We start from the raw sequence: 72,089 nt of genomic DNA on the forward strand, positions 1-72,089 counted from the left end.
GTAAGCATTATCCTCCGTGTGGGGGGTGGCTGTGCTGGCAGTGCCATGGTGCCAGCAGTGTAGCGGCGGAGTCGGCAGCATGGAGGTGCCGACTGCACAGACCTAAGTGCAAGGAGGGTGGTACTGTCTTATGTACTATCCTGCTGCTTTTGCCTACTGTGGGAAGAGAGGTGCACAATGGCAGCAGAGAAGCTGCGTTGGGAGGTGACAGGCTGCTACAGTGGCGGACGGGCAGGAAATTTCAAAAGTCCCATTGATATGAATGGGACACCACTGGTTGGCTGAGAACCGTGATAGATAGCTCTCCCAGCCAATCAACAGCCGCCCATTGATTTCCTATGCTCCAACCTCTCTCTCCTGTGGCAGCCAGGCAACAGCAGGTTTTTTAGAGATGCCCAGCATCTCCCCTTTCTGTAGACTAGGTGTGTGTCAGAGGTACCCAACAGTGTAGATGTGCTGTGGGCAAGGCACACCGCTGGCACACTCCTAGTTGCAGCCCTGTCGCACAGACCACTTTACAAAAACCAACCATTTGTGGTTAAACTGTTGCTTCACCTAATAACGATGTTTTACTTTTAGAACTACAGTATGATGCTTTGAGATAGGACATCAACATTATTCAGTTCATATGGTAAAGATGTGAATTCTCTAGAACATATGCAAGTACGTATATTACATTTTCTATTTCAAGCAGTAACATAACATCCCAAATTTAGATCCAAGTATGACAAGTAATAGGTGGTTCCTGAAAAATCTGTTTCCACGTACTGTACTTGTCTCTCTATCTTTCTGAAATAATATTACAATTGTCTATAAATAAATTCCTGATGCTTGGTATGAAGAAAATAACTCGCATAGACTCTCACGGATATCAGATGCCAAGTCCTATATTGCTATTTGGTGTGTTCAGTTAGGAACATTTGTAACTTCATAACTGTGGTCTTTTCCATAAGTTTTAGGTTTGTATAAAGTATTCCACATTCTCACAAATACTTTTCTGGGTCTGTCGAATATATATATATATATATATATATATATATATATATATATATATATAAAATCCTAGATTTTCCTTAACCGCCCTTACTGATTCTACTTATTTTACTTTAGTTGTAAGGCCAAAAATGTTTAGCTGTATCTGTCATCCAAAATCTATTTAATGCATGTTTACGAGGTGCTTAGCATTATTAAATAATATTTCAAATGCTTTAAATTCCTTTGAATTCTTTATAATCCTGTTTAGGTTGAAAAGTAACATTTTTTGAAACCGTAGCGGTAGGAATGGATATTGTAATTCAATGGGCAGTTTGTGAAGTGCTAAGCTCCGACCGTAACCAGATTTATACTAAATTTATGGCAGATCCCGCCTTAATTTCCTATTTACCGCTACTACTGTATTTTAGCCAAATCTACCTAATACAGTTTCAATTGTTTCTAAAGTGGTAACATTCCTTAAATAAAACAAAATGTATCATTTGCTTCCTTAGATATCCCATTTACAATCCCATTGGCAAAAGGCAAGCATTGCTTCGTACACTTAATGGATTTTGTTTACTTGTGCGTTGATAAATTTTGTCATGTTGGTTGTCGCTTTTGTAAAGTTTGTTGTCATTTTTACCGTAAAGATGTTCCAAGGTGACATTTACTTCTGTTGAAACCCAAATATGAGGGTCACCTTATCGGATCTTCTTTATTGATACTTTCGGTGGGATGTATCAGAACATATGATACTGCCCATCACTTACACCATGCATAGTGATGTAAATAATAATAATAATAATTTTATTTATATACTGTAGCGCTCTTTCTCAAATAGGGCTTAAGGCACTTAACAGATAGACTGAATGTAATTCAGTACAGGAACAATGAAGTACAGAAAATCTTTTCATAAACAATGCTTAAGGGAATTGAGGAAATGCTTGAGTAAACAGGAACGTCTTGAGTCTGTTTTTGAAGGATTCTAGACTGGGGGCCTCTCGAACTGTGCGGGGAAGTTATTTGCATAAAGTCGGAGCTGAATGGCTAAAAGCTGGACCCCCAGATGATTTACGGGAGATCCTAGGTACTGCTAAAAGTCCTTCATCTACAGATCGCAGAAATCGGGTGGGACAGTACGGAATCAGAAGCTGCTTCGGGTACCTTGGGCCTTGTTCATGTAGACCAAGTCATGTAAATAACAACGGTATGCATTTAGATTTGTTATTAAAATCACAAAGGACAGGTCTAACAATAATTGTCTTTTGCGATTAGAGAAATTTTAAACAAACTAATTAGAAAACACATTTGACGCATAAAACAAACTATGAAAAGTTGTTCACTAAAAAGTGAGATAAGTTCCATTGTATTGTGATCTTACAACACTAATCTATATCATGTATAGGTTCCTTACTAAAATTAAACCGTTGAATTCATCCAAAGCTCTCAAGTAATAACAGGGTAAAGGTCACCTCACATGAATGTTCTTTGTATTTGTGAAGTAAATTACATGTACATTTTCTTTTTTGAGGATAAATTCTTCATGTGAGGTCTTCCTTTGGTTTGTGGTCAAGTCGCTTGTGGTCATTCACATACAGTAAAAAGGATATCAAGGAACAAAATGTAGTGCAATACAGTTCTTTAAAATTTAATAAAGTTTGTCACAAAGTTCCATATACATATAGAATTAAAGTCCATCATTAGTGATAACAGTTCACCATCAATAATGAAAATGGGAAATACCGTGTTGGGTTTATGGCAAGAAGCAATGGAGTAGGTACTACTGACAGGTCCTGGACACCTCTTATCATTATGGCATATACTGTAATATAGCGGCAATAAGCCTGGGGAAGTGATAAAGTGGCTGGTACTTTATCATCGTCCAATCAGCACCTAACTGTCAAGTTACAGTACTGGGTTAAAAAATGACAGTACAGGGCTGATTGGCTTAACCCTTTGCAGTCCAAATTTTCTTTTGCAATTCAGTCTGGGTTACGTGTTTAAATTAATTGTAATTTTATTTTTTATTTTTATTAAAAAAATGGTCTACATTGAATGTTGAACAATGTTAATGTTCTTATTTTGAAGTGGCTCACCATTGGATCTGCTACTAGCGCTAGGGCTGTTGAGCCTGACTAGACGTTGGACCTGAAAGGGTTAATAAATCTGCCCCTCAGCCAATCAACTCTTGATGTGTTTGAAAAATGACAGGAGCTGATTGGCTGGTAATTTATCTCTCTCCAAGTATTAGTACATATGGGCAGATGTATTAAGCCTGGAGAAGTGATAAAGTGGACATAAAGTGAAAGGTGATAATGTAGCAGCCAGTCAGTTCCAAACTGTCATTTTTCAAACCCCGCTTGTAACGTAACAGTTAGGAACTGAGGGATAGATGTAAGAAGCAGTGATAAGTGAGGAAAAGTGAGCCAGAGGAGAAGTCAGTTTGGACTGATTTTTATTTCTGAAGGCAGGAGAAATCATCCTTGCGCACGTTGGGTGACCTTCTATGCTATGCGCTAAATGCGCATGTTTTATTTGCGCACCACATCGCCGCAAATCGCCTATTTTAAATTCGCATTTTTCAGTCAAAATGCGCATATTTAATGTGATGCGCATTGGAGGCTGAAAAGTGCGAAGAGGGGCGATTTGCAGCGAAGTGGTGCGCTGTATTTAGTCCTGAAAATGTGCGATTTTCATGTCTGAAAATCGCACATTTGCAGGACAGCGCAAAGTGTAAAAAAAACAACCGAGCGCGGGGTCCCCCGCCCGAGTATAACCAGCCCCGGGCTCACTAAGCCGGTGCTGGTGACATAAAATCAGGGTCCCCGGCAAATAGGGGTCCCTTTGATTTTATGAAACCAGCACCAGGCTCAAGGTCCGGCGCTGGTTCCCAAAATACGGGGGACAAAGTGACTAGGGGTCCCCCGTATTTTAAGAACCAGCACCGGACACAACCAGCCAGCAGGGTAATGCCACAGCCGGGGGAAACTTATTATATAAGCTCCCGCGGCCAAAGCATTAACCCCCTGGCTGGTCAGCATGGGCAGGGGTCCTGGGGAAGTGGGGACCCCCCAATGAAGGGGTCCCCCACCTCCAGGACTTACCAGCCCATGCTGATAGTCCGGGGCTGTCCCCGATGCCCCTGGGCGGTGGGCATCGGGCTGATGACTTGTGTAAAAAAAAGAATTAAAACAATTGTTTTATACTGGCGAACTATGAGTCCCAGCACGCCTACCCCGCATGCTGGGACTTGGGGAACTTGGGCATTAAAGGGCCCGCTGGCACTTGTAGTTCTGCAGTGCAAAAAATAGTTCACAAAATCACACTGACACACTGTAAAATAAAACTTTAATACACACAAAACACACACACACTGATACTTACCTACCTTGAGCCCGTAGGTCGGTCCCTGGATCCTGGGTCCGTCCTCCGGGGCTCCAGGGCAGAAGAGTCCGGTTCCTGGCCTTGGTCCTGGGGTTCCGGGGCTCCTGGGCTGCAGAATCCGGGGTCCAGGATCCGAGGTAGTCCACAGGGGTACCTAAGGAAGCAAATCCAACTCACCTGGTCCCCGGCGGCGACCTCGGACTCCTCTCCGGTGACTGCGCTGCTCCCATCTGGTACCCGGCTTGCAGGACTTTGACCGGCGCAGAGATGTTTCCTCCTCGGCGTCTCTGCACAGAATGATTTCTTGGCCAATCAGGAGCTGAGAAAGTCAGCTCCTGATTGGCCAGAAATCATTCTAACTAGAGACGCCGAGGAGGAAACATCTCTGCTCTAGATGCGCTGTGATGTTACTTCCTCTGCATCTGTATTCAGAATGATTTCTGGCCAATCAGGAGCCGACTTTCTCGGCTCCTGATTGGCCAAGAAATCATTCTGTGCAGAGACGCCGAGGAGGAAACATCTCAGCGCCGGTCAAAGTCCTGCAAGCCGGGTACCAGATGGGAGCAGCGCAGTCACCGGAGAGGAGTCCGAGGTCGCCGCCGGGGACCAGGTGAGTTGGATTTGCTTCCTTAGGTACCCCTGTGGACTACCTCGGATCCCGGACCCCGGATTCTGCAGCCCAGGAGCCCCGGAACCCCAGGACCAGCCCCGGAACCAGGACCAAGGCACCGGAACCGGACTCTTCTGCCCTGGAGCCCCGGAGGACGGACCCAGGATCCAGGGACCGACCTACGGGCTCAAGGTAGGTAAGTATCAGTGTGTGTGTGTTTTGTGTGTATTAAAGTTTTATTTTACAGTGTGTCAGTGTGATTTTGTGAACTATTTTTTGCACTGCAGAACTACAAGTGCCAGCGGGCCCTTTAATGCCCCGCATGCTGGGACTTGTGGTTCCCCAAGTCCCAGCATGCGGGGTAGGCGTGCTGGGACTCATAGTTCGCCAGTATAAAACAATAGTTTTAATTCTTTTTTTTACACAATTCATCAGCCCGATGCCCACCGCCCAGGGGCATCGGGGACAGCCCCGGACTATCAGCATGGGCTGGTAAGTCCTGGAGGGGGGGGGACCACTTCATTGGGGGGGTCCCCACTTTCCCAGGACCCCTGCCCATGCTGACCAACCAGGGTGTTAATGCTTTGGCCGCGGGAGCTTATATAATAAGTTTCCCCCGGCTGTGGCATTACCCTGCTGGCTGGTTGTGTCCGGTGCTGGTTCTTAAAATACGGGGGACCCCTAGTCACTTTGTCCCCCGTATTTTGGGAACCAGCGCCAGACCTTGAGCCTGGTGCTGGTTTCATAAAATCAAGGGGACCCCTATTTCTCGGGGACCCTGATTTTATGTCACCAGCACCGGCTCAGTGAGCCCGGGGCTGGTTATACTCGGGCAGGGGACCCCGCGCTCGTTATTTTTTTTTTTAACCCTTTGTTTTATTTTTTACAGCAGAACCCTGCACAGAACATTGCGATCTGTGCAGGGTTCTGGCTAATTCGCCTAACAGACCCTGGTCTGAAATAAGTGCGATAATTAGTCACCTAAAAAATGCGATGTGCAAATGCGCATTGCATTAAATAAGCGACTTGTATAGTTTTCTATACGAAAACATCTGGATGCGATAAAAATGCGAATTTATCTCGCATTTTTATTCAGCATACCTTAACGCACATAATATGCGATTTCAGTCCCTGAGTGCATCCCATTAAATTAACGATTTAATGGGAAAATGCGATATCGCCATTTTGTGGTCTAATTACCGCAAAAAAACGATAATCGCACAGCATAGAATGTCACCCATTGAGTCTAATGGGTGCACAGGCACCCCCTAATGCTGTGCCCACCCTTATGAACACCTCCCTACCAGCAATACCTTTTACCAAAGACTTTTGCTTTTTAGAACTATATTCCATTGAAAGAAGCGCCCATTAATCAATTATGTGTGTTTTGCATTGTTACTTGTACCAGACCACTGTCATATCACTACATATCATCCATATATGTTTTTTACTTTATTTGCATGTATTATTATACTGAGAGACGTTTTATATTGTAGCGAGTACCAATAGATGATGGTAGACATTATTGGTGCTGTTAGACACACCCAATGGGCGGTGTTATACAAGCCCAATATGTGGTGCTAGGCACACCCCTTTGACGGTGCACCCCCTAATAAAATGTGATGCGCACGCCTATGGCGACCATCTAATAATTTCTCCTACAAGCGGTCGCATGCGAGAGGATTCACGGCAGGCAGGGCCGGTGCTAGGGTGTCCGGCGCCCTCCTGCAAACCTTACATTTTGCGCCCTTTTACATTGCCATTACAACAAGCTGCAGCCCGATTGTGGGAGTGTATGCAACATGCGATCCTATGGAGGATCTAGGGTGCATGTAGATGTATGCATACACCATCTCAGTGCACTAAAGGTGCCCATACACGCTGCAAGAATGGCATACGTTATAGGCTAGATCACATCGCACGGCATGCATTGAATGTGTGTGCGATGCGATCCGAAAGCAGTACAAAAAGTATGTGCAACACTCGGGACTGAGGGGGAAAGGAGGTGAGAGAAGGAGGAGATGGAAGACGAGGGGAGGAGATAGAGGGGGTGGAGTGTTGAGGACTGGCAGTGGCACTGGCATAGCACACTGAGAAGAGGTAAGGAAGGGTAGGCGTCGCTGCTGCCTGTTCGTCATTTGATTGACAGTTGACAGGCGCAGGGAGCAATCCAGGCATTCACAGACAGGGATACATGCCTCATCGCAAGTGTCTGTGGCATCAGGAAGACTGGGCAGGTCGCAGGAGGAGGACAGTGTGTGCCCGGTGCAGGGAGCTGCTCAGCCTCGCCATACTACCGCCCACTGTCAGACAGGCGCTGCGTACACGAGGCAGTGACAGTGAGGGCTGAGGCAGCTTTAGCAGAGCAGGGAGAGAGACAGCGCCTTTTCAGCATGGCGCCTCCCTGCTTTGCAGGAGCTGCTGAGTGGGTAGCGCCGGCCCTGACGGCAGGGGAGGGATTCGGGAGCTGGTGGGGAGGGAGGGGCGGGCGGCTGTTCGGCGTTAAGGTGCTACCTAGGTGGTGGATATACGCTGCCTAGCAAGCTAATCAGGCCCACAGTTTGTTTTCAGATGATTTATTTTTCTTCAGGCGACCAAATTGGATAGCCTGGATAAAAAAAACATTAGCGAAACATTGGGAAAACATGCAAAAAAAGAAACCGATGATTCTTGGGATGTAATTGAATACCGGCCCAAGTCGTAGTACATAGACCCCAGAGCCACTTACAAGTGTCAATCAATTTATTTCTCAACTCAACCTCAGGGTTTAAAATGGTCTCAGGCTTACATACAGTATCAGCCCTCTGCCTCAAATAACTCTACAACGTGGTGGGGAACCTTTTTTGTGCCTAGGGCCGCTTGTATGCAGAAAAAATCCTTCTTCAAAAAAAAAAGCATACTTCTCCTTCAGTACCATTGCAATGCCACAAATAAAGATATTAAAAAGCTCTGGTCCCATAGCAACCAATCAGATTCTACTTATCTAAAGATAATAGATAACGGGGGAAATTTACCAAGCCAAATATGGCAAAAAAAAATCATATTTGTATAGTAAAATACAATTTTTCAGGGTGTATACGTATTTTCAGGATTTGCTGTCCTGAAAATACGTTAATTCGTATTTATTCGTATTTGTGTTTATTCGTATTCGAAATACAAATGTATACTCCATCGACAGAATAAGATTAGGAATCACCATTCAAAAGAATGGTGATTCCTAATTTACTAAGCGGTCGTATTGAAAATACGGCAGCTAATTACCGCCAATTAGCGGGATACAGCCACTAATTGCCGGCCAAATACGCCAGGAAAATACACTTAATTTTCCTGGTGCATCAGGCTTCAGTGTAAAAAAAAAGAAAAATAAATAATTTAAAAAAAAAACGGTGTGGAGCCCCCTTCCCCCCCCAGCCGTAACCAGCCCCAGGCTCACAGAGCCGGTCCTGGTTTTAAAAAATCATGGGAAAAATTGAATAGGGTTCCCCTTATTTTTTAAAGCCAGCACCAGGCCCAAGGGCCGTTCCTGGTTGTCACAGCCGGGGGGAGACTTTTTTTACAAGTCCCTCCAGCCAAAACATACAACCTCTGATCGGTCAGCCCCCCCCCCCCCCCTCAAGAATTTACCTACCCAGTTTGAAGCCTGGGGCTGTCCCGGTGGCCCTGGAGCGGTGGCCACCGGGCTGATTAAAGTGTAAAAATAGAATGAAACTATTGTATGTTGCTGGTGAACTATGAGTCCCAGCAAGCCTTCACTGTATGTGAGGACTTGGAGAACCACAAGTCTCAGCATGTCGGGCATTAAAGGGCCAACTGGAACTTGTAGTTCCACAGCAATACAAATAGTTAAATAAACACACTGACACCCAAGAAAAATAAAGCTTTATTACATACATAGCCCACTCATACAGATACTTATCTTGAGCCCATAGGTAGCCCTCCGTCTATCCATCCGTCCGTTCCTGAAAAAATCCAGGGGGTACCTGTGGAAGTAAATTATACTTACAAGGGTCCTCCGGTGAAGATCTGGTCCTCTTGTTCCAAGTAGGATCGACAATCTTTGAAAAAAAATAAACCGATAACCTGAACTGTCAAAAGAAGCCGCACAGTGTCTGTGTTGATATTGTGTGCCTTCTCCTCCCGAATGCCGATCTTGGCCGGCTTGCGGCCTAGCGTCTCCTGATTGGCTGCTAGGCGGGAAATATCAGCATTCGGAAGGAGGAGCCGCACGATGTCAACACAGAAGGTTCCTTCTGAAGAAACCGCCATTCTATGTTAGCGGAGAAATGCGTTAAGGGGATGTATTGACCCGATATACTACGCTATCCAACAGATCCAGTACCCCATTATCATCATCTACAGACGTTTCACTCACGTCAGCAGAGCGTCAGCAAGTGAGTCGTTTGGCTGCCTATCTATCTAACTGCAGCGTCTGTGTGTGCAAACGGCACAGCCGGAGCTGACTGACGGTCCCGTGTGGAGAGGAATACGGAGGTGGCAGTGAAAGTGCTAACCTAGCTGCAAAAAGCAGAAGTAAAATGGACCTCCTGACGGCTGTCCTGAGTATGGGTGAGATCTAAGCCTCATTAAGCACATTTGCATGATATACCTCTGCATGATATAGTCTGCATAGAGACTGTGGGGTGGCCAGCTCCATACCATCAATGCTTAAACCAGGGGTTCCCAAACTTTTTTGAATCACGGCACCCTAGAGCATCAAAATGTTTTCAAGCCACCCCTAGGTCAAATGTTTCTTATTGAGAAATTCAGGAAAAAATCTAAAAGTAAGTACATTGTGTGTATATGTCACAGTTATGTGGTGAGGGGCAGGATTCACTCCTGTTTGTCCACATTTGTTATGATTGGCAGCCACTAGCACTGCTTTTGCCTGGTACATTGCACATAACTAATATGAATTGATCTTGGTCCACCAACCCAAGGCACCCCTGTAAGTGTCACAGTTTGGGAACCACTGCCTTAAACTTATTTGGATATAAAAAATACTTGGCTGTTTTGCACTTGGATCCACAGAGTGGTTACACCTTTATTGTTGGATACAAAGGGTGACATTTAATGAGATGCGAAAATGTGATTTGTGCGAAACCGCACGGTTTTCCGAAATCGCATATTTAATGAAATGCGAAAAACAGCAAAAACCGTGGATTGCACATTCTAAAGGTGCGATTTTTAGTACCGCCGGAACTTGCAGCCATATGTTTTCCCGTTATAAAGTATACAAATTGCAAGTTTAATGAGATGCATAAAATGCGATTTCAAAAAGTGCAATAATGGGCAATTTTGAAAAGTGACTAAAACTCTCATCCCAGTACATGTCACCCAAAGTATCCGGTCCAGGACATTGGATCTGCTGCTACTAATGAGCAGTGATGACATTTTTAAAATCAGTGATAATTAAGGATTTTGGGTGGACTGTTCACTTAAATATACTTAAAGTTGTGAGTATATCTGGGTCACAAGAATTGATTATATTCTTTTTAATATGCTAATTACCAGCTGACATCAGTAGTTGTCTTTTAGGCTGCTTGCTTCTTAATCTATATGTTAATGTCAATAAAAATATTTGTACCTTTTTATCCAAGCACTCTCTTTTGATTAAGTAAACGACTTTCATAATGTAGACACCACAATATTAACAGTTATGTCGACATGTTGATATGTTGATATGCAACACGTTGACACTGTCAGAACCTGAAGCAACAGTCAAAAGACCACCGGTATCCGGAAGACAGCACTGGTGCTACCAAGAGACAGTAAATCACCGATAAGCCACCAGGATGGAATACCATATTTCACAACAGATTACACAATGAATATTATGATTGTCGACATTTCATACCCGAACCATTAGTCCGTGTACCAAACCCACATTGCACCATTGTTACCCATTATAGATCATATTTAAAATGTTGTACAACCTCTACATGCTGGAAAAATACAGATGGAGCAGCTCCCGGTACTTAAATGACAGGTAGAATCTGATTGGCTGGTAGTTCACTCTCCACTTTATCACCTTTTTTGAAGCTTGATACATATGGCCCTATGTCATTCAGCATTGGAAAGACTCCCAAGAACAGGCGTACAGAATGGTCTGTTCTGGGCAGTCGTTCTGGGTTTCCAATATTTCCTTCCTAAAATTCCTGCATGCATTTCTGTCATCATTACTGATATATGCCTCTGGCTACAGAAGTCTAATGAAAGCGTTGTGATTCCAAGTGAAAATGCAAGACTTACATGTTTCCCATCGATGGTCCCAACACAGGTGCGCAAACATTTCTGTTGGCCGCGAATGTACAAGCCTTTTGGAAGGAAGACAGAACTACTTGTAGCCTGGACATTAAGATATTTTATATCTTTGCCAAAATTTACTTGAACGTATTTTTAGTCTTCCAACGAAATAACATTCGTATATTCAGAACAGGTACCCCCCGGCGTTCGTCAGATATCTATAAATAACCGGCAATTTTCTCCATGTTAAAGGAGTCCAACACTACTATTCTGTACTGTTAGAGGACCCTGCCCTTTTCACTATATAACTATCAGTCTGCTAGCTTCCTATGTTCCCTCAAGTATCTCAGTCACCCATAAACATTATACAGTAAGGTTACCAATAGACATAGTACATACCTTACTTGTCACAACAAGACCAACATGAGCCTACCTGGTCTGCCTACACTTAATAAATTCCCCCAAAATATATCTTATTTGGAGGGAGATGTACTAAGCTTTGTAGAGAGATAAAGTTGAAAGATAGATAAAGTAACAGCCAATTAAGGGGGTAATCAATCTGGGAATCCGACTGTCGGAACGTCCCCAACAGTTGGAATCCGTTCCTTTTTTGTTCCGTTCGACGGCAACTCTACAGCTGGAATTCAACGTCCCATCTGTCGAGTGTCCGAAACTCCACGGATCGCGAAAACGTCTATGGATTGTCGATAAAAGAGTGTGAATTCAACAATCCGCTGTCGTTTCTGACAAAACAGATCTGACTTGTTTTAAAGTCTGATCTGTTTTGTCGGGAACTGCCATCAATGCTGTTGGTAACGGCAGCATTGAATGGGTGAGTGTCGTTATTTTCGCTGGTGGGGATTAAATGCCCCCCTTAATCCCAAATGTCTTTTTTCAATCACAGCCTGTAACATGGCCATTAGGAGCTAATTGTCTAATACTTTATTTCTCCACTTTATCACTCTCCAAGGCTTAGTAAATCTTCCATTTTTATTATTAAAAACCCAGTTCTGCCACTGCTATGATTTAGTTTAAGAGCTAAAAGGAAGTCTTCAGTTACTCCATTTTTCATCTATAATTGTAATCTCAAACTACTGTAATTTAACTTGAATGTATCTTGCCTTAAATGTAGTGTTATATAAACCATATTGACCTAGCACATCAATTATTTAAGAACACATCGAGGAGTATTCAATGTTTTTATTCTCCATGTGCAGCGAATCCTGTTTAGGATTCGCTGCACATTTGCAGATTTCAGGAGGGCGAATGCCGCAGGGAGCCGGGGGTCGGAGGCAGGCAGGGAGATGTAAGCCTCCCTGTCTACCCCAGAATTTGTGGGGGAGGGCTCCCGGGGCACAGGCAGCAGAGGCTGCCCCCCTGGAATGCTGGCACGGGGCAGGGGTAGGGAGCCGCTCCTCTGGTCCCGCACATAAAAAGCCGGGACCAGAGTGAAGTGAATATATGAATATCTAATGAGCGGCTCCCGGCCCCCTGCTGGTGAAAGTGTAAAAAAAAATAACATTTAAAAAATAAAATACAATAAAAATGAAATATATATTAATGTGCTTCAAGTACATGAATAAAAATAGCATGCCCCTTCACAGAAAAAAAAATCAGATTTTTTGACACCAAAAAAATAAAATAAAAAAAACCCCTTTATTTTAAAAGATCACTTTCCAGTTCACCTTAAAAAGATGTCGAATGCAAAATGGCGAATCATGGCAAAAATCAGGGAGAAAGCAATTCGCCATCCTAGCATTGAATACACTCTCGGCAAATCCCAGTGAAAACCCCATTGAAATGCACCAGCGAATTGCAGCGAGCATGAAACGGAGAACTGGCCGGCATTCACTGTCGCTTTCGGTGAACAGTGAACATTGAATAGGTGAAAAAATTCACCGCAAGGAGTGAAAACAGCCCGATTCGCCGAAAAAACGGTGAATCGGGAGCATTGAATACTGGCCAGAGACAGAACATTACTAAATTGTGTTTAATATGACTGAAACGTCCCAATGCTTTAAATAATATGTAGACCACAAAGTAGCTTAAAATATGAATATAACAATGGTATCTTAACAAAACAAATATTGAAATAAAACAACAAACAATCATGGCTCACTTATGTTATCTGCTGCCTCAGCCTAAGGAAGCCTAGAATGTTTGGGAAATTCATCAGTAAGTCTGTGACGGGATGCAGTTAAAATCCCGGCGGTCGGGATCCCGGCGTTCAGAATCCCGACGCCGGAATCCCGACCGCCGAAATGCCGACACATTCTCCCTCCTGGGGTGTCCACGACACCCCTGGAGGGAGAATGAATTAGTGTGCCGAGCGTAGCGAGGCACCGGGCCCGCTGCGTGGCGAGCGCAGCGAGCCCGCAAGGGGGGGCGATCCACGTCCCCCCCTTGTCGGCATTTCGGCTGTCGGGATTCCGGCGTCGGGATTCTAAACGCCGGGATCCCGACCGCCGGGATTCAATACTGAATCCGTCTGTGACAAAGCCTCCTCAGCACCTGAATGCTGCAATGGTGGTGGACGAAGGGATCTATAGAGACTGAATAGAATGCCAAGACAGCAAACGACTTCAAGGGATCCTCCTCCATCGCTAGGCAGAAGTGGCATTGTGTTCTGTTAACGTTGGTTGTGACATTTCTAGGGTTACATTTTGTCAGGAGACTATTAACCTATCAGCATATTTTTGAATTGTGGGCGGAAACCCATTTGAGCATATTTGTGAGATAAGTGGCTGTGCCTGGTACTTTCAACAGCAGGATTAGCTACACGTGGGACTGTTTGTACAGTAGGTATCATGTTAGTTACTTTTTATTTTACTTTTGTAGGTCTTATTTCCATCAATTTCTTAATTTCACATTGTAACCTAGATAATGACAAAGATGGCCGCCACGTCTGGTGCGCAGATGATTTTACGAAGATCATGCATCTTCCCAATCTTTATCTCCCATATTAATTATCATTCCTTCCAGGCCTTGCCTAGTCTCCCCTATGTAATACTAGGTACAGCTGTAACGTGCCTAAAATGTCTGTCTCTCCTAGATCCATTCTGCGTAGGATGAGTAATCCTTGTAACAAATGAGGATTTCTTCATACTGTACTTAATCATCCACCAGTGGCATCACTGGATATTTGTAGCCCCATAGGATAAATTTGTGATAGGGAAAGTGGCCCTTCTCAGCTCTGGGCCCCATAGCAGCTGCACTCCCTGCACCTATGGTAGCTACACCCTGTATATAACACATGTAACTGTGACAGGGAAGGTGGCCGCTCTCAGCTCTGGGCCCCATAGCAGCTGCACTCCCTGCACCTATGGTAGCTACACCCCTGTATATAACACATGTAACTGTGACAGGGAAGGTGGACCCTCTCAGCTCTGGGCCCCATAGCAGCTGCACTCCCTGCAACTATGGTAGCTACACCCCTGTATATAACACATGTAACTGTGACAGGGGAGGTGGCCCCTCTCAGCTCTGGGTCCCATAGCAGCTGCACTCCCTGCACCTATGGTAGCTACACCCTGTATATAACACATGTAACTGTGACAGGGATGGTGGCCCCTCTCAGCTCTGGCCCCATAGCAGCTGCACTCCCTGCACCTATGGTAGCTACACCCTGTATATAACACATGTAACTGTGACAGGTAAGGTGGCCCCTCATAGCTCTGGGCCCCATAGCAGCTGCACTCCCTGCACCTATGGTAGTTACACCCCTGTATATAACACATGTAACTGTGACAGGGGAGGTGGCCCCTCTCAGCTCTGGGACACATAGCAGCTGACCTTGTGCATGTCCCTTTTGGGGTTGACCTATTGACAGCCTGTGAGCTATACCACACTCTTAAGGTGCCCATACACGTTACAATTATTGTATACAATATTGTATACAATATTGCATCTCATAGCATATCGGTTTTGCAATGAGATCAGATGAGATGAGATCTAGTACAAAAAGTATGTGCAGCACATACTTTTTGTACTAGATCTCATGTCATCTGATATCATCGCAAAACCGATATGCTATGAGATGCGATATTGTATACAATAATTGTAACGTGTATGGGCACCTTTAGAGCAGGGCTGGGCAACACCAGCCCTCCAGATGTTAATGAACTACACATCCCAGGATGCTTTGCATTAGCTATGTGGCCATGCTGAAACTGATGCAAGGCATGCTGAGATGTGTAGTTCATCAACATCTGGAGGGCCGGTGTTGCCCAGCCCTGCTCAAGAGGGACAGTCGATTTTAAAATAGTTAGTAGTATTGTAGATTGATGTAGAATTCAGTTCTTTTTCTTTTTCCTGAACCGAATGTAGGAAGAATTTCCATATGAAAATGTGAATATGTGTATTACCACATAACATATAGCAGAAAATCATACATCACAATTTGTTTTATTCAAACCCTAAAAAACAGCCCGTTACAAACTGGATCTTTAAAAAAAAAAAAAAAACAATGAAATTTTATTCCTCCAGCTGCATCAATAAATTTGCCAAATAATCCCTTTGTCTAAATCTGGATTTTCTTTTTAAATTCACATGCATATTTTATGAATATTATTGAAGCATGAAGAACGGTTTCATGAGAAGTGATGAATATATTTGCATGCTTTTAATTCTTATTTTGTTATTTCCCAGAGTTGTAGATTACATCCAAAATGCTGATTAGGATTTGGAAGTCAATTGTACAATAAATTTTCAGTGAAAACGTTAATCCAGGTAACATTTTATTGCGTATATGTAATACACTTTACAAGTACCTTTTCATTATCGTTCCAGTATTGTTTCATGTCAACTTAATCACTGCCAAATAAAACCGAGGCCCTTGGATAAGTCAGTGTACTGCAAATGGGTTTATACCATGCACCTGCCTGTCAAACTCTGGAATGGAACACTTAAGGCAGTTTCCTGGGATGTTTAGCACAAATGGTGCACAGGTATCTGTATAAAGGTACTGTAACCAGTAGAAACCAATCAGATTCTATTGGTCATTGTTCTAGCACAGATCAGAAAATGAAACAGTGGGTGAGATCTAATGGGATGAGAGATTCAGAAAGTGAGAGATTTGGTCAGAAATCTCCAGGTTTTTTTTTTAAAGCGGCAATCATTTACACTGCAAAATCAGTTTGAGTTTGATGTGTAAATGATTGCCACTTTAAAAAAAACCTGGAGATTTCTTACCAAATCTCTCACTTTCTGAATCTCTCCCTTTCATAAAATTCTACCAGAGGACAATACAAATCTTGAAGGTCAAAATACAAACAGTCGAACTTTAAACCTTTGAGCGCCAAAATCTCTGTGAGAGATATGTGTAAAATAACTGTTAAAAATGCCAGTGTCGCTCGCATTTGTTAATAAAAATGTTGTGTAGAAATTTTTTGGTACTTGTGTGTTATCATGGCGCCCATTACGTAGTTTACGTAGTGGTGTTTTGAGAATGCCAATACACCACTATGCTGGCTACGTAAACTGCTATGTAAACTACGTAACTTGTTCTGATGAGCTGTGATAATACACAATGCTTCATATATCCACTATCAACGTCATACCCCCAGTATCCATGTGGGCGTGGAGTTAATTTTATAAAGTATGGCGAACCGGAAGCTCGGTGGCTCGCCACACTTTATAAAATTAACTTCACGCCCACGTGGATAGTGGGGATATGACGTTGTTAGTGGGGGAATTGTGTGTTGTGCTTTATACTTACCCTCCTCTGGGCCGGCCACCGCGTCCACGATGCACAGTCACTCCCCGGCGGCAGTGTTCAGTACCCCTCCTCCAGCAGTCACTCCACGGCGCCAGCGTTCAGTCCACCTACTCTGGCACTCGCAGCGGACAATGTACGCAATTAGCGTAGTGCCGCTGGGGGAGCAGCAAACCATGTGATGCTCCCCCAGCGCCACTACGCTGAATTACGTACATTGTACATTACTGGCGTTGGGAAGTGACTGCCGGAGGAGGGGGACTGAACACTGCCTCCAGGGAGTGACCATGCATTGGTGGATCGCGGGGTGTCAGCGGGGATCGTGATGGATGATGGACGCGGTGGCTGGCCCGGAGGAGGGTAAGCATAAAGCACAACGCACACACAATCAACAACTATATTATCACGGTGCCGGCTACGCTGACAACGTACCTTAGGCTACGTTGAAAACGTAGAGTAGCCGGGCGCCGTGATAACACACAAGTACCAATTTTTTTACTAGATATTTTCTATATTCCTATATAAGGTAACCATTACAGGTTATTTATTTACCATTACAATAAATAAAAATGCTCCCATTTCGCAGTTTTTTGCCGGCGTGGTTCGCTTTTTTCTGGCGATAAGGGCAGTCCTCTCTCCATAAATGTTCCTCGCCCTATTCAACGCTCCTGGTTCTCCAAAAATAAACAGAGAGGTTTGCCCTGTTCGCCACTTTGTCATCGCCGTTGTTCGCCGTTGGTTTCTTATGGGAAATTTTGTGTATTCAATGCAAAAACGCTGCTCTTTTTTTTGGCTTGCCTCTCAGTTTTGCTCTCTCGTACTTTGGTGTCTACAAGTCTATGTTTTATTATGTAAAGGATCTAGATTATTTTCTTTCTTTAGAAGCACCACATTAATATATTTGTATTTTTTTGTGGTCATTCCCCCCACCCCCCCTCCCCCCATGATGCATTTTTTCTCACTGTATATTCTACCCATGACTCACCTCAGTTATCCATAATTCACCTCTTCTTTGTCCTTCGTTTGGACTTTGAGGAGATACACAGCTTTTCATACATCAGCTGCTTTGGAATAGTTTTTTAGCATTTTTCTCCATATCTCTGCAATATTTGCCTACTAATGGAGCCATTAACTCCTCATACGCCGCATTGGTCAATGCTCCCCGTCAGGTGACACAATGACAGCTGACACGTTGAATAGGGTGAGCGGGAGCCATGGCGAGGGGTATAAAAAATGGAGAATGCACAGTGAATGAAAAATGGAGAACCCTGTGCCCCGCTCACCGGAGCATTGGATATACCCCAAAGGGTTAAAGCCTGAAAAAAAACAGATAAAGGGCTAGATGTATCAAGCTTCAAAAGTGATAAAATGGAGAGTGATAAACAGCCAGCCAATCAGCTCCTACCTGCCATGTCACAGGATGTGTTTGAAAAATAACAGGTAGGAGCTGATTGGCTGGCTGTTTATCACTCTCCATTTTATCAATTTTTGAAGTTTGATACATCTGGCCCAAAAGCTCTGTTAGACAGGACATGTGCCTGTTGCTCAGCCCACCCCTTTCACATTGCACAAATAACCCGTGTTGTTGCCAGGTCGACACGCGGTGTGAAAGGGCCTTTTGAAATTAACTGGGCCCAGTAACTCGGGTCTCGCTCCCTCTATAGAGAGGAGGCAACTGCTACTATCAGAGGTCGCTCATGGTCCTCCTGCTTCCAGGTTTTTCCCCCCAGTGCCTGCCGTACTGCTGATCACTGCTGATTGGTCAGCCTGGCAGCAACCCCACCCTGTGGCTGCAGTGATTACCAGCCATTGGGGAAATTTTAAAAAGCCCCCAACCTTTCTGTATGGCCAACAGATGCTGCAGAGAGAAGTTTCCGGGTAAATATAGTCACGATGGTCCATTCACATATTGTTTGAGATATCGGCCATCGATGTTTGGATTTCATTTTATTTGTAAAATAATACTGTATAGGTTTTAAATAAATGTTCTTAGTATAGCCTACTTACCTGATATATATATATATATATATATATATATTTATTATATTCTTACACCATGGGCATGGTTTTGCCTTGTAAGTGATTTCCCCTTTAATAAAAGTCCGAGTTTGGCTGGCCACCAGTATGGACGCTGAACTCGGGTACCATTATGTCCGGCCCCTATAGAGTATATCCTTTTCTGTTTACTGGTTACTAGATAAAGCCCATCAAAATGACGGCTTAGACCCTATCTGCTCCTTCCTCCAATCTCTGTCTTCACAGATCCCTCTGTCCGTACCCAGCAAGTGCGAAACAGATCATTTTGCTTTCACGTTCTGTAAGGAGTAATTTGGTCTGTCAAGTGGCCTCTAGTGGTCATTGGTGATACTTCACCTCAAAATGGTGAGGAGTAGTTAGGTTTTTATATATATATAATGCTCAGATCAGTCCCAGCCTGTTCTACTACATACAACTCAAGCCTTATTATAGATGTGTCGTTATACATGTATGCAGAGTGTCTGGTATAGTTTTGTGATTGTTGCCAAGAAAACCACAGCTAGAGACACAACTATGAGAATCACAGATGATGCCAAAATAAACTTCAGGTTTATTTGAATAAACATAAAACATTACAGACTATAGAGTGTAGAAAAAGTTTTTCTTTTATATATTTCCAAGTGTAAAAAAACAAGTGAGAATAAGGATAAAAGATATCAGATAACATCGTAAATCGACCAACTAGTATTGTAAACATTGTCTCTTGCCCTATCTAAGCAATGTAACATAACCAGGGTGGGGTCACCATGATAGTATCGGCTGGTAAACGTGTAAACCGCTCTGCAGACCGAGCTAGCCGATGCAACTTACACGTCAGGCTTAATCAATCAATTGCTGATGGGGCTCGAGACAATAACGTGATCCGGTGTTATCTCAGCGTGTCAATTATAAGAGCATGCGAAGGACACAACTAATATACATCATAATCCAAAATACTATTTCCCCTGTACTTCCATAAAGTACTCACAGTAATACAAAAATACAAGTATTTGTATAGTATACACTTAGCTTTCATTGTAAAACAGCATGGAACAATGACCAGCAACATAATATCACCACAAACGCTCCCCAGGAAAACATACCTGAATAATTAACAAAAAAAAATAAAAATAAGCGCTAAATTATTTATCCCCATAATAGTAGTAAGATAAAAAGTGCTAAGAGAATGGATTTGCTAAATAAAATGACACAACTCTAACATTTCTAGGTAGATATTTTCAAATTTGTTTATGCGACGGGGGAAGCAAGAGACCCACAGGAGTGCAACTTGGTAATGATTTAGTGCGTACACACTAGACGGTATGCACGACAACTGTCAGAAGAGGGCGCAACATGAAAAAGCTTGAGGAACACGAGGTATGTAAAAGCAGCTGTCTGATTGGTTGGGTTACAACGCTTGCAGCATGTTTCTAAATGACCCCCAGTGATATAAGCCGCCTACACAGTGAGATATCTCCGGCGATATCATGCAGTTGGGGTTAAGATTGCAGCCCATAAACGGCCACGGTTCCTGATAACCACCTTATCGATAACCGGATGGTGTTCCGGTCATGCTGGTAAGTGCTCTGTGAGATGGTGGCTATTGGCCGGTAACATATAGACCAAGGGATGCCAGAAATGATCCGGCAGCTCTGCCTGAGTTACAAGTTAAAAAGTCTTATCCAGTTTTACACACACGTGATTAATCCGGACATTGCAGGAGTGTTGGAGTGAGGATTGCAAGTTTACATAAGGACACTTGTGCAATAATCCCTGAATTGGCAACACATTATATTGTGTATGATTAAATGTTAGTTTGTATTGGGTGTGTAGTCCATTTCTTTTACCTGTCTATTTATTGCCCTGAGAAGCACCGTGCCGATGCACAGAAGACTGGGGTGGTCACATCTAACCCTCTGCTCAGCCTGCATACAATCTGTAATGCACTTTATGAAGTGGAACAAAGGACTGCGGGCCTGATTCTGGTTCACTTGCAAAAGCAAATTCTCTCTCTAATGGACAAAACCATGTGCACTGCAGGGGGGGCAGATGTAACATGTGCAGAGAGAATTAGATTTAGGTGTTATTTTGTTTCTGTGCAGGGTAAATACTGGCTGCTTTATCTTTACACTGGAATATAGATATCAGTTTGACGTACAAAGCCCACCTAACTCTAACTCTTTCGGCACATGTTGCATCTGCCCCCCCGTCCTGCAGTGGACATGGTTTGTCTATTAGAGAGAATTTGCTTTTGCAAGTGAACCAGAATCAGGGCCCTGTATACAATTTACCTTAAGGAACTCTACCTTCTGGAAATGTTGCTGGCCAGGCTACAAATGAGACGAGAGAGGTGTGTCTACACAGTACAGATTGTTTCTGTTTTGAAGGGCCGCTATAAACAAACCAGATTTGATAAAAGTATTATGTTAAGGTGAAGCTCCCTCATAGAAGTAGTACATAACTATCCCAGTTCTCAGACGGAACACTGCAAAAAGCCACTGGAAAAAGTTAAGGCACAAGATATAATGACAGATTCCACCACCTGGGTATTATCCTACTTTTGGTGAAGGCAGCCATTTTGTATGCATTATTTACTAGGACCAATGACATTAATGATAAAAGAGGCTCAAAATGGCTTCCTGATCTTATATAGTCTATAATTAAATTTTTAAGAGCTTTTTTTATGTACACACCAGTACTGTATAGACTATCAGTAAATATGTACAGGTAACCAAGTAGATGGTTTGGGGGGATTAAGCTTGATAATCTGCTTTCATCCTGTATATACCGGATCACCTAGAAAATTGAGTTAAAAGGAATAACTCAATAGTCTTATTTCTTTTCTGGTTCTTTTTTGCTTTCCACCTTTTTATCTTCCTTTTTGCTTTCCTCCTTTTTATCCTCCTTTTTGCCTTCCTCCTTTTTATCCACCTTTAATGTGGATTTATTATACTTCTGGCCAATCCCATAGGGTACGTGAACTGCGACAGTTCCCAGTTCTTGGGCACCTTCTATGTGAAACATCTGGTCATCGAAGAAAAGGTGAGGTCGTATCTTGTCCAAAATGGGTCCCTTTGGGGCCCCTGCAAGGAACAGAGCTTCATCAACCTCCAGACCCCAGGCTCGCAAGGTCTTCAGGGCTCGGGCCCCAGAGCTGGCGGCACTCCTGGCAGTCACAAGGTAGGTCCTTATGGGGCAATTCATACGGGCATCTTTAGCGTGAAATTTCCTTTGTAGCTTTCCCAGTGATTCCAAAAAACCTTTCAGTGGCCCCTGTAGTATACAGCAAATATAGGTTATTCCTTACAAGAAACATTCACATCTACTGATATTCTGCAATGGTTCCCAAACTTTTTTTGAATCATGGTTCCCTACAGTATCCGAAATTTGTTCATGGCACCTTATGGCCAAAAGTTTCTTATTGGGAAAATTAGAAAAAAATATTTAAATTAAATTGTGATTATGTCATCATTAAGGCCTGCATACACTATGCGATTTAAGCCCGATATCACCTGATTCTGGCGCATCAGGCCAAGAAATCGGGCGAAATAGCATGAGTATGATCTATGTGTCCCATGTGCATCGTATACGAGCCGGAGATCATACGTGCTGCGTAAGATCTACGAGTCGGACTCCCTCCCGCCAGCAGGAAATGGGGATCACATGCGATACATCACATGCAGAAGTACCGCATGCGCTGTATTGCATGCGATCCTGCGACCCCGAAAGGTCCCGGGCGGCTTAAGGGATATTGTATGCGACTTCTCCAAGGTGAGAAGTCGCATAGTGTATGGGGGCCTTTAGGCTTAGTTATGTTTTGAGGGGGTGTGGTATAGGGTTCCGACTGTCGGGATCCCAACAGTTATTAGCCCGACGTCGGGATTCCGATAGGCCGGACTCAAACGGCATGGCGAGCGCAACAAAGCCCCTTGCGGGCTCGCTGCGCTCACCACGCTGCGGGCACGGTGGCACAGACACAAGCTGTTGTCACAATAAAGCCAAGATTAATGACTGAGTTCTATCAATTTCATCTGGTTACATCTACAAAGCTCACTATATATGTGTCATTAAATGGACTTTACACTTAAAATAACAAAAACAATTGGCAAAAAAAGAAACATTTCCACAAAAGCCCCAAGGCACTATGGGGAAGATGTATTAAGCCTTAACAAGAGATAAATGCAAGGGTGATAAGGAGAGATAAACGTCCAGCCAATCACCCGCTAACTGCCATGTTACAGGCTGTGTTTGAAAAAAGTCAGTAAGGAGCTGATTGGCTGGGCGTTTATCTCTCTTTATCACCCTTGCATTTATCTCTTGTTAAGGCTTAATACATCTGCCCCTATGTATCTATCAAGTACAGTCTATAAAATGATAGGCATAAGTTGATTGGTTGCTATGGGCAATTTCTCCACTGGTCCACTTCTCCACTGCTTGTTACAAATACAGGACTGTTACTTGACACCAGGGACTGTAATGATGTGAGTGGGTGATGGAAATGACCTAAAATATCCTTATATTGGAAAATCCCCTGGTGGGAAACCAGCTCCATATCTCTGTATATACCATACCTGTGCCAGTGGCTTGTCCTCATAAAGCTTCTCATGTTCAAAAAAGGAATCCAAACCCCCCTGTTTCACAATGATCTCCGACTCGTCAGAAAAGAGAACTGCGTCCCCATCAAATGCCACTCTGAGCTCCTTATCCGGCAGATCAATGTCTTTCTTTCCTATAAACATAGTGGCAGCCGCAATACCTGAAATCAGAAAGAGTAGGTTAGTACAATGGCTGTTGTCAGCCCTCCGCAGTCAGTGGGAAGAGAATGGTTTCAAATGAACATACCGAGGAGGTATAAAAGTATGTTCAGAAGTCTTTCACATCTCCTGAAATACTCTGTGCTAAGGGGAACCCTGCTCCTCCTGCAGTTATATACTATTTACTCTGTCTCCATTCACCTCTTCATAACATGTCACTGACCCAGTCACATGCAGCCCTGTCCTCACTGTCACAGCACACACTGCTGCTGGGGACCCTGATCCTTCCTCTATATAACTCTCAGACTGTGGCTTCCTGTCGCCTCCATCCCACTCCTGCCATCATGTCACTGCCCCTGTCACATGCAGCTCTGTCCTAACTAACACATCACTAATCTCCTGATCCTTCCTCTGTATAACTCTCAGACTGTGGCTTCCTGTCGCCTCCATCCCACTCCTGCCATCATGTCACTGACCCAGTCACATGCAGCCCTGTCCTCACTGTCACAGCACACACTGCTGCTGGGGACCCTGTTCCTTCCTCTATATAACTCTCAGACTGTGGCTTCCTGTCGCCTCCATCCCACTCCTGCCATCATGTCACTGCCCCTGTCACATGCAGCCCTGTCCTCACTGTCACATCACACACTGCTGCTGGGGACCCTGATCCTTCCTCTATATAACTCTCAGACTGTGGCTTCCTGTCGCCTCCATCCCACTCCTGCCATCATGTCACTGCCCCTGTCACATGCAGCCCTGTCCTCACTGTCACATCACACACTGCTGCTGGGGACCCTGATCCTTCCTCTATATAACTCTCAGACTGAGGCTTCCTGTCGCCTCCATCCCACTCCTGCCATCATGTCACTGCCACTGTCACATGCAGCCCTGTCCTCACTGTCACATCACACACTGCTGCTGGGGACCCTGATCCTTCCTCTATATAACTCTCAGACTGTGGCTTCCTGTCGCCTCCATCCCACTCCTGCCATCATGTCACTGCCCCTGTCACATGCAGCCCTGTCCTCACTGTCACATCACACACTGCTGCTGGGGACCCTGATCCTTCCTCTATATAACTCTCAGACTGTGGCTTCCTGTCGCCTCCATCCCACTCCTGCCATCATGTCACTGCCCCTGTCACATGCAGCCCTGTCCTCACTGTCACATCACACACTGCTGCTGGGGATCCTGATCCTTCCTCTATATAACTCTCAATGTGGCTTCCTGTCGCCTCCATCCCACTCCTGCCATCATGTCACTGCCCCTGTCACATGCAGCCCTGTCCTCACTGTCACAGCACACACTGCTGCTGGGGACCCTGATCTTTCCTCTATATAACTCTCAGTCTGTGGCTTCCTGCTGCCTCCATTCCCCTCCTCACATCATGTCACTGCCCCTGTCACATGTAGCCCTGTCCTCACTGACACATCACTCATCTCCTGATATACTCTGTGCTGCTGGGGACCCTGCTCCTCCCACTATATAAGTCTCAGCCTGTGGCTTCCTGCTGCCTCCATCCCCTCCTACCATCATGTAACTGCCCCTGTTACATGCTGCCCTGTCACCAACACATCACTCATTCCCTGATATACTCTGTACTGCTGGGGACCCTGCTCCTTCCACTATATAACTCTCAATCTGTGGCTTCCTGCTGCCTCCACCCCCTCCTACCATCATGTCACTGCCCCTGTCATACTGTATACTGTACTGAAAGCATACTGTACTGTGGTCATGTTGTAGCTTGATCACATGGATCAGCCTAGAGGACACACCTGTGGCAGTTCCAATGACTGGCCACCAGAGGGGAGACCGCTGGTCACTGGGACACCTCTGCAGACACTGCCCTCTCACACAGTACAACACACTGGGGCTGTCAGACAGAGTGAATAAGACTCCTGTGTAGCTCTTACTATAAAAGTTTACACAACAGAAGCCAAAGGGCGCTCTGGTTTCACCCTGAATCATTCTGTCTGTGGAATATGCTGCTACTTCATGAGTGAAGTCATGCCAGAAGACAGATAAAAAATAACTACGTACAAAATAATATACACATGTAAAACCTATTGCACAACTCCCATGTATGACTGACAGCTGCTGGAAAGCCTCCAAGTCACCCAGATGACATGCATGCTGCAGGCTTACTGGCCAGCACCTACCAGTGCTATTAGGGCACAGGAACAATCGGAGGACTGTGGGCCGTAAGGTAACTAACAATTGGGGTGTAGGAAAAACCACATAAGTAGTTTAGGGATAACCTGAGTAATGTGATTATTAGGTTACCCATGCATACATCACTCTCTCTATATATATACTGGACTCTTTATTTGAATTTAGTCCATAGTCATCAACGTTTCGGGGTTCGGCGACCCCGTCGTCAGGATGTGTGTCACACTTTATCTGGTTTTATATATACAGTATATATATATATATATATATATATATATATATATATATATATAATCATTAGTTTCTGTTGTGTTCTGACAGTGGGGCAGATGTATTAAGCCTTAAAAAGAGATAAACTTGAGGCGGATAAAAGCCAATCGGCCCTTAACTGTCATTTTTAAACATAGCCAATGACATGAGTTTGTTGCTGATTAGCTGGTCGTTTATCACACTTTGGGGCAGATTTATTAAGCCCGATGAAGCGATAATGTGGCTGGCACTTTATGACTGGCCACTCAGCTCATAACTGCCAATTTTCAAACCAAGACTGTCCATTTTCAAACTTGACAGTTAGGAGCTGATTGGCCCGTAATAAAGTACCACTTCGCCGAGCTTAATAAATCCGCCGCTTTTATCATCCTCATGTTTATCTCTTTTTTTAAAGGCTTAATCCATCTGCCCCAGTGTTGGCAAAATAACAGTTAGGAGCCTGTTAGTAGTTTATCCGTCTAAGCTTTATCACTCTCCAAACAAATAATAACTTGCGGAACACTTGACCTCATTTCACCCCCTTAGGAGTCAATACCCGATGTATCCCTGCTTAATGGGTTACTGCACATAACTGTCACAGTTTCCTGACCACCTGGCAGGTCACATGATTCAGCAGGTGAACAGGCTTTCCGCCCCCCTGTATTGCAGACATGGACCACACTTCCCTGCAGCTGTGCAACACCGTACAACTACGAATCTGCCCCCCTGCGTCATTTAGTTCTGTTTATTTTTTTTATGTTAATGCTTTATTCTTTGTGGCTTGTCTCAGTAAAATAAGGGGACCTCTTGTGGACCAATGGTAGACGAGAAAACCAACTCAAACACGAGGGTGTCTATTTCCATACATTCAGAAGAAAGCAAGGTTTAGACATGACCAGGGGAAAATGAGATGCAGAGATGAAATAGGAGGCCCAGGTAATGTACGGGAGGGACTGAATGAATGGGGGCGTTGTGAACAGAGATGGAGAAGGCAAGAAAGCAGACAAATACAGACACATATAGAACACGAGTCAATCACAGACTGCCGTAGTGACAGCGAAGGAAAAAATACAAACATTCAATTACAGATATTGCTCTTTCCAGACACCAGCAATTTATTTTCCTGTTTAGAAAGTAAAGTTAACAAGAGGGGCGAAGTGAGCGGACATTACCTGCCTCAATGGCCTCTTGTACCTTCTCTGAGTCTGACGATAGGTACAGGTTAGTGACGTAAGCTTTCAGGTAATCGATGGGACTTTTACCACCCGTCATGCAGAACCGTTCAATGTTCAGACCTAAAACATACAAGATCATTATGTTAAAGTATGTCCTATACCCTACCAGCACAAATACTATGGCCTCTGCCATACCCAACTGGAGGACCAGGACACCCAAAGTTCTTCTTTTTTCTTTCCAACTCCCGTCTTTCGCAATAGCACCTCCACCCACCACCGAAATTGTGCAGGGCATCACTGTGACGCCCTGCTGGAGAAGGTCCAAATTACATGACTCCTCTTATGATGTCCGGCACAATATAACGCAAATACAAACTTACAAAGAGTAAATTATTGATTTACAAGTTCTCTAACCCCTTCAGTGATGGTTTTTTTCTTAGGGAGCGCTCCCCACTGGGCGAGTTTTTTTTCTGGGGAGCGCTCCCTAAACCCCCCCCACTACACCCCCCGGGTCTGGCCAGCGCTGCTGTACTGTCTATCTAGCCGCTGCCCTGCCCCCGGCAGCCCGTCGTGTGTGCGGCGTAACTTTACAATGTCACGCCACACACAGGGGGAGGGAGGCAGGGCCGGGCAGCCATGAAAACTGAGTGTGGCGCTGATCTCAGTGCTCAGCGGCACTGCCCGGCAAGAGGGAGTGCATGCAGTGGCTCTCCCGAGAATTTTCCAGGTTTGCCAGTTTGCGCACTGGAGCAAACCCCAGAAAATCCTCGTCAGTGCCACTGAAGGGGTTAATTCCACAACTAGCAAGCTAGGCCATATTGCCCCCAAAATCCATGCCCAAATAATGCTCCTGGGTGTACATGTAGCAAATCCCAGTATCAATTTTCCAGCACCTACTCGGAAGAGCAGCGTGTTATATATAATACCCATAGTTTTTCCGTGAGGGACGGGATGTAATGGCATCAGTGCGGGATACCGACCACCATTTTTTTAAAGGGGCAATCACTTACAAGGCAAAACGGTATCTTGTAAGTGATTGCCCCTTTAAAAAAAAGTGAGTCCGATCTACATTGTTGCCGCTTGAACGGTACTACATCCCGCCAGAGATGTTTGATGAGCAGTTGCCCACATACTTCTGCCCGTGTAATGTATATTACCAACTTTGCCACCTGAAAAATTAATGTTGGTGCCCACTATTTGCATGACCAAGGACATGTACTGACAACCTGTCAGTGGCGTAACAGACCTGTGTTCCGGTTCATTTGAAACACCAGAGTTCCAAAGTTTAAATGTTTCAACACACCAGTTACTTATATTTTGGTCAAACTTGAGTACATGAAATAACAAGTATTACGTATACACAGTGTTTCATATAAATGTGCATTTCACACCGAATCTTTCCTCACCAGTTGTGTAAGAGTCTTACATCACTACTACTCGCTGTTTGCAGCTTGTTGGTGTAACCCCCCTCGCCACCTCCCACGTGATACTTACCTAATTATTCCTCAAATACTGTTTAGAAATCACAGAACTATTATTTTTAGTGCACTGATATACACATTGTGGGTGTATCATAAATCAGAATCTGAATAATAATGCTTTAATGCAGGCATGTCCAACGTTGGCCCTCCAGATGTTGTGAAACTACACATCCCAGCATGCTTTGCCACAGTTTTGCTATTAGAGAATGCTAAAACTATTGCAAAGCATGCTGGGGTGTGTAGTTTCAAAACATCTGGACATGCCTGCTTTAATGCTAGCTAGTTTATTAGTCTGCTGGACATGTCTTTCCTAGGAATTCCAGGACAGAGGAATTAAGCACCTATGGGCAGAGAAATCTGAACTTATATTCTTACCAGGTTAAGGGTGTGAACAGTGGACTTTAAAAGTGGAAACATTTCTATGACCTACAGATATGACGTACATTATCTATCGTACATTATCTATCTCTACGTGGTGTAAATGAGAGCAGACGAATAGCACGAAAGATCACACGGGGCCTGATTCAGTAACAAATGGTCTAGGGAGCCTGGAAAGTCCCTCTGCAGGAGAGAGGTCCCAGTGGGCATTTTTCTGACTGGACGCATCAGTTGCGACCATGTCAGGGAAAGCCCAGCCTGTATGGAAACAAACGCTGCGACCTGCTAGGAAAGTTGTTAAATCCTTTATAAGTGTACGAGAACTTGGAAAGATAGAAGTTCAAGTATATTGTGCCCGGTGTTTTTCCTTAACACCCACTGGTACAGTATATCGCTTATCGCTGCCCCACTGAGAAGGGATTATCCTGGTTATATAAATATATGGGAATACTGTGGAATTGTGTGCTAGATATGTACAATGTCTTGCACCAATCATTATATCCTGGATTTGGAATAAAGGAACTGCACTTCCTTCCTCTGTAATAAATCACAAATAATCCCATCTTAGTAGCAGTCTAAGACCTTCACGAGTGTTTCTACTGCTAGAATTTAGACATGACTTCCATAGATCATTGTTAATATAGAACAGCGGATGTTTTGAGTAAGGAGAACGGATTCAGGGAAGCTTCTGAGAAACTGTCATTGGATCTCCAGGAAGATGAGAACATACTGTATTCTGCTCTTTGAACAACTGATTTGAAACATCAGGACCACTACTGTCCTCATCAAACAGAAGGGGCCCAGTTTACTTTGTGTTACTAACTTAAAATAGAAACACTTGGGTTTGTTATTCTTCAGTTCTTGACATGGGTGTTGTAATGGAAGCCTTCAGCAAGACCACCCCGAGGCAGACACATTTCCTGATTAACTCCATCCTAAGCTTTATCTGACCTCCTAACGTCACGGATCCCTCCCCCCGCCGCCTGTCGTGTTTCTCTCTTTTAACTTCTCGCACGTCCCGGCAGCAGAGACGAGATGTCATCATTATTCACAGGCAGGGACCTCTGCTCCTAATCCTTCTGTTAAGACAACTGTATCATGAGAGCTTTAACGTTGGGGCTCATGAACTGAGGTGGCGGACGAGTAAAAAGAGCCAGGTTGCCGAGCTGTGGTTCTAGCACGATGAGTTAAGTCTACTGCTCTGGAATGGAGCATCTGCGGGAGAGCTGGAATATGTGCACTGTCATCCGTACCCTGACAGAAGCAAATAAACATGTCCACATTAAAAGGGGGCTGCCCAGCAGACAGAGCAGAGCCCCCCCTTCCTCACTGTGGGCCTTATTTTGGTTCATTCTTTCTGACAAAATCCTTCTTAGATGGACAAAACCATGTGCACTGCAGAGGGGGCAGATGTTACTTGTGCAGAGAGAATTAGATTTGGGTGAGTAATTTTGTTTCTGTGCAGGGAAAATACTGACTGCTTTATTTTTACACTGCAATATAGATCTCACTTTGAAGTAAAACCCCACCCAAATCTAATTCTCTCTGCACATGTTACATCTGCCCCACCTGCAGTTCACATGGTTTTGCCCATCTAAGAAGGATTTTGTCAGAAAGAATGAACCAAAATAAGGCCCTGTATCTCATGAAGTTATTTATTTTACTTACCATAGTGATTAATGCTGTTTATGAGGCGTACGCCGACCTGGGCGTGGTTATTGGTCATCAGCACGATGTCAAAGATTTCTTCGCTATCTGGGTAAAGTAGCCTCAGCTGCTTGTTCACCTCTTCTACCGCCTGTTTGAGTGAGAGACAAACATGCATGGTAAATATAAGTACACACAAGGCAGACATTTCACTGGATGCAATGATTAGAATCTGTTCTTATTCTGTAATGTGTGCACCAGTGCACAGTACAACTTTATTTATATGGTATGTCTGAAAAATGGACACCGTCTGCATACATAAGACAAACATATATTGTAAATAGTAATACACGCAAAATAAACATCTTTGTTCTGGTTACCGGATGCATTGATTGGTATCTGTTCTTACTCTATCTGGACAGTTCCAGAGTATAACCTCTTTAATACTGAATGCGGTTCTCAGTATCTATTCCTACTATGTATGGATGTACAACTGTAGAGTGCAACTTCTTAATTCTGTATGCAATTCGCAGTATCTGTCTATGGGGTTATCGTAATCACTGTAGGGGTGAAATGCTTTGTGCGCACCACTCCCTTGGTATAATTCAGAATGGATCATAAAAGCAAAATGCTTCTCTAATGGGCAAAACCATTTTGCACTGCAGGTGGGCAAAATGTAATATGGAGGCAATTCTGATTGAATCGGTCCCCTGCGCCTTCGCACGGGGGACCGAGGTTTTTGTTGTGCGCATGCACATAATGATTTTGTCGCGAACGGCTTTGGCGACTTGCATAGTTGCTGAGCCATTTGCGTGAAGCGATACGGGCTGGGGGCATGGGGAGCGGCGGAGTTGAGTGCCGCCCATGGAAAAGCCCGTGTTTCACGGGCATTCCCATGAAAACGCTGTGCGTTCCCATGGGATTGTGGGCGGGACGAGGTTTGCCGGGAATGGGCGGCTGATGTCTCCACTGACTTATATTCCCCGACCATCGAATGATTTTTCCACCTGCGGCCACATGCGAGGGGATATGTCTTGGTGACATGGTTGCGAAGAGAAATGGCGGCGTGGGCATGTAATCTCCAAGGACGTTACAAGGACTGGGTAAGCTGCGAGCTTTGCAGCTTACCGGGTCAATTAGAATCAGGGCCAACGTGCAGAGAGAGTAACGGTGTGTTCCCATGGCTACATGGGTGGGCCGAAGCATGCCGGGGGCAGTACGTCAGCCGCCCGCCCCGTTCTTGGAGCCGCACGCCGCAAATATACATCAGTCAAGACTGACTTATATTTGCAAAACAGCGTACTCTTCTGTATGCTGAATGTAATTCTCAGCAGGTGTTCATACAGTATGTAGGGAATGGGTAATATCACTACGTTCTTCTACAGGTCAGACATAATTCCAGTATAAAATATTCCATTGCATGTGCAGTGTTGTAAAGCAGTTTCCTGTAAACAAGCCTAGGTTGTTTACTGTTCGCAAAGTATCACACCCAGCTTTGGGTATTGCCCATAACTCTTTCATCCTGACAACCACAGTGTAGTTGTTCATCTTCCTGATTTGTAGCACGCTTATGGAAAGCAGCAATGCAGAATCCTAGTGTGGGTGAGGAAGTGAATAGCATTGCATGTAACACACTATGGGGGTATTAAATCCTTTGCCAAAGCTGAAAAACGGCAATGATTCACCGATCAGTATTTAACCACAGACTTTTTGGGCGAAATGTAATAGGCTGCGATTTTTGGACGAGTTCCAAACTCGCCAGAAATCGCACCTTTAAAAATCGCATTTTTAGACGCTAATTCGCATATGTAATGAGATGCGAATTAGCGGCAAAAAATGCGATTTGCCGCGATTTAGGTCGATTTTTAGTCATGAAAATGTGCGCATTTTCAGTCCAGCGCCGGACCAACTCCTTGAAGCCGGGTACCATTCGGGAGCAGCGCTGTCACCGGAGGTCGCCGCCGGGGAGCAGGTGAGTAGGATTTTCCTCCTTAGGTACCCCTCTGGACTACCACGGATCCCGGACCCCGGATTCTTCACGGCAGGAGCCCCGGAACCCCAGGACCAGCCCCGGAACCAGGACCAAGGCCCCGGAACCGGACTTTTCTGCCCTGGTGCCCCGGAGGAAGAATCCAGAATCCAGGGACCGACCTACGGGCTCAAGGTAGGTAAGTATCAGTGTGTTTTGTGTGTATTAAAGTTTTATTTCACAGGGTGTCAGTGTGATTTTTTGCACTATTTTTTACACTGCAGAACTACAAGTGCCAGCGGGCACTTTAATGCCCCGCATGCTGGGACTTGTGGTTCCCCAAGTCCCAGCATGCGGGGTAGGCTTGCTGGGACTGATAGTTCGCCAGTGTAAAACAATAGTTTACATTCTTTTTTTTACACAAAGCATCAGCTCCATGCCCACAGCCCAGGGGCATCGGGGACAGCCCCAGACTTTCAGCATGGGCTGGTAAGTCCTGGAGGGGGGGGACCCCTTCTTTGGGGGGGTCCCCACTTCCCCAGGACCCCTGCCCATGCTGACCAGCCAGGGGGTTAATGCTTTGGCCGGGGGGACTTGTATAAAAAGTCTCCCCCCGGCTGTGGCATTACCCTGCTGGCTGGTTGTGTCCGGTGCTGGTTCTTAAAATACGGGGGACCCCTAGTCATTTTGTCCCCCGTATTTTAGGAACCAGCGCCGGACCTTGAGCCTGGTGCTGGTTTTATAAAATCCAGGGAACCCCAACTTGATTGTTCCTTTGATTTTATTATACCAGCACCGGCTTTTTGAGCCCGGGGCTGGTTATGCTTAGGGGGGGGACCGCACGCCGTTTTTTTTTCTTTTTTTTTGTTTTAACTATTTTTTTACAACAGAACCATGCACAGATCTCAATAATCTGTGCATGTTTCTGATAAAAGCGCCAGGCAGAACCTGGTCTATTTTTTTTGCGATTTTTAGTAAGCTTTACTAAAAATCGCAACCCATTAAATATGCGACTTCTATCCTTTTTAATGGGAAAACATCTAACTAACAGTCTAACTAAAAATCGCACCTTTAAAAAATGCGATTTTTCCCGCAAATCGCACCCTATAAAATATGCGATTTTCGGGAAATGGGCGAAAACGGCATATTTTGCGGGAAAAATCGCAAAAAAAAAAAAAAACGCACCCTATTACATTTCGCCCTTTGTCTGTTTTTGAGTACACTTTCACCCTTGCCATTTCACTTTTTTGGGGGGCAAATTGGCATAAGTGGGCATCACGGATGGTGTAATGGTTAGCATTACTGCCTCACAGCGCTGAGGTCATGGGTTCAATACCCACCATGGCCCTAACTGAGTTTGTATATTCTCCCCGTGTTTGCGTGGGTTTACTCCGGGTACTCCGGTTTCCTCCCACAATCCAAAAATATACTGGTAGGTCAATTGGCTTCCAACAAAAATTAACCCTAGAATGTCTGTGTGCGCGTGTACATGTGGTAAGGAATATAGATTGTAAGCTCCACTGGGGCAGGGACTGATGTGAATGTTCAACTATACTCTGTAAAGCGCTGCGGAATATGTGTGCGCTATATAAGAAACTGTTAATAAATAAATAAATAATAAATAAGTGAAAACATGTGGAGTTGCGGCAAAGTTTTTTTTCGTTGATGCTGGATTTTTCCACTAAGCAAAAAAATTTACAGAGAGATTGAATAGGGTGAATCTAATTTGCCATAATAATGGACGAAAATTGACGATTTTTTTGCTTGGTGAATAATTCGACATGGATTGAATACAGGAAATACATAAAAATGGAGTTTCGAACAAATAATAAAAAACCCAAACTGAAAGGTAAATTGACCCAAGACCACTGTGTGTGGCTAGCGCCATAACGTAAAATGATTACATTGAAACTGTGCGGATCATGTTGTTGAGCAGCTGTTCTTTGTTAGGCGCTGCGGAACCCTTGTGGCACCATATAAATAATAATAATGTAGGTAAATCATCTGCTGGTAGATAACCAGACTACCAGTGTACAGTATGTGGTCATCCAAACTTCCCAAATGAATAGAGCTATGTCAATCAATACAATTCCCATTACATTAGTGTGGCCCCAGGAAGTGAACACTGAAGCTGCTTTTCTCACGGCTCCTCCGTTCCAGCACTGAAAACTCACAAAACACTTTTCTCGACACTTCATTATGTCAGTTCCCAATTGATGATATTGTGTACATTGCCTCCACCTGCTGATTGGCTTGTTTTGTAAATTTTAATAAAGATATTTAAAAAAAAAAGATCAGCTGTTATGGGTGTCATCTGTAACATAGTCTCTGCAGTTGCAGCTTCTTATTGGTCCAAAAAGACAGACAGCCCCGGATTGCAACTGTGGCAGTAACATTGGATGACCTGTATTAAACTTTCTAAAGAGGCAGGTTGGTTGCTATGGGCAACATCACTACAGGTTTGATACATCTCGCCCATAGCCCCTTTCTGTTCAGGCACCGTCGATATTATGTGCTTGGGACACAAAGGCCCAGGAACGGCCTGTGTTCTATGCATAATTTGTTATCAGCCTTAAATACAGACCACTAAGTTCCTGGGATGCAAAAGGAATCCCTTATCTGGGTATCCCATATCCAAAATATTCCAAAAACTGTAGGTTTTCAGAATATTTAATCCCCCTGCGCCCCCCCCCCCCCTCCGCACCTCTTTTTATATTTACCTCGTCCCCCGGTGTCCACGGCGGCAATCGGACTCCTGCTCCGCGGCATCCCCGGTCCTAAGGATACATCACCGGCGCACCCGCGCAATGCATCCGTGGAACCGGGGATGCGACTGAACAGGAATCCAAATTCCTCCGTGGACATCAGCAGACACCGTGGTCGTCGGGCCACCGCCAGGGGACCAGGTGAGTATGAGAAAAAAAATATTCCCAAATCCGCAATAATCCCTTATCCAAAATGCTTGTGGTTCCGAGCATTTCGGATAAAGGATACTCAACCTGTATTACTAAAATACACAAGTCAAATTATTTCATACGGAAATGCTCAATAACAACCAATCAGTGAATGCTACAAACATCTGTCACATTTGCGTAGTACAGCCTGACAAGGTATAGGACTATCTCACAATGGACGCACTTTGACTGACAGGAACCCAGCATTTGGGGGTGGAAACCTGAAATTTTCTGGGTGTGTCTAAAAAAAGTAGGTGTGTCTGAAAAAGTAGGTGTGTCCTGGCATTTTAAGGGAGGGTCTCTGATGTCAGGTGTCGTCCAGCCTGTTTCAGTAACATATTATTGGCTGCCTCAGACCTACTCACATTAGCGCAGACAGCAAAGTTTCTTTGATGTTGGATATGTGTATGGATTTGCGAGTGGATAGCAGTTAGCGAACCATTCGCAATGAATTCGCAATTTTGCACGCTGCGTTTTCTCTTTCTGTCTGGGCGGCCGCTATCTACTCACAGACATCTGCAACTTCTCAGATTAGCAATGCATGCTGAATTAGGCCCCTAGCTAGGACAGAATGCTCTGCAGAGAAGCAATTATCTCATGCCTGTGTGGCCTGCACACCTTATATAACTGGGAGGCTGCTAATGGTAATTTCATGGGTGCGGCTGGAGGTATTTTATAGCATATGACGTCCCTTCCCTATTACATTCTTATTCATTTCTCCTGCTAATACTTATAAATTATTAGGAGCTGACAGAAATGTCCTGCCATATATTGTGGAATATAAGGACGCATAGTCATGCAATAAAATACTTTTGATTATAGTAGAATTCCAAAGTCTGATGCAGTATGTAATACATGTAACATTAACAGAATATAGGGAAGGAAATACCTCTTATCTAATCTATGGCCACATGTCAGGGCTTGCCGCAAGGTGCGACCTACAACTGAAATACTTGTACAAAGGTTTGTACAAATGAGGATTAACGTTACCGCTACCAATTCAGCCGTTGCGGTGAGAAAATGATTTAAACAACTGAGACTATGACAAAATCCCTCAGAAAAAATCCTATTTAAATCATAATTATTTAAACAGGATTACAGTAGTGATTGCCTGTAAAAGGACATTTTTTCAATCCCGGGATTTGAGATTGAAAACTGTCAATCCCGGGATTGGCCTCCTGACTGCTTAGAAGCAGTCCTTTTGCGGTTTACCGTGCGTCAGGTGGGCGTAGGCAGTGGACAGGGCGGGCGAGCGGCAGACAGGTGGAAGGAGATGGGGACGTGAGACCGTGCAGGTGGGGACTGGCAGACACAGTGATGGGGGTGGCCAGTGCGTGCGCATTTCAATCCCAAAATCCAGGGATTGGAGACTCCAATCCCGGGTCTAAAAATCCTGGCCCAAAATGCCCCAAATCCTGGGATCCCGCCGATCCTGATAAAAGGAACAAGATTTTACTAAGGGCCGTAGGCATGCACAGTCTATCGATTACCGCCCAGCCTGCGATCAGGTCTGAATGTCACTGGCTGGTGGCACATGCGTTTTTATAATGGGTGCACCCATATATTATACTTGGCCATGTTCCCGGCAGGGCCAGATTATAATGGGGGCACAAGAGGTCAGTGCCCCTGGGCCCCCCTCTAGCTAGGGGCCCCCTGTGGTTGGTATGTATTTTTTTTTAGCTAAAGGTTTTGTGCATGGGAGTGGGGTAGTGCTGCAGCTTCACCTATCTGCCAATGTGACAATGATTAATGGTGCTGAGCATTGGGAGCCAAGTGTGCAATGCATTACTGGGAGTTGACTAAGTCCCATGACACTTTGCATCAGAGGGCAGAGGCTGAGACATTTGTGCTGAGCTCTGATTGGTGGAGCTCATTACATGCTTCTCAGGCCCATGGATAGCAGCAGAAGCAGCCTAGTCATAGGAGGGTTTTTAATCATAGGTAGGCAGCACTGGGACTGTGAGGTCTCCTACAGAGTAAGGTACAGGGGGACAAACACAGGCTTTTCATGTGGTATGTATGTATGTATGTATGTATGTATGTATGTATGTGTGTATATGTGAATATATATATATATATATATATCCCCTGAAGTTACCCATTGACCAAGTTTATACTGCCTTTACTCTGTGTTTTGACAGTGTAATATTCCCCCATGCAGTTTGCGGCCAGTAATGACAAGTGCAAGGGGGCCCCCCTGTCTAAAGTGCCCCAGGCCCCCCGAAGGTTTAATCTGGCACTGGTTCCCGGAGACCTGTTCCCGGAGACCTGCGCATGCACAGTAGACTCTGGTCTACTTGCTGCTGGAGAGGAGTAGCCCACAGCTGAGACCCTGGATGATGGCTGACCAAATGTTTGTAAAGAGATCTCTTCTACATTACTATTAATGGTCCTGTGAAATGCATACACTGGGCCTTCATGTGTAGAATCCATGTATCATTACTCCATTAAATTACCCATCATTCTTTAAACACAAAGCATAGAAATAATTTTTCTGCTCCACTGTGATTAATGTTTGTGTCCATGTGAGCGAGAGAGTCTGCAGCCAATCATATCATTGGATGTTCACAGCAGCCCAACATTTCAGGAGCTTATTGAAGGATGATTGTGACAGGGGCAGTGATGGGATCTGAGGCAGCAGGAAGTCACAGACTAAGAGCTCCAGTTGTGTCTTTTTGCTCCTTCCTTTATATAAAACTAAGACTGTGGCTTCTTGCTGCCTCCATTCCCCTGCTCACATCATGTCACTGCCCCTGTTGAACTACACATCCCAGCATGCCCTGCATCAGTTTTAGCATGGTCAAATTGTAAAACTGTAGCAGGGCATGATGGGATGTGTAGTTCAACAGGGGCAGTGACATGATGTGAGCAGGGGGATTGGAGGCAGCAGGAAGCCACAGGCTGAGCTTTATATAAAGAAAGGAGCAGGGTCGCCCAGCAGCACAGACTATGTCAGGAAATGAGTGATGTGTTAGGACATGGCTGCATGTGACAGGGGCAGTGACATGATGTTAGCAGGGGAGTGGAGGTGTAAATTTGGCTATTTGGTCTAAATGTCTAAAAGACCAAATAAAACGAGGAAATATATTTTGTACTAGGCAGCTCAAGGGTTAAAGATGGGGGGGGGGGGGGGGGGGGCAACAGAATTATACAAATTCCTTGCAGGACCGGCAGGTGTTGACAGCAACTCCTCATGACAGGTATGTTGTGTCATGTGACACAGCCCAGGGGCATGTTGGGGCCGCATGGAGGGTAGATAGGGAATGAATGTGTCAGGGCTCATAATTCTACGTTCTCAGTGCACACGTGGACTTATAAACACCATTAGGTACCATTCGTCCCTATGGCTGTGATAGTCATCCAATTCACAGAAACAGAGCAGAAGTTCGGACCTGTCAGGTGAGGAGGAATGCAGAGTGTGCAGGAATAGCACGCTTATATTATCAGTGGAAGGAATGTGACATATCATCACCATCATCTGTGAGGCTGAAGGGGAAAGCAGGGTGCACACGGAGGTTACATAGTGTAAGAAGATAATACAATGTAACATTATGCAATGTACCTGGCGCTGCGTTGGCAGCTAATAACATTGTCTGTAACACAGGGTGTGTAAGGGGTTAGTGAGACAGAATGGGCTGCAGATTGTGTAAGGGGATTATTAGTACAATGTAACTGTATATAATGTACAGGGTGCAGCCTTGACAGCTAGGTATCAGTGTATAATGCAGGCCAGGTATCAGTGTATAATGCAGGCCAGGTATCAGTGTATAATGCAGGCTGGGGATCAGTGTATAATGCAGGCCGGGTATCAGTGTATAATGCAGGCCAGGTATCAGTGTATAATGCAGGCCAGGTATCAGTGTATAATGCAGGCCAGGTATCAGTGTATAATGCAGGCCAGGTATTTAGTGTATAATGAAGGCCGGGTATCAGTGTATAATGCAGGCTGCGGATCAGTGTATAATGCAGACCGGGGATCAGTGTATAAAGCAGGCCGGGTATCAGTGTATAATGCAGGCCGGGTATCAGTGTATAATGCAGGCCGGGTATCAGTGTATAATGCAGGCCGGGTATCAGTGTATAATGCAGGCCGGGTATCAGTGTATAATGAAGGCCAGGTATCAGTGTATAATGCAGGCTGGGAATCAGTGTATAATGCAGGCCGGGTATCAGTGTATAAAGCAGGCCGGGTATCAGTGTATAATGCAGGCCGGGTATCAGTGTATAATGCAGGCCGGGTATCAGTGTATAATGAAGGCAAGGTATCAGTGTATAATGCAGGCCGGGAATCAGTGTATAATGCAGGCCGGGTATCAGTGTATAACGCAGGCCGGGTATCAGTGTATAATGCAGGCCGGGTATCAGTGTATAATACAGGCCAGGTATCAGTGTATAATGCAGGCCGGGTATCAGTGTATAATGCAGGCCGGGAATCAGTGTATAATGCAGGCCGGGTATCAGTGTATAATGCAGGCTGGATGCCAGTGTATAATACAGGCTGGATGCCAGTGTATAATGCAGGCTGGGTATCAGTGTATAATGCAGGCCAGGTATCAGTGTATAATGCAGGCTGGATGCCAGTGTATAATACAGGCTGGGTATCAGTGTATAATGCAGGCCAGGTATCAGTGTATAATGCAGGCTGGATGCCAGTGTATAATGCAGGCTGGGTATCAGTGTATAATGCAGGCCAGGTATCAGTGTATAATGCAGGCCGGGTATCAGTGTATAATACAGGCTAGGTATCAGTGTATAATGCAGGCCGGGGATCAGTGTATAATGCAGGCCAGGTATCAGTGTATAACGCAGGCCAGGTATCAGTGTATAAATCAGGCTGGGTAGCAGTCTATAATGCAAGCCGGGTATCATTGTATAACGTAGGGTTGCACTGCACTGCACTGTATAATGTAGGGTGGATATCTCTGTACTGTATACCATCGGCTGGGTAGCACTGTATGTATACAATAGGCTGGTTAGCACTGTATACTGTATGCTGGGTAGAACTGTACTGTATACTGCACGCTGGTTAGCACTGTACTGTATATTGCAGGATGGGTAGCACTGTACTGTATATACCATAGGCTGAGTAGCTCTATACTGTATACTGCAGACTGGGTAGCACTGTACTGTATACTGCACGCTGGTTAGCACTGTACTGTATATTGCAGGATGGGTAGCACTGTACTGTATATACCATAGGCTGAGTAGCTCTATACTGTATACTGCAGACTGGGTAGCACTGTACTGTATACTGCACGCTGGTTAGCACTGTACAATATAATGCAGGATGGGTAGCACTGTACTGTATATACCATAGGCCGAGTAGCACTGTATTGTATACTATAGGCTGGTTAGCACGGCACTGTTTACTATAGGCGCTGGATAGTACTGTACTGTATACTATAGGCTGGTTAGCACGGTACTGTATACTTTAGGCGCTGGGTAGTACTGTACTGTATACTATAGGCTGGTTAGCAATGTACTGTATACTATAGGCGCTCGGTGCACACTGTACTGTATACTATAGGTTGGGTAGCACTGTACTGTATATTGCAGGCTGGGTAGCACTGTACTGTATACTATAGGCTGGGTAGCACTGTACTGTATACTGCAGGCTGGGTAGCACTGTACTGTAAATTGCAGATTGGGTAGCACTGTACTGTATACGGGAAGCGGTCATCTATTAGAATGAACTTAGGTCTACAGTCATTAGGTCGACCCCACTAGGTCGACTGGCAGGAAGGTCGACCTGACTTAAGGTCGACATGGGCCAAGGTCGACATGACTTAAGGTCGAATTTGCATAAAGGTCGACATGAGGAAGGTCGACTGGTCATAAGGTCGACATGGGGTTTTTCACAGTTTTTTGAGCCGACATGTGCCGACAGGCGGTATTTCATGCCCTACCATCCACTAGGGCGTGGAGGAGGTTATTAAAGCTGTGGCGAGCGAAGCGAGCTACCGTGCCCGAAGCATTGCGAGCGAAGCGAGCAATGCGAGGGTCCGATTCCCATTGCCAACTGTGTCCATGTCGACTGTGTCGACATTTGGATCAAAAAACAGTGAAAAACCCATGTCGACCTCATGACCAGTCGACCTTCCTCATGTCGACCTTTATGCAAATTCGACCTTAACTCATGTCGACCTTTGTCCATGTCGACCTTAAATCAGGTCGACCTTCCTGTGGTTCTGGGGGGTTGGTTCTGCGCTCCACTACTATTTGGTTCTGCGGTGCAGCAGATTCTGGGTTCTTCTGCCTATACTAATAGGTCGACCTTCCTGCCAGTCGACCTAGTGGGGTCGACCTAATGACTGTAGGCCTAAGTTCATTCTGACAGATGTACCGATTCCCTGTATACTATAGGCTGGGTAGCACTGTACGGCATACTGTAGGCTGGATAGCACTGTACTGTATACTATAGGCTGGGTAGCACTGTACTGTATACTGCAGGCTGGGTAGCACTGTACTGTATACTATAGGCTGGGTAGCACTGTACTGTATACTGCAGGCTGGGTAGCACTGTACTGTATACTATAGGATGGGTAGCACTGTACTGTATATTGCAGGCTGGGTAGCACTGTACTGTATATTGCAGGCTGGGTAGCACTGTACTGTATACAGGCTGGGTAGCACTGTACTGTATACAGGCTGGGTAGCACTGTACTGTATACAGGCTGGGTAGCACTGTACTGCATACTGTAGGCTGGGTAGCACTGTACTGTATACTGCAGGCTGGGTAGCACTGTACTGTATACAGGCTGGGTAGCACTGTACTGTATACTGTAGACTGGGTAGCACACTGTACTGTATACTGCAGGCTGGGTAGCACTGTACGGCATACTGTAGGCTGGTATCACTATGTACCTTGACGAAGGGGAATGCCGGGCCGGGTTTCAGGGGGACCTCCTCCTGCTGCTGCTGGTACAGCACATACTTCTCCACCCCATCCTCCTCGTAAATCTTCCGCTCCTCCACCATGTTGAAGAGAGCCCGGGAGGACACGGCGATGGTCACCGCATTCTCAGGCTTGGGCTGCGAAGACAGAGCGGACAATCAGTACGATGTGACCCGGGGCGGGGCTGTGTGTGCGGCCGGGCCTGGGGGAGGCTGCTACTTACTATCCGGGGCTTCTTGGTGGGTGCCAGGCTGTCATGGAAGGCCTTGGCTGCGGCGGAGCTGTGCGGGTCCTGCCCGGTCTCTGCGGGGACCGGGGGCACTTTGGCTGCGCTCATTGCGTCTGTGCCTGGGATGGATGTGCTGCTCTCTGGTCCCTGTGTTGCTGCTCTCTGGTCCCTGTGCCGCTGCTCGCTGGTCCTGTGCTGCAGTGCTGTGCACCCTGTATACAGAAGTGCAGTGACAGAGCCTGGCGTACAGTGCAGAGCGGTGACACTTCCTTGTTAGCAGAGACAGGAGCAGAACCACCGCCCTCCGCTCATGCTCCCTCCCTGCCTGACTCACCACCGGGGGCAGAGATACCTTATGACGTCACGTACAGTAGGATGGAGTTGCTTGGAGGGATGATGCAGCTGCCAGTCAGTCCCCTCCCCGGGCCTGCATTGGGGAGGTTCTCCTCTACATTATTCTCACTGTGCTGCAGCTGCACCCTCAGGTATTTGTGACAGCACAACATCACAGATCCCTTATATATGTATACCAATAATAGTGCAACCATGCAACTCACATGGGTGCCCAACTACTAAAGTTAAAGTACTGGCAAAGCACTGTGCCTCCTCTTCTCATTGGTGGTGGTGGTGGTGGTTAGTGATTACTCAACCCAATCACCCCACTGTTACTTAAGTATTCATCTTCCTGCAAGTTGCAGCTGTGAATATCAGGGGCAAAATGTACAAGGGTGCGTTTTTTTTAGGTGTCTTAAAAACCGCACCACACATGACACATTTGCAGTTTTCGAGGACAATCACAAATGTAATAGGGTGCAATGTTTTTAGACCTGTGCGGTCTTTTGAAAACTTGCGAATTCGGCTGTTTTTTGTCCCAAAAAATCGCATATGTCTAAAAATCGCACACCCCATCAAATTTCACCCTTGATTGGAAAAGTTCCGTATTGGTTTGGTTGAGTGACGGCTTCTCCAAAAAGATTCTATTATTTTCTAGGATGCAATAGAGAAATGATAGACAGAATCTTATTGGTTGCTAAACATCACCTCTTAGGAAACTTGCCTTTAAAGGTCCATACACACTGGGCGATTATTCCCAGCGTGTATGGACAGCGATGATGGGGAAAATCGCTGGGCTGTAAATGCTCAGTGCATACAAACTGAGTGTTTTCCCCCCTGCCCAGCCATTTTCCTCAGGGGTAGACGGCTTTCCATAGTAGGAGGCTATGGAAATTGTCCTCTCAGTCTCTGGTAATACCAGCAGATGAGCGGCTGGCAACGATGATGCAAGAGCGCGCAGCAGCGCTTACTGCTGCCCCGTACACACTGATGAGACTTTAACATGAAAGTCGCCCAGTGTGTACGGGGCTGAAATGTGCATGTGTAATGTGAGTTTTACATTAGCTTACAGCAGGACTGGATTCCTCTTCACATTCCGGAACGGCTTCTAGAATGCTTCGTACCCCAACTCCGGAATGCTGGTAAACACTGCTGGATTAAGATCTGTGGGGACGACAAAAATCTTGTGGGGGTGGAATAAAAGTGATATAATGGCGGTCATTAAAATAAAGTAACATTTATTAATAAGCATTGTGATTGTGTTCAGTTTCTTAAGAAATAAAATGCACTGTGTACACAGCACATCACTTACACAATGGGGTGTATTCAATGCGGCCGGCGAGGGGGTTTATTCGGCGAGGATGGCTTGTTTTTGGTCAGGATCGATGGAAAAAAGCCATCCTCGCCGTTTAACCCCTTCGCCGGTCGCTCGCCCTATTCTATGTTCCGGGGTCCGCGGCTATTGCAGCAAGCCCGCTGCATATAGCCACGAGCCTCGCCATTTTGACGGCCGCACACGCCGTTCCTCCTCGCTTTGTAGAAACAGCGAGGTGGAAATGGCTTGTGCAGGGGGATCAGTTGAGGGCAGGCTATGATGGTGGACAATAGGCACTGCTCGCCATCATAGCTCACCTGATCAACATTGAATATACCCCTTTGTGTAGATTGTATGCTACAGCAGATGCAGCATACCCTCCAACTGCACCTTTGTGGCAGGTGCAGTACAGTTTTTTTGGCCTGTACCAGCCAAAAAGGGCTTTGTAACGATTTTCTCAATATCCCACTCTCCATTAAAAGTATAGGGGCATGGCCACACCCCCTTTTACTTGTGGCCACGCCCCTTTCTGAATTTGTACTGGTTTCTGAACTTCAGATGTTGGAGAGTATGGTGCTTACTTCATGGGGGAAGATGGCAGCCTGGGTGCTGCAGTGCTCTGTTCAGTACTCTGTGCCAGTGGTGCAGTGCTCTGTGCAGGGAGTTCAGTGCTCTGGGGATGCACTGTGCAGCAGATTCATGCTCTACCCAGGACTATGCTGTCAGTGTACACTGGCTGACCATCCCATGTGCTGTAGCCTCTTTTACCAGCACGACCAGGCACTGGGGGTCACGGAGAGCAGTCCCCAATCTCTTCCCAAGAACCTGAGCTCCATCACAGTGGGAATCCATGCTGTTCAATCAGCTCCTAACTGTCATTTTACAGGCTGTGTTTGAATGAATGTATGTCTCCATAATAGCAGTCAATTTAGGAAAGACATCAATAAATAAATAATAATGTTTAATCAGGGTTGCCTACCCTCCCGGAATGGCCGGGAGGGTCCCGGAAATCGGGTCCCCCTCCCGGTCCCCCGGAAAGGGTGGCAATCCTCCCGCATATCCCCCCAGCACCTGCGATGTGTCCCTCGGCGGGGGGGTCCGCAGGTAAAATGCCGCGATCGCTGCATTTTAGCCCCGCCCCCCGCAGTGCAATGACTGAAATACCGGCATTGCACAGCGGGGGGCGGGGCTAAAATGCCGTGACGCTGTAGACATGCCCCCAACAGGGCATCATCTGTGTGGCCACGCCCCCGGACCGCCTCTTTTTCCAGTCCTGGAAATGGCCCCGCCCCCCTGCCTGACAGAGCTGGCTGCCCTCTCCCGGAGAGGGCAGCTCAAAAGTCGGCAACTATGTGTTTAATCTTTGAGAGAACTGGGCACTTTCCCCCCTAAAATGCCAAAAACATATGTCACCCCTCCCATTCATCTGATGCCAGGCCCCTTTTCATACATGCAAGGTTCCTGTCTTCCATTCATCACATGTTTGGAGGCATGAAAGCGTCTGCTTGAGAACGCAGCATCAGAATGGACACACCAGTGACACACCCTTATCTTCCAAGTGTGCTGGCTGTCTTCATGCAATAAGTTGTACTGGGAAGCTGAACTAACCTGTTCTACAGTACATTATGTATCAGAGAAGAATAATTACTTCTATACAGTACTGACATAGCCTGTGGAATCTACAATATTTGCATCTTCTGATTGTAAAGAATTGGGCTGGAGAGGGGGCATTTAAGGAGAGAGGTTGTTGTATTGGTCTGATTCAGGTTTAGTTAGCAAAAGCAAAAAAGCACTCAGTTGGGCAAAACCATGTTGTACTGCAGAGATTTGGGTGGGGTGCGTTCAAACTGAAATCTAAATTGCAGTTTAAAAATAAAGCAGACAGTTTTTACCCTGCGCAGAAACAAAATAACGCACCCAAATGCAAAGGGGCATAAAAATGTTTGCTTGGCGATCCGTGCTAAGCGATCTAGCCTAGGCGATCTTACTAGATATTTAGTGCAAGCGCTAAATATCTGAGCCAGCGATGGTGACTGGGACTGCACATGACCGTCGCTATGACCTGTACACACGGAGCGATTTGTGCTTCATTTCTAATACCCCTTTCACACTGACAAATATTTCCCGGGTTATTGCACATGAACGTACATCAACCCGGGAAAATGCTCAGTGTGAAAGGATCCTGGTAGATTATCCTGGGTCCAGCATTCCGGTATTTCAACCCAGGTCTTGACCAGGGTTTGACCTCATGGGTCCAGGCACAGTGTGAACGGATATACTAGGTCCTGTTCACTGCACTGTAAAGGAGTCTATCCCAACGCTGCCCGGCCTGCCTCCAGATGACGTCACCCTCCCGGCATTATGCCGGGTAGGGCGCTTGTGTGAAAGCGCTTGCAAGCCAGCTCGCCGCCGGGATTTTGTACACAGCTTGCAAACCGGCTTGCAAGCGCTTGCGAATGTGAAAGGGGCACAAGTGATCTAGACAAATTGCTTAAATCCCCATGCATCAGAACAACCTGCAACTGACCTGCTTGTAAGTGTGGTCGAACTAGCGATCATACAGTATGTGCTTTAATGATTCTCTTATGACTGCAGTGGAAGCCGACGGCTCAGACGTGCAGCGCGTCTGATCTGAGGGCCAACAACTCGAACCGTGGGACCGTGCATCATGCGTGATGTGCACACAATCCATCACACGACCAGTCAAAATAGTGTGGATCATGTGCACATCTTTCTCCCCGCCGCCGTCCGCCACCTCCCAGTTCCCCATCAGGATGCTCCAGTGGTCCCTACTGTAGCCCAGACCATCAAGAGCAATGACCTGCAAGCAATGGCAAGCTTATCATATTCCGGAACCTCACATAACCTCCCGTAGCATTCACTGTCTTGTAATCTGGTGGGACTGCCATGCTATGGAATCCTATCCTTATGTATCCCTCCTATTATCCATATAGATTGTAAGCTTGCGAGCAGGGCCCTCCTACCTCTATGTTGGTTTTTATTTCTATTTGTTTAATCACTGTTGCTTCCAATTGTAAGCACAACGGAATAACGGAATACGCTGCGCCGTATAAGTAACTGTAAATAGATAAATAATAAATAAATGACCTCTGCCCTGGAAACTGCACTATATAGTGTAAATTGTGCCTCTCTAGCATGCCGTGAGATGCGAGTCCCGATGCGATCTGATTGCGTCGGGACTCGCATCTCACGGCAGTGAGAGAGGGGGAACGCAGAGAGAGAGAGAGAGGGGGAATGCAGAGAGAGAGAGAGAGAGGGAGAACGCAGAGAGAGAGGGGGAACGCAGAGAGAGAGGGGGAACGCAGAGAGAGAGGGGGAGCGCAGAGAGAGGGGGAACGCGGAACGCAGAGAGAGAGGGGGAATGCAGAGAGAGAGAGGGGGGAACGTAGAGAGAGGGGGAACGCAGAGAGGGGGAATGCAGAGAGAGAGAGAGGGAGAACGCAGAGAGAGAGAGAGGGGGAATGCAGAGAGAGAGAGAGAGAGAGGGAGAACGCAGAGAGAGAGGGGGAACGCAGAGAGAGAGGGGGAGCGCAGAGAGAGGGGGAACGCGGAACGCAGAGAGAGGGGGAATGCAGAGAGAGAGAGGGGGGAACGTAGAGAGAGGGGGAACGCAGAGAGGGGGAATGCAGAGAGAGAGAGAGGGAGAACGCAGAGAGAGAGAGGGGGAATGTAGAGAGAGAGAGGGGGAACGCAGAGAGAGAGGGGGAATGTAGAGAGAGAGAGGGGGAACGCAGAGAGAGAGAGGGAGAACGCAGAGAGGGGGAATGCAGAGAGAGGGAGAACGCAGAGAGAGAGGGGGAATGTAGAGAGAGAGGGGGAATGTAGAGAGAGAGAGGGGGAACGCAGAGAGAGAGGGGGGGAACGCAGAGAGAGAGGGGGGAACGTAGAGAGATAGAGAGGGGGAACGCGGAATGCAGAGAGAGAGAGAGGGGGAACTCAGAGAGAGAGAGGGGGGGACGCAGAGAAAGAGAGAGAGGGGGAACAGAGAGAGAGGGGGGGGACTCAGAGAGAGGGGGAACGCAGAGAGAGAGAGGGGGAACGCGGAACGCAAAGAGAGAGGGGGAATGCAGAGAGAGAGAGGGGGAGCGCAGAGAGAAAGGGGGAACGCGGAACGCAGAGAGAGAGGGGGGACGCAGAGAGAGAGAGGGGGTGGAACGCAGAGAGAGAGAGGGGGGGGGAATGCAAATGCGGGGGGGGGGGGGAATTGCAGAGAGAGAGAAAGAATCCATGATTCATTCTCTCCACATGCCCTATTCTCTATTACAGAGAAAGAGAGAAACAATTTGCAATTTGCGGACACCCCACCCCCCACACACACACACACCTTCGCTGGCAACCCCTCCCCAGCGATTCGCAGTTACCCCCACCCCCCGAATTCGCTGGCACCCCCTCCCCCCCGTTATTGGATACCCCCCCCCCGCAAATTGCGGGCACCTTCCACCCCAACACCCCCTTGCCACTTTCAGCAGGGGCAGGGGATGTACGCGGAGTACAGAAGTACTCACTGTATGTGTGGGGGCTGCAGTCCAGGAAGGTGCTGTACTGTCTGCTTTTTTCATGCAGCCGAGTGACATGTACTCCCGTCCCGAGGTCCTCTGGTGGAGGGGGCGTGGCCAATGCGCTTTAACCGGCCAGTAGGCGCACAGGATGGTCCAGCCCGAAAGGATTATAAATGGCCCGACGGAGGGGTTTTTTAGACCGGCCCACCGGTAAATGTCCCGGTGGGCCAATCCGCCCCTGCTACACCCTATCTGTGGTGCAAGAGATGCATCTGATAACAGGACTGTGCTCTGGTTGGCTGTTTTCATTCCACAAAAGGACTTGAATTTTCGAGATGGGCCAGTTTGTGTCTCATCCTATACTTTAAAAGTAGGTGAAAAGTGGGTTAAAAGTAAAGTCAGGTGAGCTTTTGCCCAGAAACACCTTCAATGAACACAGTTAGTGGCGTACCTCCCAGCTTTGTCAAACTGCCAAGCCTGGAAGCAAATGGTCAAAACCATGTGGCAGTGCACGTGGGGCAGATGTAACAGATGCAGAGAGAGTTAGATTTGGGAGAGTTATTTTGTTTCTGTGCAGGGCAATTACTGGCTGCTTTATTTTTACACTGCAAATCAGTTGTTTATGTTGGAAACAGGAGGGGGACAGGGCCACTACTCTAAGAAGGGCCACATCTTACGTCAAGTCGACAGTTGGATTTCAATCTACCGACTGTCAGAAACAGTTTTCATTTGGAACGGACGTGGATTGTCGTAAACGGCCGCAGATTCGACAATCCAGAGGCCATTTTCGACAATGCAGATTCAACTTTTTAATAAGTCGAATCAGTATGCCTTCAATGTGGTCAGAAATGGCCGCACACATTGAATACCCCCAAAAGAGGGAAAAGCACATGAAGGGAGAGGGTCCTGCTCATGAGAGCTTACAATCTGAAGGGGACGAAATAGAGATGTAATTGGGAAGGATAGCTGACAGTTCTGGATTTGAGAAGATGCTTGAAGTGAGGAGTTTTCAAGGAAAGTTTGAAGATTTGTAGACCAGGAGCAGGTCTCCCTTTCACATCGCACTTTTAAAACGGTATATTGCCGTTTTTTTTCCATTTTAAAACGTTTAAGGCTGCAATGTGAAAGTGCCAAAGTTGATTTACCGGTTAAAGTTAACCGGTATTTCAACATGGTTAAAAAGCAGAGTCCTACACGTTTTAAAGCCGTTTTTTTGGCAGTTTGAACAGCTCTGTTTCAATGGCTTGAAACGTGTCCCTTGGGGGTTAAACGGGTTGAATGTTTGAATGGTATTAAATGATTTTTAAAACGGTTTTCACCTGCAATGTGAAAGGTCTCAAGGCTCAGACCCGTTTTAAAGTCCCATTTAAGAATACCGTGTCATTACCCATTTCTGCAATGTGAAAGCAGTATTAGTGCGTGAGAGGACATTCCACAGAGTGGGTGCAGCACAAACTATTTATCATATGTGTCATATACCGTTGAATATCTCAATGTCTTATCAATTATTATTTGTTTAAAAATGTCCTTTCCTTTATACAGGGAACTTAGTTGCTTTAAAAGGTGAATCTATGAGCCGATTCCAGACATCTCATTGCCATAAAGCTTTGCGAGGTGACTGATGGGAACAGAGGCTTTGGAATCAGCTTTACTCAGAATTTCCCCATAACTTTGGATTCTCCACCCATAGAAGTTGCAGTCAAACCTTTACTGACATCGTTACGGTCTAGTTATACGGGAACCTGTGTAACCTGTATAAAAGGGTGGACTCATGCCAAAGTATGTGTCACATTACGCAAAGTGATTGTTACAATGATCATGCCTAAAATACAGTGGAATTTCGGTATGATCTCGCCCTTGTGCACATTTCAGACTGGCAACAGTTCCCCCGGGGAGAGATAGGTCGGAGCTCCCACCAGTCTTATTGAGCCGACTGGAACCGAATAAAGGGACATATTAAAAATAATCAAGGACCAATTGCAGGATGAGATGTAACCCAGTGTGGTGTAAGTGTGACCAGAGATGTGTGGGTGGGATCAATGCTGTGTGGGTGTAGCCAATGCCAAGTGGTCATGCATACCAACACGTCACACTCAATGTCTCTCTAAGTAGAAAAAGTGCATCAGTCTGAGACAAAGATTCAAATATTATTTTAATACTTCTATGGCTGATTGCCTATCCAGCTGGGCGGCTGGTCATTGTCAAGCTGTCATGATAAGCCTTTTTTGTATCTAACCCTGGGTCTGTAGTCCCATCCACACCATTGTTTATCTGGCTCTGGAGCTGACGCCGGCATATCTCACAATTTTTCATACCATAACCAGCCAACTCCTCAAAGGCAATCCACCTGCTGATGCTATATAAAATAGCCAAGTGGGACATCTTTCCAGCATGTGCTAGTTAAAGATTTGTGTAGAAGATAGGCGGAGCAACATTCGCTTCCCAGGTAATGTGAGAGGCAGGGACCCTGCAGATCCGCTCTGTCAGTCAGGGACAAGAGTCAGAACTCTTGGAGTCAATGGAGTCATTTGCCGCAGGGCTCCTGCTCCCAAGGGGGCACCTCTACTTCTCTGCGAGTTGAAATCACTTAATTGAAAGCCATTGATATTGCTTCTGTAGCTGATTTCTGAAATATATATGTGTTCTCACTATCGATAAGTAGGAAGGGCGGGGTGATATATATCTTGCCACCGGGCAACTTGCACGAACGTACACCACTGTCGGGGACCATGGAAATTGCAATCCGCTGACAGCTGTCAGACGCATTTCCCAGCAAGTCGTGTTCAAAACTATCCAATCACTCAGAGATTTAGCACAGAATTTATAGGTTGTTTTGGCTGCCTAGCAATGTCTGTGCAAGGATATTATATCTGCCTTACATGTGGTTGGCTTTGTGGGAAAGAAAAGCTGGGAAGTAGTTTTTTAAAACTTTTTTTTTATTCTAACTTGGACGCCTCCGAAAGTATAGACAAATTTACTATACTGCATATTTAGAATCCCAATGTGAAGCGCTCATAAATATTCCTAGTAGGAACGATGAAGGTAAAAAAAAAAAACCCATTAAAAATGACAAGGAAAAGCAGATTGATATTTTACGTTGAGCGATTTCGCATTCCGAATTCCCCTTAATTTCATATAATCATCCTTCAACCCATTCCCCGTAATTGCTTGGCTTTATAGGCCAAATGATACATAATACAACAAACACTTCAGACTTAATGGACCTATTCCCCAAACAATCCTAACTTAAAAATAAGATATTATGACATTCTGGATTCTGGTATATTCACAACGAATATCAGGAGGTGAAAAGGGTCTTGAGAGTAAATCTAAGCAAAAACATTCTAGGGGAGAGAAGTTTTTGAGGGGAGAGGAGAGACCCCCCCCCTCGTATGACAGCTGAAGAACTAGCAGCCGTGGAAATGAAAACAGAATGCGCCACTACGGTTTATTTGCGTAGCCACCATAATGACAATTCAGTTACATATAGCCTTTTAGAAGTGGACCTTTTGCTTGTTTCCATTTCCATTCTACCATTAAACAAGCCTTCATCTTTAGAAAGCTCGATGCTTTAAAAAATAAATCACCTCTACCTCTGCGACTGCCAAGCTAAATAGCTCTAGTTTTTTTGGCAATTATGTAATTTCCAGATTTGTTGCAATGACAATTGCTGATAAGTCGATCGTCAAAGAGAGAAATGTTCCAGACCCAACCTTTATTACTTTGTCCTTCGCTGATGTATGTAAAATAATCTTTTTTTTTTCTCCCCCTACATCATTACTCCTTTATTCCCCTCCTTAAAGAAAGCTTTCATCATAACTTTTGAGGTTCTGGCTCATGTCACGGATAAAAGTAAAAAAAAAATTAATTAAATCATACAAAAATTTTATAAAATACATCAAATAATAAAATACAACAAATAATATAATGTATTTAAATAATAAAATGTTTGTAAACACAATATTTGAAAATAGCATATGGATTATAAGTTATGTTTCAAACTGAATTCATATAGTTATATGGTTTCAAGTACAACTGTTTAAATATTGTCATATGCGTTTAATGTATACTTATTCCTGGCTGCAAGTGTCAACGAGGAGGGTAATTTAATTACAAGAAAACATTAGGATGTGAATTTCTTGAATTTATTTTTACTAGTCTTTTATGACATCGTTAGCCCTTTAATTACTTTTTTTGGAACCTCCACGAGCAGGCCAATTATCATGTATTAAAAATGTGTCGGGTTCGTTGGGAATAATTGTTTTATTTTTGTTATTTAAAAAAAAAAATTGTTGTGGGGTGGGAAGCAGATTGGAATTTCTGTTGGTATCATATACAGTTTTATTAGATATATATTTATTGATTTTGCTAAATGCTCCAAAAAATAGGCAAATTAGAGGAAAGACTTGTTTTAGAATGTTGCTCAGGGTTACCTTCCCACAATTACCATAATCCCATAATAATATGTAATTGGTTTATTTCTCATGGTTACGGGAAGATTGAATGCAGTTATAAGGTTTGAAATAAGAGTAGGAGTTAAGTTTCCCACTGGTTTAAGATTTTGCTGTTTTCCTGTTTCGTGTACTGTAGCATAGAAATACAATGCTCTCGTTGTGTCACTTATACCCCGTTCTCACTGTCGCAAAAACCGAGGTTTTTTGCCAGGGCAAACGGTAATTTTCCGTGTCGTGTCTCAGTGTGAATGGGTGTGAGTGAAATTCCCGGGTGCAATGCCAGGGTTGCCTACTTTTAAAGTCTCCTCTTTGGGAGAAGCCGGGAGAGGAGACTGTCAGCAGCACTTCGGGGGGCGGGGCCCGATGTAGTTGTCATCAAGCCCCGCCCCCAGTACTGCGAATCCCATAATTGTCAGGTCTTCTAGGAATTTGGCGGGGCTAAATGACACGGGGTAGATGCATGGGGGGAAGGGGGGGGGGGTGGTACTACAACATATGTTTTGCTGGCAGTGCAGCAAGTGAGTGCTATGAAAATGCTGCAGCTTCACCCATTGATACTGAGGCCTCAGACTGCTGTGACATGGATTCCTGCTCAGTGCAAGATGACATCCTGAATGCGGCAATTCAGTCACAACATTCTTCAGCAGGTCTAGCATCGCCAGCGCCTTTGTCAACGCCAGTGCAGGGACCGCCATCAACGCCTGGAATGTGATCTGCACCTGAAGCTAGTACAGCCCCTCAAGAGACGCAACAAACTGTGTCTCCACAGTTACGTTCCAACAGTAAGTTTATTTAATACTTTGGCACACAAATGTTACGCAGTAAAATAAACTTTAAAAAAAAATACACATTTGTCACATCGTCATACCTCCCAACAGTCCCGTTTTTCGTGGGACCGTCACTTTTTTTTGGGCGGTCCCGCATCCCTACCGGGGCCAGCAGTGTCCTGCGGCAAGGGGGTGGGCAGTTGGGAGTCCCCCCAGCCTGAAGGAATAGATGCTGTGCGCATCCGCACAGCGTCTATTCAGCAATACAGAGGGCAAAAATGGGCGTGGTCCAGCTGCAGCATAATTTGAATATGATACGGCCCTTATTTGCATAGGTCATGCCCCCTTTTCAGCGCGGGACATGGCTATGCTGCGCGAGGGTCCCCCATCCATGCATCAAGAAGTTGGGAGGTATGCATTGTGTAGCTAGTGAGCAGGAGGGAGCAGGCCTCAAGCACGTATCGGCCAACACTGCTTTTGTTATTTTTCACCAATATACATGTGTACTATGGACCTGATTCAGGCCTGTCAGCAATGTTGCAATGTTTGTGGATGGACATGCACGTGTATGTATGTAGTGGCCCACCTGCAGTGCAGCCTTGCTAACAAGTCTGAATAAGGGGAGAAGTCAACCACAACCCCCCCCCCCGACCCGCCCGGTAACCTAACTTACCCTGTATGAAGTCCTTATGGTGGGTTTCTAGTGTATGGCCACCAACAATAAATATTTCAAAGGAGGAGAGCAAGGTGGACTAATGTGTTGTGTTTATGTTAGGAACCAGGATTTATGGCTCAGTTCAGTTTTGTGTTCTGTTGTTTATGTTTGGCATTTGACTCACTGGTGGCCTCCAGTGGTAGGTCTGTGCCATATCAGCTCAATATTCTGTGAGCTTAATTCATTCACAAGTATGCAAGGTAATGAGCTTGTTAAGTACAGCTTGGGAGCTGCCTGGATCTCTTCAGGTGTAATTAATCACTTGAGCCCTTCATAGGGCAGGCTCTCCTGCAATACTCTGCCAGTGATAGCTTACAGCTTCCTGTTTCCTGTGCAAGTAGCTGCTATTCCTGATCCACAGCTGGCCACCTGTCTGGGTACTTTTCTGTTGGAGTTCACCAGCCATTTGCTGGCAATTGTCCATTTCTCCCTGCACTTAGCCCAGTGCAGCCTTCCTGGCCTTTGGCAGTTCCAGCCTGCTTTCACTCAGTTACAGAATACTGTCTGGCAGCTTCAGCTTCTGTTACAGTGCTGTCCACCTGCCTGATCTCAGCCATCTTCCTCTGTGCTTGCCTGCTGCTGGTACGCTCCTGGTTCCTTATTCTTGGCTTGGTGCCCTCCTGGGCCTTGTTCATCTTTTGTTATTTCAGCCCCACTGAGGAACTCAGGGAGGATTCTCCTCAGCAGTTGCTGCTTTCTTAGTTTTCCCGGACTGGGTGGTCCCAGTGGGAATTTATCTGTGTTTAGTGTTAGTGCATATAGTTCGTTGTATGCTTTTTGGTGTGGTGTATTTCTTATTGTGTATGCAACGTGGTCGCAGTTGGTGGGCGACTAGGTCGCTGGTGCTTTTAGTTGCGTTAGATAGTTACGGCAAGCTGCCTTTTTTCTTTAAGTCCCAGTCAGGCTTTTTAGTTAGATTATTCTTTTGACTGTACCCTGGGGGGATCCCCGGTTCCTTGTCTGTACCTAACACCTGGCTGCACCAGAGCTAGGGCGGGCCGAACTCGCCATTTCAAACGTGGCGGCTACAGGCGAAGCCTAGTTCTTGCAGGCGCCGGTCACCCTACCCGGGGGGGTCAACAGAGGTAGCGTAGGATTTCGCCGTGGCTGTCCTGAACAGCAATCCCGGCTACGGGTGCACACCCGAAACCTTAACAGTTTGTTTTTCACATTAGTTTACAATGTTCCATAATGCAAGACGAACTCCACAAAAGCCATGACCACCATAATGCTGGAACACCTAAAGGAAATGGATCTTTCAATGCAAGCGCACGAAGATGCACGCCTACAGCATGTTTTGCAAAATGAACGTGAGCTACAGAACTCTTTCCTTTCAGAAATTGTGGGTACGCATGAGAGTATTAAGAGGGAGAATCGTGAGACACAAATGTCTTTCCTTAATAGCCTTTTATTAAGGGTACAAGGCCATGCACAAATGCCATACAATAATTTTGAGGGTAGTTACCCCATGTATAACAGATGGCAACAAAATCCCCCCCCCCTGAACCCAGGAAACATGGTGCCACACAGCACACACCACCTTTGACCAATTCCTCTACATTGCCCTAAGTGTGCGGCTGCTCAAAATAAGAGTGAGCAAACTGCCGCTGCTCGAACGCTTGAGTACCCCAGTTACCAACAGTTGCAGATCTGGTTACACAATGTAAAGGTGTTTTTTTTGCCCTTCTGTCTGGCCTGTTAGGCATGCTAGCCATTGAATTTTTTTATTTTATTATTATTTACAAAATGCATATATATATATATATATATATATATATATATATATATATATGGGTCGGAGAAGCGGCACTCACTCAGGCTTGAAATAATGACACTACACACGCAGTGCTGATTGACGTTTCGGATGTAATTCCTTTTTCAAAATCATAGACCAACAGTATACAGACAATGTGCTTACCTAAATACCAGTGAGTGTGTTTGTTCCACCTCCAAGCGCCCGTCCACGGCCCGCCCGGCACACCAGGCACTTCCGGGTTCCCGTGCGCCATCTGGGTGACGTCACTGCGTCAGCACGTTAACGTCGGGTCGTAGCTGTAAGCTGGTTGCCTGGCAGCAGCTGTAAACAAGACGCTGAGGGAGCAAAGACACATACATAGAATAAATGAACAACATAATACTAACAAATACAATTCAACTACAAGATAACCACGTAATACAGTAGTACAGGCAGAGTGAGGCAGTGATGAACCAGGCATGTTAAAGAAACATTTTGTAAGACAGTTGCTCATTTAGACCTCTGGGATTCATGGTTCCCAATCTGTGAATCCAGAATGATTCCAGTTGTAAAAGTCTTTTTGAGCGGTCACCCCCTCTTTTGTTAGCTAGCACTTGGTCAATTATGATGTATTTCAAGTTGGCCAAGCTATGTCTCGCCTCAAGGAAGTGCCTGGCAACAGGCTGATTGTTATCCTTTTTGGCCAAGGCGGCTTTGATGGCATGACGGTGGATGGCGATCCGTTCTCTAAAGGTTCGGATAGTTTTACCCACGTAGCATAGGCCACACGGACAATGTATGAGATACACTATGTGGGTCGAGGTACAAGTCACAGGGTGTTTGATCATAATTTTATGTCCCAGATGGGGATGATAGAAGAATTTTGAATGTGTCATCCCACTGCAGGTGGTGCATCCCACACATCTGTAACATCCCCCAGCTTTCGATCTTGTGTTGGAGGGGAGTCTGTTTGAAATATCAGTGTTCACCACCCAGTCGCGTATGTTACGGCCGCGTTTGTAACACGGCATAAGAGTCACATTTTTGAGCTTTTTTAGATCCTTATCCAACTGTACAACCGGCCAGAGTTCACTGGATAGATTAGAGATGCATCTACCTGCTGTGTTATAATCCCTCACCCACCCCAATCTGTTGGCACACTTCACTTCACTGGGGGGTTTTCTCTTGAGGAGCTCCTCTCTTGGGATGGCATCAATTTTAGCTCTGGCTTTGTTTAGGGTGTTTTGTTGATATCCCCTCCTTTCGAATTTGGACATCATTTTGTCCAAATCGGCGGATACTTGGTTACTGTCGCTGGTGATGCATTTCACCCTCACCAGTTGCGAGAAGGGCAAGCCTCTCACCAATGCTGGAGGGTGATGGCTATTGGCACTTAATAGTGTATTGCGATCAGTCGCTTTGGAGAAGATGGAGGTTACAATCTTGGTTCCTTGGATCGCAATATTAACGTCCAAGTAATGGATCGAGGATTGGCTCATTTCAAAGGTGAATTTAATGGGACAGTTCAATGAGTTGATTGACGTCATCAATTCCCTGAATGCTTGTTCTGTACCACACCAGAATAGCAAAACGTCATCAATAAAGCGGGTATAAAATTTTACAAAGGGGGCCACCTCGTCATTCAAAAAGAGATCTCTCTCAATACTGTACATGAAAGTATTGGCGAACGAGGGTGCGACAGGAGTTCCCATCGCACACCCGTTCGTTGTTGGAAAAATTCATTATTGAAAAGGAAGAAATTCCTTGTTAATGTCAGCTCAAGGAGGCGAATAAACAACTGGACAGGAGGTCCAATATATAGAGCATCCTCGTTGAGGAGTTGAGCTGTAGCCTTCAATCCCTCTTGATGAGGGATGCTTGTGTATAGGCTGCTTATGTCTAAGGAGCACATCCACATCTCTGGGATGGCGTCTCCAAACTGATCCAATTTATTCAGGAGATCTGTGGTGTCTTGGAGGTAGGTCGACAACTGTTGAACACAGGGCTTCAGAAAGTGGTCAAGAAATGTAGAGAACGAGGGTGCTATTGTATTTCTAAACGGTAATAAAGCAGGGTCCTACCCGTTTCAGAACCGTTTTTTTTTATCCACTGTTTTCTATGGGTTAAAACGGGTTCAGTGTTGAGAAGGAACAAAAACTGCATTGAAATAGCAGACCCGTTTTTAGAAACGTTTTAAAATACCTGGTCAAAGCCAGTTTTGCGGTCTGAAAGCAGCATTATTTGACTCCTTCATCTAGACATCTTCAGGTAAGAAAGAAGGACTCTGCCAATAAACAAAAGGCAAAACGATATGCAGACCGGAAATGAAGAGCTACTGTTTTAGACTTACAAGAAGGAGATCGTGTTCTGGTGAAACAAAAAGTAGGGTACTTGTGTATTATCTGGGCGCCCGATTTTATCATTGCATGCCACTACTTAAGGCATGCGATGCGATTTTTTATTGTAAAGTCCAGATTTTTAATTGTATAGTCACCCATGGGTGATTTCATACCCCCATGCGATTTTTCATTGTATAGTCACCCGCACGAAGTTGATTTTATATAGTGTGGGGAGCGCAACGAGCCACCGAGCCCGAAGCGTGGCGAGCGGGTGCGGATTACATTACATGTATTCTGCGTCCCCTCGCCATGCTTCGGGCTCGGTGGCTCGCTGCGCTCCCCACACTATATAAGATCGGTACTTGTTTCCTAGCACGGCCACCCCGATTTACATCGGGGTGGTCGTGTCGGAAAAATCAGGTCGATCGCATCGCATGCAATTTGGTCGCATGCGATGCGATCGATGCGACCGACCGATTTTGAACCCGATTTTTTTTTTTTTAATGAAATGTAAATCGGGTCCCTGGGACCCGATTTTACATTGTATTCAATGTAAAAATATTCCCAACCCCCCCAAATTTAACGGCGTACACCGCACCCCACGATAGACGCCAACCCGAAGAGTGGCGAGCGCAGCGAGCCCGCGAGGGGAGGCGGTGCGCGTCCTCCGACCTTTTCATTCCCCTACTATCCACGTCGGCGTGGAGTTGAGAATAGAATAGTGTGGCGAGCGCAGCAAACCACCGAGCCCGAAGCGTGGTGAGCGCAGCGAGCCCCGCGAGGGGACGCGTATACCTGTGAAGTTATACGCGTGCGCTCGCCACACTATTCTATTCTCAACTCCACGCCGACGTGGATAGTAGGGGAATGAAAAGGTCGGAGGACGCGCACCGCCGCCCCTCGCGGGCTCGCTGTGCTCGCCACGCTTCGGGTTGGCGTCTATCGTGGGGTGACGACGGGGACATCTATAATGTGAAATGGGTCATATTGGCCCATTTCACATTTTTCACATTTTTTCACTATTTCAATGTCAAAAAATATTTTAACATTGAACCCGATGGAAAAATCGGGGGCATCGCGTCGGGACCAATGTTAATGGTCCCGACCAACGCGATGCCCCCGATATTTTACCTTTCCCGACACGATTTCAATGTTAAAATATTTTTTAACATTGAAGCCTATGGGGAAATCGCGGGCATCGCGTCGGTCGCGTCGGGACCATTGTTAACGGTCCCGACCGACGCGATGCCCCCGATATTTTGTCCTAGCCGGCAAAATGGACCTGATTTCAAAGGAAATCGGGTCCATCTTATGGATCGTGTACCTTAACTAAAGGTACACGATCCATAAGATTTGTGGCCGTGCTAGGAAACAAGTACCATAAGATCAACTCCATGCGTAGTTGGATAATGGGGGTATGAAATCACCCATGGGTGACTATACAATGAAAAATCGCTTCACATGAATTGTATGCCACTATATTGCATGCGATGCGATGCGATGCAATGAAAAAATCGGGCGCCCAGATTTTACACGAGTACCAAAAGTAGTACACAAGGACATGACTGCTTTTCATCCAAGTCCACTGACTGTAGTAAAAAGGAAAGGAACAATGGTTGTTGCAGAAAATGACCATCACACTGTGACAAGAAATGTGTCCCATTTCAAGAAGATAATCCCATCCTCGTTCCCAGTTGTTGTATCTTGACATACCTTTGTTATTTCAATGAGCCTTGCACACTGAAGATTAGGTGTTTTATTTCTCATTTTTTGTCACAAACCTGGCTATTCTTGTATCCTGTCAGATATCTTCACTTTAGTCTGCAGCATTTCAGAATTTCCCCGGCCTTGCTCCATACAGATTGCAGTAATGCAGCTAAGCTTCAGTGAGAGACTGTGTACTGCTGCTGCATTACTGATTGGACACCTGTGAGACCTCTGACCAGCTATTAACCATTTGGTTGTCTTTTTGCTGAAGCTGCTGGCTCTCCTATTAAACCCAGTTGATTTCATACTGAGTTGTTCCTGGTTTTGCAGCTACCACCTGGCCAGTTAACCAATCCATGCAAGGCAAGGCGGTTAAATATCCTACTCAAGGAACAGGAAATTGCCTTGAGCAATGTCGCTGACCACCCCTGTTGCCTGGCACCCTGCTCTGTAACTTTGTTACCACCTGCTACAATTCCTGGATTCTGCTTCCCATATCCAGTGTCCTAACTGCCATTTTACCACAGCCGCTATCTGGTTACATAGTTACATAGTAGGTAAGGCTCAAAAAAAGACTTGCGTCCATCTAGTTCAACCTGGTATAGATATCCATTGCTGATTTGGTAGGTTCTGGTATTTTACAGACAAATTATATTTCTTATTTGTACCCATGGATGTTTTTCTCCAGTAAATGTTTGTCCAACTTTGCCTTGAACGCATTTAATGAGCCAGCCGTTACCACCTCTCTGGGAAGAGAGTTCCAGAGTTTGACTGTTCTGACCGTAAAGAAATTCTTTCTACTAGCTGAATGAAATCTTTTTTCTTCTAACCTATACTCATGCCCTCGCGTCCTAGATTCCTTTCTAGTAGAAAAGAGGGTATGTGACAGTTCCTTATATTGGCCCTTGATATACTTGTACATGTTGAGCATGTCCCCCCTTAAACGTCTCTTTTCTAATGTAAATAGTCCCAAATTGCTTAATCTCTCCCCGTAGCTTAAATTCTCCATTCCCCTAATAAGCTTTGTTGCTCGCCTTTGGACTTTTTCTAATTCTATGATGTCCTTTTTATAGTGTGGGGCCCAGAACTGTGCTCCGTACTCTAGGTGAGGTCTCACCAATGCTTTATATAGTGGCATAATTACCCTTGAGTCCCTAGTTTCCATTCCCCTCTTAATACATGCCAGAATTTTGTTGGCCTTTTTTGTAGCTACATTACAATGGGCACTACATCCTAGTTTGCTGTCTATTTGGACTCCTAGATCCTTTTCAAGTATGGAATTACCCAGTTCCTCTCCGCTAAGGTTGTGACTTGCACACTGGTTGTGTCTCCCAAGGTGCATAACCTTACATTTATCTACATTGAACCTCATCTTCCATTTTTTTGCCCACTCATCTAGAATTGCAAGATCATTTTGAAGCATGGTGACATCTTCTGATGATTTGATGACTTTGCTAAGTTTTGTATCGTCCGCAAACATGGATACATTGCTGAGTAACCCTATCCCAATATCGTTAATAAAAATGTTAAACAAAATGGGCCCCAAAACCGAACCCTGGGGCACTCCACTTAGTACCGGTATCATATCTGATACGGCACCATTCACAACCACTCTTTGTTCTCTATTACATAGCCAATTCCCTACCCATCTGCAGATATTTTCACCCAATCCTAGGTTCTCCATTTTATTAATCAATCTCTTGTGTGGGACAGTATCAAATGCTTTAGCGAAATCTAGGAAAATCACATCTACAGCATTTCCATTATCGAGGTTTTTACTAACCTCTTCATAGAACCCTAGTAGATTAGTTTGGCATGAACGATTTTTCACAAATTTTTTTGCACTGAGTAGACTGTGATGATCTAAATATTTCTGGATACCATCCCTTAAAAATCCTTCAAATAGTTTACCCACAATTGATGTTAAACTAACGGGTCTGTAATTAGCGGGATCTTCCTTTTTTCCTTTTTTGAATATTGGCACTACCTCTGCTATTCTCCAATCTTTTGGTACTATACCTGACGATAGTGACTTGCTAAAGATATAATGTAGGGGGGTAGCTAGTTCATCCCTTAATTCCATTAATACCCTTGGATGAATCCCATCTGGTCATCTGCTGCTGTCTGGCAGCTGCAGCCACCATCTGCTCTACTGGGTCCAGTCCAGCCACAGTACCTGCTAGACCACTCCACTGGGTTCAGCCCAGCTGCAGTACCTGTTACTTGCTTCACTGGGTCCAGCCCAGCCACAGTACCTGCTAAACCACTCCACTGGGTCCAGCCCAGCCACAGTACCTGCTACCTGCCTTATTGGGTCCAGCCCAGCCACAGTACATGCTGTCCCGCTACCATAGCTGTTTGTGGGTTGTCCAGCTCCATCCGGATTCCAGATGGTATTATCAAATCATCCACCACCTGGTTCCCCGCCACTACAAGCATATCATCCACTATCCAGATTCAGTCACTTTTAATGCATTATCTTCAAGCCAGTTACCAGTTACTTTAGTTGTGTTCCAGTGTCCCTGGATTCTGTTAAGTTGCCAAGTCGGCTATCCTGAGTTTCCTTAAGTTAGTTCCAGTGTCCCTGGATTCCGTTACGTTGCCAAGTTGTCTATCCTCAGTTTCCTTAAGTTAATTCCATAGTCTTAAGTCTGATCCAATTCTCAGTCATTGTATCCAACACAGCCCACCACGGTTACAACTGAATGCTCAAACCCTCATTCGTGACATTTATAAGTGATACTTGCAGGAGTACAGTTAGAAATCATCCCCACATGCTTGCTCTCCTTCTCCTTGTCCTCTATCTCCTTACTTCCTGGTCACATGTTGCTCTCACTGCAAGATTCTTAGGGCGGGATGTACTAAGGGGAAAATGCGGTAAAACCCCCGTTTTACCGCAATTTCCTATGTATTAAAACCCCGCCACCTCGTTACCGCAGCCTATGGGCTTCTTTTTGCCGCCCGTGCCTCCGCCGCAAACCCGCCGACCCCCTCTCTCCCCGTCCCCCCCTACCTCTGGCTTACCTTAGTCCAGGTCCACCTGGACCCGGAAGGTAAGCCCTTCCTCCCCCTAGTAACACAGCTGGATGTACTTTCGGCTGCAGGGGGGAGGAGGAGGCACCGGGGACAGCTGTCCCCGGCGTGATTGGAGAGCCAGACGGCAGGGAGATGACGGAATACCCCCTCACACCAGAGTACAGGTATCGCGCGCGGGGGGGGGGGAGGTGTCTCCATCACCCCACCACGATGTCAGCCGCATATGCTAGTACATATGCGCTGGCATCGTGGCGGGCAGGCGGCAATGTATTTTAATACATCCCGCCTTAAAGAGATACTAACTTCGTACTGGGATCTCCACCACATCGATGATCTTGGATTTCTGTAAAGTGAGACAAGAGTTTGAAAATGTAATTGTGCGAGTACAAGTATGGTCATCTGGTGGTGCTTTACAGAGAATATTGCCACTTTTCTTACCCAACAGGTGTAATGACAGAAATTAGTAACAATACATGTGGTATTTTGCTTACACAAACATTAACCCAAAAACCTGGCCACCCCAAAAATATATATCTTTACTTCTCTAGGGAACAACCAGCCACCCTGCTTCTCCCCAGCAATCCGGTATAGGTCCGAAGTGGCCAGATCTCTCGCAGCATGGGAATGACCAGGCCAGCCAATAAAGACATCGGTGAAATTACAAAATAAAAAGTGTTTGTTTCTTATATATTTTTAAAAAAATTATACTTACCAATAGTTGTGGTCCATTACAGCCTGTAGAATAATAGAGTGCCGGCCTCTGCGGCTGAAGTAATCAGGATGATTGTCAGTGGGGGCAATAATAGGGATGTGTGCCCCGTCTATGGCTCCAGCACACTGCGGATATCCACGATGCAGGAAACCAGCGATGGTGTCGTCTAACCTTTGTCCGTGAGGGAAGGTGATGAAGGTAAAGGCCTTTCAGCAAAGCCTGTGTGACCTCATGCACTAAAGTGTAAACTGCTGTTCTCCCCACTCCAAACAAGCAGGCGACTCTGCGGTATTCTCCGGGGTAGCATACCACCACAACACTATTGCTAGTCTCTTTCTCAGTGAATTGGGTTTTCTGCAGTTTGTGGTCTGCCTAGAAAGTGCAGGGGTGATAAGCTCCCACAAATACTGAAAGGTCCCAGTTTTAACAAGGTACAGGCGGAAGACATTTGTCACAGGAAGAGGAGCAGCAGAACACGAGGACATGCACTGACACTAGGGGGAGGAAGATTCAGGGGGAATTTGAGGAAGAATTACTTCACAGAAAGAGTAGTGGATAAGTGGAATAGTCTCCCATCAGAGGTGGTAGAGGCTAATACAGTAGAACAATTTAAACATGCTTGGGATAGGCATATTGATATCCTTACAAAAAAAGGATCAAATATGGTTTGAGGTACCATGTTTAAAAAAGGGGCAGACTAGATGGGCCAAGTGGTTCTTATCTGCCGTCAAATTCTATGTTTTTATGTCCCACGTGACATGTGAAAGTATTCCATCCATTGGTCATCCTCATAAGCTTCCACTGTAGACCAAAACACTTGGCCATACCTGCGGCCTCTGGTCCACATTTGCCGGGTGCTCGCTGTGCTGAATCTCAGTATGGAAGTAATGCTGGACATGATGAAAGCTCTTCTCCTGTGAAAATAATGAAGCTGAGCACTCTCTCAGCGATAAATTTTGCTTTCCTCCTCCTTAAAGTACACTGTGTAAGGTAGCGCAATGTCAGGTGCTGCAACAAGCTCTCATTTACTGTATGGGCAGTATTCAATGAGAAAATTCTCCGTGCATGGAGAGCGTTTTATTTCGCTCGCCATGCACTCTCCGTGTTTTTGCGGAGATTCTCCATGTTTGGAGATTCTCCGTCACGGCACTTTATCCACTATTCAATGTGGCTGATGCTCGCCGCCACTCGCGGCGAGTCTTTACCCCTGCAGCGGACGAGCGTCCGCAGCAGGGAGCTTTCAGGGAGCCGGGGGACGGAAGCAGCCAGAGAGATTAAAGTCTCCCTGGCTGCTCCAGAGGAAAGTGGAGGGGAGGTGGGCTCCCCGGGACACAGGCAGCACAGGCTGCCACCCCCTATAGCCAGCGGGGGACCCAGTATTCCCTGCACCCGATCGTGCATATTAACGATCGGGTGCAGTGAATATATGAATATCTAATGAGCGGCTCGAGCGCTCCGGCCCCCTGCTGGCTGCACTGTGTAAAAAAATAAAAAAAAAATTTAAAAAATATATTTTTTTAAATTAAATATATATTCATGTGCTATAAGCACATGAATAAAAATAACATGCCCCTTCACAGAAAAAAAAACCTGATTTTTTGACACCAAAATTAAAAAAAAAACCCTTTTAGTTTAAAAGTTCACATTCCAGATCTCCATCAAAAGATGGAGAATTTCTACACGGAGAGAGACGGCGAAAATCACTTAGAAAGACGGAGAATATTTTACATTGAATAGGGTTGCTCGCTTTTGGAGAGCAAAATGCTCCGTCCAAGGCGAAAAAAGCAAAAATTCTCCATAAAACACGGAGAATTTTTCTCATTGAATACTGCCCTATGAAACAACAAAATAGTGTAATAAACCAGGAAGTCCAAGCTACTCAGTAGTACCTCGTCGGCCATGATTAAAGCAGTGCAGTGTGTTGGGGAAAAAGTCCCCTTTAAATGACATCATCTTAGGCAGCCAATCAAAGCTGCTCTTTAAACAGCCAATCAAAGCTGTTTTTTCAACTGCCAATAAAAACTGCTCTAAGATTCCTCACACTTGTTGGCAGGGAAGACTAGGGAAGCAATGTGAACAGGGCAGACACAGGAATGTCCCGGGTCTAAGGTGCAGTATGAAGGGGGTCTGTGAGCTGAGATGATCTGTGCCTGGCCAAAACCCCAGGTTTTGCAGGGGTGGCAATGAGAACATGGTATAATAAAAATATTCCTGGCCCCAAAAGAATAACTCCAGTTTATCCTTGATGAGAGGGCTTTAGCAAGTTTAGCTATCTTTAATTGGCTTGTGCATGTTACAGAGCCACACATCCAGTCTCTGACTAGGGAATGAAGGGCCCACCAGGAGTGCAATGGCGTGCGGTGGGGTGAGGCACAGCCTTTCCTGTCATACTAGCGTATATGCCGGCATTTTGAATTGATAAAATATGTCAAAAATACAAATAATTGATTAAAAAATTAGGTACTCTTTACTTAGTTGGGCGCCCGTCGCGGTCATCGCGGGTACATTTATGTCTGGCCGCGACGCGACCGACGCGATGCCCGCGATTTCCCATTGAAACCCATGTTAAACATGGAAATCGTGTCGGTCGCGTCGCGGCCGGCCATAAATGTACCCGCGATGCCCGCGACGCGATGCTCCCGATTTACCATAGGAATCAATGTTAAAAGGCCGGATGGACCCGATTTTACTGTTAAATGGCTCAATGGACCCGATTTGGCCATAGGAATCAATGTTAAATGGGCCACAGAGCCCATTAACCCTTAAATGTCCCCCCAAATTTTTAACGCCACCCCACGATCCACGCCAACCCGAAGCGTGGCGAGCGCAGCGAGCCCGCGAGGGGCGGCGGTACGCGTCCTCCGACCTTTTCATGCCCTACTATCCACTAGGGCGTGGAGTGAGAATATAATAGTGTGGCGAGCGCAGCGAGCCACCGAGCCCGAAGCGTGGCGAGCGCAGCGAGCCCCGCGAGGGGACGCGGATACCTTCACAGTTATACGCGTCCCCTCGCGGGCTTCACAGGTGTCCGTGGCGACGCCGACACCTGTGAAGCCCGCGAGGGGACGCGTCTACCTGTAAAGGTATCCGCGTCCCCTCGCGGGGCTCGCTGCGCTCGCCACGCTTCGGGCTCGGTGGCTCGCTGCGCTCGCCACACTATTCTATTCTCACTCCACGCCCTAGTGGATAGTAGGGCATGAAAAGGTCGGAGGACGCGTACCGCCACCCCTCGCGGGCTCGCTGCGCTCGCCACGCTTCGGGTTGGCGTGGATCGTGGGGTGGCGTTAAAAATTGGGGGGGACATTTAAGGGTTAATTGTGCCTATTTGGGCTCTGTGGCCCATTTAACATTGATTCCTATGGCCAAATCGGGTCCATTGAGGAATTTAACAGTAAAATCGCGGTCAATCAGCCTTTTTAACATTGTTCCCTATGGGAAAATCGCGGTCATCGCGGGCATCGCGGCCATCCCGATTTACCCGCGATGCCCGCGATGACCGCGATGACCGCGATTTTTACCCCCGACGCCCGCGATTTCAATCGCTGGCGCCCATCTAGGTAAAGAGTACCAAAAATTATTATTTTTATTATTCTAATCATTTTTATAATCAAAACTGTGGAGTAAAATGTCTATGGCAGGTGAGGCAGTGCCTCACCTGGCTACCTTTTCTGCACATCTCTTATCAAAACTCAGTGAATCTCCAGCAGTGTATTCTGCTGCACATGTGTATAATGCCAGCATGTACCCCATGGCTCATATATGGTGTGCATATCTGGCTCTGGTACTTGCCAGGGACTCTTGAGCCATTTACCTCACCGCACGTCCCGGAGTGTTAGGGCCCCTTACACTTTCTTGCGATACCGAAATTGCAGGGCCGCACATCGCTATTGAAATCCCCTCTACACTGTGTGATTTTGGCTAACTTTCCTTACGATATTGACTATGACCCTCAGTCTCCTTCTGTTGTTTCTGAAGTTGCAGAAAGTATAAAGGCCCATACACAATGAGCGTTTTTGAGCTGAAATCAGCTCAGTTTTGTCATTTGAGCTGCTTTTAGTCTAAAGCCACCCAGTGTGTATGGGACAGCTGTGAGCAGTGATGCGCGCTCCCGCATTATCGACGAACTACCGCCGCTCATCTGTCGGCCCGTACAAACTGGACATGCTGCAAAGTGGGCAGTAAGGGAGATATACTGAAAGGGGAACACCAACATAGGATGGATCACCACATAGGACATACATGTAACTTGTCCTTAGTTATTGCATGTACTCCATGCCCCATGAATGATGAAGATGAGGGCATAGCTCCTATCAGAGGCGTAACTACTTTTTTTGCGCCCCCCCCCCCCGCCGGACATTTCGCCCCCCACGAAATATTAACCCCCTCCTTACCCGTCCCCATTGCCGCCGGCGCTTCTGCCTCTAACCCGACACGCAGATCTGTGTCGGGTGACGGGCGGTCCCCGGCTCCGGCTGCAGTGCTAATATAATAACAGACACTCGGAAAATGGCTGCCCCCATACAGCATTATGGGGGCAGCCATTTTCCGAGTGTCTCTTATTATATTAGCACTGCAGCCGGAGCCGGGGACCGCCCATCACCCGACACAGATCTGCGTGTCGGGTTAGAGGCAGCGGCGCCGGCGGCAATGGGGTAAGGAGGGGGAGGGCAGGAGTCGGGAGCCGGGACCAGGTGGTAACTATAGTCCCGCAGACCCCCCAGACGCCCACACCCGCCTAGCGCCTCCCCGCCACCGCGGGGGCTGCGGGACTATAGTTACGCCACTGGCTCCTATATATGACATTCCCTTTTAGACCACACCCCTTTTTGTAATCCCCACCCTCTTATCCAGGAGCAGTCCCCTCCTCTATCATGGTGCCCCCCCAGTCATTATGTTCTGGCTCTGCCCCCGGGAGGCACTGTTGAAGTGCACACATAAAGAGATCACAGACAGCACATCCTACAACTTCCAGTGCTTTAGACAAGTTTGTGTCGCACTTACTGTATCTCTGTAAGGGCCACATTTATCAAACAATATTTGCGTCTGTGATCCCTGCTGCTTTCCCCTGCACCGCCGCCAGCCGCATCCTCCATAGGTTTCTATGGTGGATGCGAATATGCCCGATGTATAAACATCTTGTTTATAAACTGCTTGTGGGATGAAACATCCCAGCTAGGGAAGCCAATCCCGGGGCATTTTTTCAATCCCGGGATTCGGGATTGAAAAATGCTCAATCCCGGGATTCCTGGGATCCCGGGATTGGCTTCCCTAAAAAAAAAAAAAAATGCCCCGCATGTTTACTCACAGTCACAGGGCAGGGCAGATGCGGCCAGGAGCCCGGTGGGTCGCTGGGCATGGTGACATTGCCGGGAGCTAGGTGGGTGGGCAGGGTCATCGGGAGCCGGGCAGGATGGGTAAGCGAGTTCTCCGGGAGGTGGGTGGGCAGGGTTTCCGAGAGCCGTGCAGGATGCGGCCAGGACAATGTAGGTAAAGCCGGCTTAGGCTGTCTGTGCGCCTGTGTTGCCTGCGCAGCGGGACCTATGACCTCGTCACGCTGCGCAGGGCCGCAGTGCCGCGTACATGGGAAGCCGGGCAGCGTCTGAGCGATGCTCAGACACTACCCGGGATTAGACTGCGCATGCGCAGTCTAATCCCGAAATCCCGGGATTGGAAACGCCAATCCCGGGATTGAAATTCCAGTGTTTTGGGGGCCAAAACGATCCTGATCCCGGGATTGGCCACCCTAATCCCAGCGCTAGTATCGCATTTTACAATGCGATCCTGGGTGGTAACATGTACATGATAAATAGGCCCCTAAGTGATTTCAGTCCCATTGGTTTTGCAGGGATTACGGTTTAACTGGTTTTTGTTACATTATTCATTTTGCATTTACTTTTACCAATATATTTCTGTGATGGCCTTGTTCAGGCTCCTGCAAATCCCTGTGGGGAAGGAGGAGAAGGGGACGGATAAGTGAACTTCTTCCATGTGCAATCACAAACCCAGCTGTGTTTCTATGGGCACAAATAATGATTTGTGGAATTATATATGTCCCGAAACAAAAACAGTAGATCAAGAATAAAGTGTGATGCTGTAACACCACAAAGTGTATCAGCCATAACAAAACCTGCCCAAATGCTGTATAGACCACATATAGTAAGTCAGTTACAGAGTACAGCTGGCAGCCCAACATCAGTTACAATGGTAACATGCACCCTTCTCACTATGGGGCAGATGTATTAAGCCTGGCGAAGAGATAAACTGGAGATAAAGTGGAAGGAGATAACGCACCAGCCAATCAACTTCCAACTGTCATATTTCAAACACAGCTGATTGGCTGATGCGTTATCTCCTTCCACTTTATCTCCAGTTTATCTCTTCACCAGGCTTAATACATCTGCCCCTATGCCCCATGGGATTTAGGCCAGACTGACAGAAAACCATCCTAAAGCCAACGCATCTCTCTGACCAATCAGATGGAGATGAATAATCATGCACTTATAATGAAGGAAATAGCATAGCAACTGTGAGTGCAGGAAGTGTAGTTGCTATGGGGCCCTCACCTTCAAGGCTCCCATTGCCCCATGAAACCAATCTCTTAACTCTGAGGCCCCAAGTGCCACCCGGTTCCCTCTACCCTCAACCACTGAAGATAAGGACACCACATTCAGACTTTTCGCAGCCCAGTGATCAGTTATACTCCACCCCGCCAGAATGAAATCCCGGCCTGTGCATGCCTGTGAATGGATTGGCATGACTTGTGAAAAGTACAGGATTGGGGATTCCCCTGCAAATCCATTCGCAACCCACTCACCATCGAATGATGTTTTTAGTGTGCGCAGTCTGTGCGTGGCCCGGGACTTACTCAGCGGCTGCAATATAAATAGTCTGATCGTGCCCGGAGCTGACGTCACATACCTTCCCTTCATACACCTGGGCACGCCTGCGTTTTCCCTGACACTCCCAGAAAACAGCCGGGAACTAGCCGTAAACACGGGCTTTCTGTCAATCACCTTGCGAATGGCCAGCGATGAAAAAAAGTAGCAGGCTTTCAATGCAGGACAGCCTTGTGCATGCGAACTGCAGGCTGCACGCATGCACAGTCTATAGATAATCGCCCGGCCTGCGAATTCACAGCTGTGCGTTCAAGTCTGAATGAAGCCACATGACCGAGCCTTCCCAAGATGTCTCCTGACTTCCCCTACAAATGCGCGCAACAGAGTGTATCACAGTGGAGGCTCAGGGCGGAATGTTGTAACATCCGCAGCCCTGTTTCGCCCCCTTCGCCGGCCACCGCATTCTTAATGATCGCATATGCTCTAACAATTAACGCAAGGGACAGCTCTTGCGATAAGAGCTGTCCCTTGCGATGCGGTGCCGGTGCTGGACTTCTGAGTCTGTGACCCGGGAGACCATCTGCGCATGTGCAGAGCACGGCGCCGGCCGCAGGGCATGCTGGGAGGGATCCGTGATGGATCCCTCACACAGCGCTGCGGTAAGAAGCCCATAGGCTTCTGCAGGGAATCCCCCAGCTTCTGCTGGCGATTCCCTCCGCAGCGCTGACACTGCGGAGGGGGGACAGAGCATACAGAAATGTGGTAAAAACCCAGATAAC

General features: G+C 46.0%; 1 protein-coding gene across 1 annotated transcript; it reads right to left on the bottom strand.

Moving 5' to 3' along the window:
* Positions 1–19,489: 19,489 nt before the first annotated feature.
* On the bottom strand, positions 19,490–43,183 carry NT5C1B (5'-nucleotidase, cytosolic IB). Its single transcript, XM_083178584.1, has 6 exons — positions 42,836–43,183; positions 42,582–42,749; positions 30,816–30,945; positions 27,286–27,408; positions 23,513–23,697; positions 19,490–22,214 (listed from the first exon to the last, which is right to left on the bottom strand). The coding sequence occupies exons 1-6, from the start codon at positions 42,947–42,949 to the stop codon at positions 21,774–21,776; spliced, it is 1,161 nt and encodes a 386-aa protein (XP_083034710.1). The 5' UTR covers positions 42,950–43,183; the 3' UTR covers positions 19,490–21,773.
* Positions 43,184–72,089: the final 28,906 nt, after the last annotated feature.

This window comes from Crinia signifera, chromosome 3 (genome assembly GCF_055691185.1).
Source record: "Crinia signifera chromosome 3, ASM5569118v1, whole genome shotgun sequence".
Taxonomy (NCBI): domain Eukaryota; kingdom Metazoa; phylum Chordata; class Amphibia; order Anura; family Myobatrachidae; genus Crinia; species Crinia signifera.

Bases quoted from the DNA above. Each gene is read 5' to 3' on its own strand.
- NT5C1B (XM_083178584.1), bottom strand. From the start codon at position 42,949: ATGAGCGCAGCCAAAGTGCCCCCGGTCCCCGCAGAGACCGGGCAGGAC. The intron at 27,409-30,815 runs GTAAGTAAAATA...TGTATGTTTTAG, and splicing joins AAACAGCATTAATCACTATG to GTCTGAACATTGAACGGTTC. The intron at 22,215-23,512 runs GTATGGTATATA...TGTATACTACAG, and splicing joins AGGACAAGCCACTGGCACAG to GGGCCACTGAAAGGTTTTTT.